The 72,089-nt window shown below is 37.0% G+C and overlaps 1 long non-coding RNA gene across 2 annotated transcripts; it reads right to left on the bottom strand.

Moving 5' to 3' along the window:
• Positions 1 to 14,409: 14,409 nt before the first annotated feature.
• LOC104005192 (uncharacterized) lies at positions 14,410 to 54,742 on the bottom strand. 2 transcript variants are annotated; one of them, XR_008546597.2, is made up of 4 exons: positions 54,326 to 54,742; positions 50,855 to 50,969; positions 25,110 to 25,300; positions 14,410 to 14,659 (listed from the first exon to the last, which is right to left on the bottom strand). It is a non-coding gene; the product is annotated as an uncharacterized LOC104005192 (long non-coding RNA). The 2 variants fall into 2 exon arrangements; XR_001716211.3 differs by lacking the exons at positions 50,855 to 50,969; positions 54,326 to 54,742 and adding exons at positions 26,566 to 26,655; positions 27,405 to 27,577 and having other exon boundaries at positions 14,411 to 14,659.
• Between the last annotated feature and the right edge of the window lie 17,347 nt (positions 54,743 to 72,089).

Here is a 72,089-nt window from a genome sequence, read left to right as displayed (position 1 = left end):
ATATATGTACTTTGAATTCAGACAGACCTGGACTTCTGCTCTAGTTCTGCCTTATACTAATAATAGCTGGATCTTGGGTACATGTGGAGGGTTGAATTATTTGCACCAATAATTTATCTATCTGTATCTATACCCTGTGCCAAGCTGCCTTTTGTCCTGGTAGAGATGAAATATATCACTGTTTTCCACTGATGTTGGACTATAGCATGTGTCTGTCATTGGCCGATAGATATTAACATTTGTGATACAAGCAGAAGTTTGACATGTGCTTAACATGGTTGAAATGGTTTGGCTTGCCTTTTCAGACTTCTGTTACCACCAAGAGAAGAATATTCCTCTCCTAGCCCACTGTCCAAAGAAAGATGCTACAGAATAGAGCTGGATTCAGTCTGCAGCTTAACCAAGCCCAGCCTAGGGCAGTTGCCTCTCAGGTAATCCCCAGCTAACTGACAAATGCATGAGAGAAAATAAATGTTTTAAGCCATTGAACTTTTGAAGTTGTTTGCTATGCAGTAGTTGTAACTGATACAGCATGTAACTCAATCATTCTTAGGCCCAGTTTCTACATCTGAGTAAAATAGTTTCCAAAATGAGAACAATAGAAATACATAATACATAGGATTACTATCATAATTATTGATGCTTTAAACACATATGTGTAAACATTGAAAACATTAGTTGCATTTCTATATACTAACAATGAATACATAGACATTAAAATTAAAAATACAATAATATTTACATCACTCAAAAAAATTTAACTGTAAATTTACCAAAAATGTAGAGGACTTGTATGCTGAAAACTACACAATGTTTATGACAGAAATCACCTAATATCTAAATAAATGGAGAGACATGGTATTCATGAATTGGAAGACCAAAAATTAATAAAGACATGCATTCTACCCAAAATGATATACAGTTTTAACATAACTCCTATCAAATTCCTTTGGATATGAACAAGATTGTTTTAAAATTTATATGGAAATATACAAAATAGAAAAGCCAACAAATGTGAAAAAGAGGAATAAAATAGGAAGACTCTGTCTACCTAATTTCAAGAGGTATAATATAGCAACAGCAGTCAAGACTGCAGGATATTTGTGCGGAGACAAACACACAGATAAATTGAACAGCACACAGGAACCAGAAATAGACCAATACAAACATGCCCAAAACAAATTTGACAAAAGTACAATTCAATTGAGGAAAGATAGATTTCAACAAATAGTGCTAGAGCAAGTGGATATCCATAGACAAAGAAGAAGAAAAAAAGAAGCTTGGTCTAAGTCTCACATTTCAAGCAAAAATTAACTGAAAATGGAGAACAGACTTATATTCAAGATGTAAAACTGTAAGCCAAATCAAAATAGGAAAAATTTTCAGAATCTAAGGCTAGAAAAAAGGCACACCAAAAGCACAATCTATATAAGTGAAACTAAATCAATTGTACTTTATCAAAATTAAAATATTTTGCTCTGTCTGTAAAAAAATAAATACACAAATCCCGTTAAGAGGATGAAAAGATAAGCTATAGAGTAGGAAAAAATATTTGTTAACCACATGTATGACAAAGGACTAGTATCTAGAATATATACACACTCTCAAAACTAAAGTTAAAAAAATTCGATAATAAAATGGGAAAAGACATAAAGAGATATTTTACTGAAAGCATACACGAATGGCAAAAATGTACATAAAAAGATATTCAACATCATTATCACTGGGAAAATGCAAGTTAAAAACCACATATATATTTGTACACACATATCAAATAGCTAATATATATATACCACTAGTATATACATTGTCACTAGTGTATATATATACACACACACACATATATATATATACACACACACCACTGGTATATATATTGCCACTAGTGTGTGTGTATATATATTTGTGTATATATAGATCATATATACGAATATATATAATATATATTTTATATATTAGTGGCAATTTCAAATGCTGGCAAGGATGCAGAGAAATTGGATCACTTACATTTTGCTGTTGGGAATATAAAATGGTACAGTCACTTTGGGAAACAGTTTGGAGGCTTCTTGAGAAAACTAAACACTACTCAGCAACTGTATTCTTGCACAGTTATCCCAGAGGAGTAAATGCTCACAGAAAAATCTGTACAAAATTATTTATAGCAGCTTTATTTATAATAGACAAAAACTGGAAATAACTCCAGATGGCCTTCAACAGGTGAACAAGGAACAAACTGTGGTACATTCACACTGCCAACTACTTCTCAGCAATAAAAAGAAAATAACTATTGATACCTGTAAGAAACTGGACGAATCTCTAGAGAATTAGGCTGAGTGAAAAAAAAGCCAATCACCAAAGGTCACATACTATGTGATTTCATTTTCTTAACATTTTTGAAATGACAAAATTATAGGAATAGAGAACAGATAAGGGATTGCCAGGGCCTGGGATTGGCAGAGAGTGAAGTGTGGGTGACTATAGAGAGCAGCATGAGAGAATTTTGTGGCAATGGCAATGTTCTGTATCTTGACTGTCTCAGGGCCAATATCCTGTTTGTTACAATGCAGTGTAATTTTCCAAGATGTTGCCTTTGGAGAAAACTTAGAAAATGTATCTATAATCACTCTGTATCATTTTATCACTGCATGTGAGGCAGCAATGATCTAAAAATGAAACATTTAATTAAATATATTTATTTTAAATGTTTAAGATAAAATGGTATCTTTTCAGGTTTTCCAAAAACCATAGTAAATGTAAGTGGTAAATATAACTATTTTTCAACTAAAATGATTTTTTTGATCTTTCAATTTTAGATGGTTTGTCCAGGTGCTGAAAAAGTCTGAATTTTTTTTTTCGTTTTTGGTGAAAGAGAGATGCCTCAGCTCATTAGGCAGCTATTAGACTAGTGGACTCACTGTGCAGACATCAATACAGGCAGTCAATTGCAAGCCCATGTCCCAAGGCTCTAAAATCAGACCAGCATTTCCTGGGCTAGTTCACTGTACACACAGTGCTTCTTTAGGCTCCCTTCCAGTCCAGAGGGTCACAGGTCTACAGCAGTTTCAGTCTTACATCAAGGATTCTAACCCACTTAGAATTTGCTGAAGAAAAAAACTCTAATTCAAGACAAATTAGTGATTTTTTTCCACCTTAGAAGTAATTGAAGTTTAAGTGTAACAACTCCTTTTGGTGAGGTATTTTAAAGGGTGAAAATCTCTGCTTAGCCTATATTAAACACTCAATAGTTACTAGTTTCCTTCCCATTAATGAATAAAATATCTTCAGAAAGTTCTCAAAAAAGAGCACATACTCGCCTGCATGTGATGATGAATTATATCTGATTTATTCCCTAAATAAACTGATAATGTTCCACTTAGAAATCTCAGATTAAGGTGAAACCAACTCTCTCATTTTGGACTCACACCTTCTCATTGCCCTCCAAAGAATCTTGAGCCAGGAATCAACATAATTGATCACATTGTTACAAATAAGTCCATAGCGTTTTTCCCCTTTCCATTTTTAAAGTAGAATTTTACTATCATTCTTCTATAGGTTATGGAGTCTAGCAGTTTTCTTTTACCATTATCAGATCTGGCTAATCTTTGACAGACTATTAAAAACCACAAATACAAATATAGACACAAGTCCATTAAGAAAAAAACAAGATATATCTGTACACACAAATGCAGGCTATTAAAAAACACAAGTACTCTAAAGCCCTAACATCAGAGGGAATAGCCCAAAACTTAGTTTCTGTTGAGCCAGTACAATGGATCAGTTTTCTCTATTTTTTCTATATGTGAGGACTTGAGCAATTAATTTTTCTTCTATGGGCCTCAGTTTCCCAAAATGTACAAATAGATGTTGGTGAATATGCCGGACATATTTCATTCATTTTACAGTTCATTTTCCCACCTGTCCCTTTTTCCAGCTACCTGTCTGTGTGGGCTCCACCTAATTTCAGGCAGGAGTGCTGGACAGTGCCTCATACCCATGCTGTGTACTTCTCACTTGTGTCATGGTGCTTCCAATAGATGCTGGTCCTGATCAGAGATTGCACATGTGCAGATGGAAAAAGCAGGCAGTTATTAACTCCTGGAAAATTTTTGACCAATGTGAAATGGAATATGATGGATAAATTCTTTCTTCTTTCTCTGCATGTGCAGACCTGAGATACAGTTTATATCATTTATTGAAAAACTCTCACAATGGATTGAGAAATCAACTGTACTTGGCAGTGTCCAGCTTGATAATGCATCTCATATTGTCTCTTCATATGTTCCTAATTCATTTTCTGTGATGGTTAACTTTGTCTGTCAACTTGACTGGATTGAGGGATCCCAGTAAAATATTATTTCTGGGTGTATGTGCCAGGGTGTTTCAGGAAGAGATTAGCAGCCGAGTCAGTAGACTGAGTAAGGATGATCCACTCTCGCCAAGATGGGCGGATATTACTGAGTCCATTGAGGGGCTGTAAAGAACAAAAAGGCAGATCAAAGGTGAATTATTTCTCTCTTCTGGAGCTGGAACATTCATCTTTTCTTGCCTTGACACTTCAGAACGTCATATTTCCAGGCCTTTGGATTCCAGGACACAGCAGCACCTCAGATTCTCAGGCCTTCAGCCCAGGACTGAGAAGAATGCCATTGACTCCCCAGTTCTCAGGCCTCTTGACTCTGACATCTACCACTAGCTTTCCTGGTTTTCCAGTTTGCAGATGTCATATGTGGACTTCTTGGGCTCCCTAATTGCAGGAGCCAGTTCCCAAAGTAAATCTCATATATCTACGTGTATATATCCTGTTGGTTTTGTTTCTCTGGAGAACCCTGAATAATACCTTTCCTTTCCTCTCACTTCCCGGGATTGTAATTCCTGAGCCCTTAGCACAGTCTCTTCCTTCTGGGGCACCCAGGCAAAAACAGTTGGTAGGAACAGCAATAAAAAAAACCTCAGGATGGGATTTTGCAGAAAGACTAGTCACCAATAGCATAGCAAAAACTCCCCATTGCTGGTGATATTATAATGACTAAAGCTTGCCCCTGAGACTAATTGCTATAAGGAACATATCAACATCTAGTATGGGGATGTGGCATATGAACTACATGACAGCAATAGGAAATTGAAGTATTGTAAAGTATATTTTTTGACTTTTGTTTTTAACTACTTCGAAAGCACCAATTTTACAAAAATAGGCTCTGAAAGTCAGCTTCCAACTAAAGGCAAACTCTGAAAGACAGAAAGCCTGTGACAGCAACTCACAAAATGCACTTGTTCTTCTTAGAATCCTCACATGCCACTCCTATTGCCTTCAGGCTGGCATTCGACATCACATCCCAGACAAGCCCAGTGGGTAAGTACAACTCTAGTTAATGAAAGAAGTGACTCACATGCTGAAGGAATTAGACTCTGCCTGTGTGCACTGCTGGTGACTGGAAGCAAATGTAAGAGTAAATCTTGTGGGTTAGAAAATAGGGCTAGACTACATGTGGGCTATAGAGTAAGTTATTTACGTGGGCCACTCACCCATGACTGGAGCTTCGATGTTCTAACAAGGGCATATTTTTTTTGGCAATAACTTCTTGAAACATGCTCTGAAGATTGCCAATAGATAAAATACTTCCTGAAATATACTAAGAAAGTAGTCAGTGAGGTCAAGAGAAGTGGGAATGTTACAATGAAATCACTATGTTAGACTTGAGAATCCACCACCTAGCTATGTTCCTTAGTAGGTCCAGTGATACTCTTATTACTAAGAAAATAGGTGATCATTGAAAAGCTTGAAAGTGTCTGTCTTTTGTAGCACAATAATGGGAGATGCTTCCTTGGTACTGTCTCCCTAGTAATAAAGGGAGTAGCAGATTCTGGAATGGTGGTGATCTGGAGGCTGTGTATAACCGTCAGAGGTAAAGTAAATGCAATTTCCATAATGGGCAGCAAAGCAGAGTAGCAAAAAGGGATATTTGATCCATAGAGGTCTGTGGCAATGAATAGCAGACCATGATAGTCCCAATAGTGAGACAAACAGGCAGTCAATCTGGGTGTTGCTAGAGTTGTGTACTAATACTAATTTTGAAAAATCAAATGCTGATAAGCAGAATTTTGAAAAATCAAATGCTGAGAACTGGAGCATTTCATCCATGTTCTAGATCTATTCAGATTCTAGATCTAAGTTTGTCAGATGCAGATTGAAACTGAAGTCAAAAGTCTTTGAGAAAGCACTTTGTAACACCACTGCAAGGAAATATGGTAAATATTCCTTCAATACTTCCCGAAAGAAATCTGAAGCCATTTGTTAAAATAATTGTGCATTGGGAAAGGAGTAATATTTAGATTTTTTGAGGCTTGATAGATGCAAGGTTTGCGCTCATACTGGTTCCAGAAAGCTGAAAATGCCATCATGCTTCACTAGGCAGAGAGAAACTTACGGAAACCAGGTGATGAATGAATTTTTGGTCTATGTACATCTCAACAGAGCCCAGGTGGTTCCCATTGCCCATATGCGTGACCAGGATAGATATACTTATCAGCTATCATAAATATTTTGCTGGTTTTTTGACCTCTGAGCTAAGACTCATGCCAGAAAATCCTAAATGGAAGCTCATGAGGCTTTCCCCAGTTAAGAGAGATAACAAAAAAATGTCATATCCTAGAAAGGACTGCAAAGGTATCACTTCCAACAAAATCATAAAGAGATTTCATCATGTCTCAAAAACAAAATCAAAACAAAAAAAAAACGAGGAAAAGATGAATTATGGCAGGAAATAAAGCCTGTTGTACTGGATACAGTAATTTCACAGAAGGAGATCAACACAGCTTCTGGCTCTTGGTTTATAGCTAGGGATCTGGCAAATATGTTCTTGATTGCATTAGTAAGGAAGGTAGGAGCCATACACCTTCACATGACAGTGATGCAGCACATGAGCGCTCATTTGCTCCAGGGCATTGTTAACAATCTTGCTTTCTGTCATTGTAGTGTCTGCAGAGAACTTGGTCATCTTGGAATTTCACAATATGCTGCTGGCCCACTAAATGATGAATCATACTATTAGGTCTCAGTGAGCAGTAAGTGGTGGTACTCTAGATGTCCCAGCAAGACACCCATGTCAGAAAAGGGATCTAAACTCTATGAAGATTCAGAAGCTTGCACTATTGTGAGTATTTTTTTAGGATAGAGCTATCAAAGGTAATCCTCTTACTTATCCTCTATAGAAGAAATGATAAATTGTTGCCCCTCACACCACCTACCGCTAAGAAAATGGCCTCTTTAGATGTTGATGGTAGCATAGACTGCTTTTGGTAATACAGCTCCGATCCATTTTGGGGTGATATGGGAGGCTTCCATATTTGAGGCACTCAGACAGTTAAAATTCTGCAGTAAATCCAGTCTGCATTACAAGTGGTTCTGCCACTCAGGACATTTCAGCTAAGCTAATATTGTTAGAGGTAGTTTCTGTCAAGCCATAGTATGAGAGTTAGAGTGAAGGCTCCTAAGCTTCTTCAGCAAGGCTATACATTCTGGGGCAGGGAACATCTCTGTGTTTGAAAACTGGTCCTGGTATGCAACTGGGTTCTCGGTTGTGGGAGGAGAGCTGATCACCTGACCTTGGAACATCCAGTGATAGTGGAAGTGGGTCTGCCCATCTTTGACTGAGTATTGTAGATTCCATTGTGTCATAGGTAAGGCAGACACAGTCATGGTCTATAAACATAGAGAAAATTTGGGAATGAGTCTATGCGGTTCCAAAACCAGCATTAAATTATACAAAAAACCAGTTCAGAAGCCGACATTGCATCATTGTCTCTCTTCAATTTATTGTTATAATTTTATTGGTTATTAACATTAACCAGATATTGGAGGAGGAAAAAGTCAGCCTAGTTCATTGATGTTGACCCAAATGGACTACTAGGAAATCTTAACCACATTCATGGAAAAGCCATAAAGGAGTGTGTTGAAGGGAGATCCTCCCAGTGGACAGAGCTGTAAAGAATCCTTTAGCCATCTTCTTTATACACAGAAAAATGTGGTGTGAATTGCATATATACATGAGCTCTTGGGAAGTAGCATAGTTTGGTGGGTTACCCAGGGACCTGGATGCAATGAGATTCAGAGAACAGAGACAAAGAAAAAGAAAAGAAGTATATGAATTGACCTATTTAGTGAACAGAAAGTATGTCTATTTTTGTATCTTAAGTTAATATCCTTTAAAAAATGTCTACTGTGGGCAGGGCGCGGTGGCTCATGCCTGTAATCCCAGCACTGTGGGAGGCCAAGGTGGGCGGATCATGAGGTCAGGAGATCAAGACCATCCTGGCTAACACAGCGAAACCCCGTCTCTACTAAAAATACAAAAAATTAGCCAGGCATGTTGGCAGGCACCTGTAGTCCCAGCTACTCAGGAGGCTGAGGCAGGAGAATGGCGTGAACCTGGGGGGTGAAGCTTGCAGTGAGCCGAGATCGTGCCACTGCACTCCAGCCTGGGCAACACAGCAAGACTCCGTCTAAAAAAAAAAAATCTACTGTGTAGGAGTCTTCTTACAATGAGATGATAAGATGATTCATTTCATGAAAGCCAGAAAGGCTTTCTTCTTGGTTATCTTAGTGGTAATGCAATAAGCCCATGAGAAGAGTGAGCGTGGTGATGTGGTTTAAGGTTGTACACATGCCCAATAATATGATCTTCCTCTCACCAAGACTAATGGAGCCACTACCATTGCTGAGTGTCCAACTTTCCAGCAGCTGAGACCAATAATAAACTTTGTAAGCATCACCATTCTTCAAGGAGACCAGCCACTAGGTAGTAAGTTCAATGTATTGGACCCCTCTAATGTAGCACCACCCAACCCCCCAGAAATATGACAGTGACTTTTCATACCAAAACTGATATCTACTATAATTATGGTGTGTTTTTTTCCATCCTATAATTGCCAGAACAGGAAAAATCTTCAGAGGACTTATAGGATTTCCTAACTTATTGACATGGTATCATATATAATATTGCCTTAGGCCAACAGAACCATTTTATAGCCACAGAGGTGTGAGGGAAGGTCTCATAGGATCCGTTGGTCTTGCTAAGTGGCTCTTACCTCATCATGCCCCCCACACATCATCATTCATAAAAGCTTCCTAATTCAAAATGTGGAATGGCATGTTAAAGGATCAGCTATGGCACTATTTCAAAGACAAAAGCCCTCAGTGTTGGGATACTGCTCAAACAATATACTAAACGTATTCCAGCATGACTGAAAAATTTTATCTTGAAAATGTTGGCAGTCCTAGTTTGAAACATTCAAGTATCACATAAAAGATTCAGAATCACTGACTCATTCAGCTTTTCATGGGTGGTTTTCTTTCCAATTACTGACTCTAATGAAAGAGTAAATTACTCTCCTAATGATAGTTGAAAATAACTGCTTAGGTTTTTATGTGGAAAAAAAGAAAGCATTTTAGTGGTCATTATTTCCTATCAATATATTTTTTTTTTGTTTTCTTCTTCTTTCACAGGACTGTCCCTCAAGGGAATTTTATTCCTTAACAAAGGTCAGGAAATAAAATAGGCCAAGTATTTAAAGAAATTTTTATTTCCATCCTGTATTAGTTTTCTATTGCTGCTGTAAAAAAATAACACAAACTTAGTGGCTTAAAACAACTGCCATCTATTATTGCCCAGTTTCTGTAGGTTAGAATTCCAGTAGGCACTGTAGTCTGTGCTTAAGTATTACAAGGCTGAAATAAAGGAATCAACAAGACTATGTTCCTTTCTGGAGGCAGAGGAGAATCCATCTCATTGTTCATTCAGGTGGTTGACAGAATTTATTTCTATGCAATTGAAGGGCCAAAGTCCATTTCTTTATTGGCTGTGAGCTGGGAGTCATTCTCAGCTTCTAGAAGCCACCTATGTTCACTGGCTTGTGGCCCCTGCATCTTAGAGCCAATAATGGTAGATGGAGTCCCTCTCACTCTTAAAATCTCTCCTACCTGTTCTTCAGCCATTGCATCTCCCTGACAGACTCATCTGCCTTCCTCTTCTATTTTTAAGGGCTCTTGTGATTACACTGTGCTCATCCAGATAATCCAGGATAATCTTTCTATCTTAAGACTCTTAATCATAATTCCTTTTACAAAGTTCCTTTTGTTATGTAATAGAACATACATGGGAGTAAAAGTAAGAGCAAAGATCAGGAGGGCTAAAGCTCTTTTGACTACATACACCCAGGTCATTCTGCCAGCCAAATTCTAGGACCTTGTTTTATTCTTAAAATAAATTTATACTCTAGAACAGGAATATGGAAGTCCTGTGAGTTTAAGAGACTCGGGTTAACCATGAAAGGAGAAATTCCCTCTCTTTGGTGCCCTGGTAATTTAATGCACGAAAGCAACGTACTATAGTAACATTACGAATCTTTCTTCTGAAAAAAAAAAGGTTATGAAACAATCAGTTTACCAGAATAATTAATTTTGAGCTGGATACACCTATTTTTCAGGATTGTGACATTAAATTTCTTAAAACAATGCCCTGGAAATCTTTGCCTATCATCGAGTATTTGAGCATTCCCTACTCACATATCCCTGCCCCATTTGAAAACAACTGGATGATGACATCTTTAGGAATCATTCTACCTTAAGTACCCCAGAATTTTTCAGTTCTGTCTCTGAATGAACGAAGTACTATTATTTTTCAAAGAAATCATTGAAACTAGAGGAGAGCTAATCTGCCAAGCCAAATATTTTGAAGTGGGTAGAGCTAAAGCTCTCATACAGGAATATTGTAGATATAAACAATAACTGGAATGGCTATCAGATAAAAATATTGTTGAATTCCATGAGTAGATGATGAAATAACCAATGGACTGAAAGTTTTAATTTCAGGAACTTGAAAGATGGTTTAAAGCTAAACCATCTTTACAGCTGAATTGGATTAATTTAATTCACTAGTGAGTTCTACATTTGATGTTTGTATTAGTCTGTTTTCACACTGCTATGAAGAACTACCCGAGACTGGGTAATTTATGAATAAAAGAGGTTTAATTGAGTCATAGTTCCATAGGCTTAATAGGAAGCATGGCTGGGAAGCCTGAGGAAACTTACAATCATGGCAGAAGGCAAAGGGAAAGCAAGGCACATTCTTCACATGGTTGCAGGAGAGTGAGGGAGCAAACAGGGAAGTGCTACACATTTTTAAACCATCAGATCTCATGAGAACTCACTGACCATCACAAGAACAGCAAGGGGGAAATCCGCTCCCATGATCCAATCACCTCCCACCAGGCCCTTCCTCCAATACATGGGGATTACAATTCAACATGAGATTGGGTGGGGACATAGAGCCAAACCTCACAATGTATTAGACATGGGCAAGAACCATTTGAGCTTTCATCATAGAGAATGTTTTTCCAGAGGATCAAGTTAACTAAAAGACTTATCTCTGGAGGCACGGCTTGGCTCTACTTTTCCTAACTTAACTACATCATCAACCACATAGAAAACTTGTAACATCAAGATGTCTGTTTATAGAGTTCTATTGCAAAATAGAGATATGACGTTAACTATTGTCTTCCCAATTCCTAGTGCTTATCATGTACTATGTATGATGACCTGTGCATTCACTATTAGAATATAGACACAGCCAGCACTGGATATTTTTCCTGGACCATAGTTGGACTTTTTTCTTCATTGCTTGGTCAATGGAGGATGCTATGGGACCAAAATTACACTGTTCAATAGGGGAGCCCCTGGCTACAGGTGCTATTGAGTACTTGAGTTATAGTTAGTCTGAACTGAGATGTGCTGCAAGTTTAAAATGCATACTGGATTTCAAAAACTTAGTTCAATTTTTTTAAAATGAAAGTATTTCATTAAAAACATTTTACATTGGTTATATGTTGGATAATAATTTCATCCATATTTGGGTAAATAAAATATATTGTTGAAATTAATTTTATCAGATTATTCACATATATTAATGTGGCTATTAGAACATTAAACATTACAAATTGGCCCACATTGTATTTTCATTTGTTGTTAGCGCTAGTACAGACCATAGTGAGACTCCAAAAGTCATTTTTTCAACCATGCTATGTATGTCCCTAGCAGTCTTGTTTTATGACAAGTGCTCAATCTTCTTAAAAGTCTTTCTCCTCCTCCTCTACTCCTCATCAAAGGCAGAGTCACACTGGTCCAGAAGGCTAGTAGTTCAAAAGAGATTGCTGGCCTCTCTTTACCTTACTATTTTCCAAAATCCATTCAGCAAATCCAAGGCTTAATTATTATTTGTATAAAGTTTTCTTAGAGAGATTAATAAAATTCAGTGATACTTGAAACCAAAATATTCTTGTGATCCAGTTGTCCTGAACAGTGTGAGGTTTTTAATCTTGATTTTTAATCATAGTATTTGCTCTTCATAAACAAGATGATACTTACTCTCATTTCTTCATTTCCCAAAGCAAGACAGGCACACGAAAAACTTATTTTATTTTATTCTGTATGAGGATGAGTTTGATGTGACTGAAAAAAGTAATCAGTACAGAACTGCCTAAACTTTTAGCCCTAGGTAGAGATAAATTCCATCTTTGATAATCATCTACAACTTCTGAATAACTGCTTCTTAGGTATGAGGTCAGCCTGGTGCCTTGGCTCTATCCATGGACAGCAGCTGGTCAGACAATTCTGTATGCAGCTTTGACTACAGTGCTACAAAGATTTCTCAAGGAGAGAAAGAAAGAATTGCAGCCCAAATCACAGCCAGGCTTGTTTCACCAGCCTTCTTGAGAACTGTCAAAATGGGTCTATAAAAGAGCAAGTGAATTGCAAAGCAATGCCAAATATGAAAGACTTGAATCCAAATCAATAGAATTTCTGCATGTAGTAAAGTACATTAAAGGACTATGATCTGTATACAGAGACAGAAATGTTAACAGGCCAAAAATTTTGGTAATTTAGGGGAAAAGGCAGAAAAATACATGGTGGAACAAGATCCCTTTAATGACATTGGAGTCTGTTGAATGGTATAACTTTGGGCTACGCACACATATCCAAGATCACACAAGGCTAGAAGTTATATCCAGGCAAGCTGAAGGACAGGGATGCCCAAAGAAGGGGAGGCAAAAAGATCAAAAGATAAGTGGACAGGTAAGTAGACAAGAAAATGCAAGTAGAGGGCAGAGCAAGAAGATGATTCAACATTCAGAGTAGAAAGTGACAGTCTGATTCAACATTCAGAGTAGAAAGTGACAATCAGCCAACCAAACACACACAAGGAAGATATGTAGGAACTGATGTTACTACTAAGGCAAGAATGTTTCATTTAACATTCCAAGAAAGTAACTAGAAGTGAAGGTGATGACAAAGCCAATTACCTAATGGATATGGGGCCCTATTGTAACATAACAATTTTAGTGACAAGGCAAATCCTCGTAGACACAGAAGTGAAGTGTGGTCAATCTGAAGAAAGGCTTGAGGAAACATGAGGCTGAAGAGGTGGGTGGGGACTGAGATGGGAAGATTCTGACAGGCAGAACTGCTCAGAGTTGGGAACACACAGTTGGCTGTCACCTGCAATGGTTTCTCAGTGCCTCACAACTTGGTAGAGGTGTTATATTTTACTGGATTATGACAACATTTGGGATCTGCTAGTAGGGTGGGGTAGGGAGTCATATCCTGAATTGCACTTTTTTCCTTTCATTCAAAATACTCTGGTGCTCATGCATTTACTGACACCATTCCTGGTGGTGGCTCAGCTCAGGAGGTGGACATTTCCAGGACTCTGTGGTCCATGGTCTTGTTCTGCTGCTTGGTGTCTGGTGATGGTCATGCAGGACATCAAGTAGCAGATGAATCAGGTATGCCCCATATACAGCCAGAATCGACAACATAATTATAGTTTACAGATTAATTATCATTCCATCATAGATCCTTAGCTTGTGCTGTACAAAAGGGAACAAAACAGTTTCCTTTTCAAAACTGGCACCTTCTTAAGGAAACAATTATATCAAAGGAAATCATAAAAACTGAGCCATCAAAATAGAGTTTTATGCTATCACCAAATGTTTCATTATATGATAAAACTGAGTGAGATTTTAATGGTCATCTCATATAATAAAGGAATGGCTCAGATGATTTTTAAAAACAGGCTAATGGTATACAATTTATTCAGTGTTTCTCAACAGTTACTGTGCATCAGGTTTACTTGGGGGTCTTCTCAAAACAGAGATTATTGAGCCCACCCTCAAAATATCTGATTCAGTGGTCCAAGGCTGTGCATTTCTAACAAGCCCACAGATGCCTGTGGTGCTGGTCTAGGGACCCTAGTTTAAGAATTACTAATCTGGTCAGTGGGCCAGTCAAGACAATGACCCTGGCTCTGTCTAAATGTCTACAGTTCTGTATTCTAACAAGACTTAAAGAGAAACAGTGCAAAAGAGAAAGAGAGAGACAGAAAACTTTTTATTTTGTCAGGCTTGAGAAACAAAGATTACTTAATTGTTCAGAAAACTTTTTGTCACCAAGGGACATTTGGGTGAGTTGGTTTGATGAGACTAAAAACTCCAAGCCGGACACAGTGGCTCATGCCTGTAATTCTAGCACTTTGGGAGGCCGAGGCCCGTGGATAGCTTGAGTCCAGGAGTTGAAGACCAGCCTGCGTGACATGGCGAAATGCTGTTTCTGCAAAAAAATACAAAAATTAGCTGGATATGGTGGTGCATGTGTCTGTAGTTTCAGCTACTTGGGAGGCTGCAGAGGCAGGATCTATTGAGCTCAGGAGATTGAGGCTGCAGTGAGCTCTGGTCGTGCCACTGCACTCCAGCCTGGGCTACAGAGCAAGGCCCTATCTCAAAACAAAAAACCAAAAAGACTCAAGACCGCCCCTTTTGGGAAGGAACACTAAGAAGAATGCCTGAATGCCTGTCGGTGTCACTCACAGTACTTGTTGTCTCTCCTCTCTGTAATGTAACACTTATCACACTCCTCTTCTGCAATTTCAGGACTGCCATTAGGATAATGTGGATTACACTTCCGCAGCCCCTATCTAGATGTTACATTCAAATGTCACTGACAGTAAATAGAATCTGCTATAAGAAATAATGGGGAATGCTGGCCAGAGTCTGTTGAAAATAGATATCTGCCTTAGCCAGACGCAAAGAAAGATAACCCTGAATGTAGATTAAGTCTGCAATACACACAAATTCTTGATTCTGTCAGGTTCATCAGAGACAGTAAACCCAGAGAGATTTGAAGCCGAATGGATTATGATCATTTACCTTGTATTGAATTCCATGGCACCTGTGAATATTTACCCTTTGCACAGTAAAACTTCAGGCATAGCAATCTGGAAACTGCTCCCCTGAATTCTGCTTAAAGCATGTAGTCAAAATTTCTGCACACCAGGTGTAGGTGGCTTTGTTATTATCATCATTGAAAATGCATGTCCTGTTTTCTTGTGGCAAGGTGACAGGTGATATACAAAACAAGATGCATCCATAATCCATGCCCTTGAGGATCTTTCATACAAAGACAAAGGCGAGCACTGATTTCCAGACAATAGCCTCATAAAGCAGCTTAAAGTAAGATTTTGTTTTCGTTTTTATTTTTTGTGGGGTTTTTTTGCACAGAATTTAAGTGAAAAATATCTGTTTCTGTGAAGCAATGGTTTGGTGGGATCAATTTCTCCAGTGGGCAGATGTGATGGTTAATATTAGGTGTCAACTTGATTGGATTGAAGGATGCATAGGTGGGTGGTAAAGTATTGTCTCTGGGTGTGTCTGTGAGGGTGTTGCCAGAGGAAATTAACATTTGAGTCAGTGGACTGGGAGAGGAAAACCCACCCTCAATATGGGTGGGCACCATTCAATCGGCTGCCAGTGCAGCTAGAACAAAGTAGGAGGAAGAAGGTGGGATAAGCTGGCTTGCTGAGTCTTCTGGCTTTTGTCTTTCTCCTGTGTTGGATGCTTCCATCTGTCCCTTCTGCCCTTGGACATCAGGTTCCATGTTCTTCAGCCTTTGGACTCTTGGACTTACACCAGTGGTTTGCCGGGGGCTCTCAGGCTTTCAGCCACAGACTAAAGTCTGCACTGTTGGTTTCCCTACTTTTGAGGGTTTTGGACTTAGACTGAGCCACTACTGGCTTCTTTCTTCCTCAGCTTGCAGACAGCCTATCATGGGAGTTTACCTTGTAATCACGTGAGCCAATTCTGCTTAATAAACTCCCTATTATATACACATGTATCCTATTAGTTCTGTCCCTCTGGAGAACCCTAACTAATATAGCAGAGTTGGTAGATATTTGTTTAGTGTCTAATCCCTGGGCACTGCCTACCCTCCCACTGGCTCTTCCAATCAGCATGTCCAAGTTTCTTGTTCTGGGCAGGAAGTGGTGAATAACGCAAGGAAATTATCAGCAATATTTTTAGTATATGCACACTTTTTTCCAGTTCTACCATTGATGATATTATTTTACATGTGATCTGATATGGTTTAGCTGTCTCCCCACCCAAATCTCATCTTGAATGATAGCTCCCATAATCCCCACATGTCATGGGAGGGAACCAGTGGGAGGTAAATGAATCATGGGGGTGGGTTTCTCCTGTTCTCATGATAATGAATAAGTCTTATGAGATCTGATGATTTTATAAAGGGCAGTTCCCCCGCACATGCACTCTAGCCTGTGTAAGACATACCTTTGCTCCCCCTTCACCTTCTGCCATGATTTTGAGTCCTCCCCAGCCATGTGGAACTGTGAGTCCATTAAACTTCTTTTTCTTTATAAATTACCCAGTCTTGGGTGTATCTTTATTAGCAGCAAGAGTCCGGACTAATACATGATCAAAAACTAATTGGGCGAGAAAATTGTTTTTGGCACCTCCTTTGATTTTACCTGAAGGAAAGCCTGACAAGAAGGGAATCAGTTACACTGGAGCTCCATGGTGTTTGAATCTGAGAAGACTGAATATCAATATCTGCTTGACTTCAAATCCAGTCCTGTTGTCTCAGTGCCCATCTAGCCACCTGCTGGCATCCTCGCCTGACACCTGCTCCAGGGGGACTACACTACCAGATAGACTCACCTCACTAAAACTGATTTAGAAGTGGATTTTAACTCATTAGGCTAGAGCCAAGATATTGAGAGGACCTGCTAAGCATCTGCCATTTAGTCACGGGCATCACTGTAAAAGGTCCACTCTCTAGTGTAGTCTAACATGAGGAATAGTTTACCCATTTGCCTTATACTATGGTTCAAAAAATTCAATGAAGTCAGCCCTATTAAGTGATTAGTTTCTCTCAATTTTCTTATAGGGTTGGACTTTGCACTAAAACTACACTTCATGTCATGACTTATGGGTGACCTTGTGACTTTCCCTTGCCAAGTGTTCTTACAGGCATAGCCCAGTGCCACCTTCATATGATTGTGACAACACTTAGAATAAGAAAGGCAATAATCTCCTCTTATTCCTACTAGGGATACAAGAGCTCTACTATAGCTTGTAACTTTCATACTTTCTAGACATCAGGAGGGATCATTCACACGACCACCACCACCACCACCGCCACTACCACCACTGCTACTACTTTTACTGCTATTTCTACTAGTTCTTCTTCCTTCTCCTCCTTTTTCTCCTTCTTCTTTCCTTAAGCTTCTGTACTTACCCTTCATTCTCATGCATATTTTCAACCTGTTGATTAGACAATCAGAATTCGTTTATGTAGGTTGGTGGTAGAGCAACCCCACATCAATATGTGAGTAGATTAAGCTGCAGAAGATAAATACTTGTGGCCCACTGTTGTCTCAGATCATGATGTTTGTTTCTCAAGTTAAGGCCTCCTTCAATTTTGGCATGCAAAATGGTGGCATCTACCCAATAATTTATGCTAACTTCCCTTTGGAAGTCATTTCTTGAGCAGAATACCTACAAAAGTTTTTCTATTACATGTAGAGTGTAAAGCTGTTTTACAATATTTCTGAATAAATTTAAAGAGAAAAAGATAAACTTTAGAACCAAATGAAATGTTTGCATCCCCAATTCCTAAGGCCACGTTTTGTAAGGCCAAAGAGGAGAAGTCCCATGGCCAGGATACGAGAAACTTGTTACTGAAAAAGTAGTAATAGGTGTCCAGACTTCATTGCTGAGTTATTTTTCCACTTTAGAGGCCAGATCAGTCAGGACTCATCTATACAAAGGCATACATTGAGCAACTTCTATTTCCAAGACAAAGGCAATCAGGATATCTTAGACAGAAGGAGGGTTCAATTGAGTCTATAATTATAATTAATTTGTAATTGTTTGTCCTCTAAGTTAGCACATATAACTGACATTAGAGATAATCAGCTAAACCTACGACAATCAAAATTTCTCAGGTCCTATTATTAAAAGTATTCAACATATTTATTAATGATGCAAGTGTTTTGCAAACCAAGGAAGGTATTTCTTACAGCAGTAGAAAATTCCGTTTGTTCTCTCACTGCCTTTTTTCTTAAAGTATTAGGGTTATTAAGTGCAACATCTGCACAGAACAGGTTGTTTGCTTTTCAAATAACTTTAGCAGAAAGAAATATTTGATGAATTAGTAATGTGTTTGACCTTGAGAAACTGATCAAAATATCTGGCTCTTTGGTCCTTTACTTTGATGCCTCAGTAACTTTTTAAAGCTGAATTTTACAAGCCCCTTAGCAAATTGGTTTTGCAATGGTGTTTTTTTCTTGTATCTGATATATTACTTGGATGCTGACAAACCTGCTGGAAAGGAAAACAAAAATGAAAGTCTAAGTAATCAGTAGCCTCTGCAATCATTATAGATGCTCGGTGGGTATTTCAGAGTCCTTTACTTGAAAACAAATTATGTAAATCCACTTATGTGTGTTGAAAATTTACAGTAACTCTAAAGAATGAGGAACCAGACACATCAGCGTAGTTGAAAGTTAACTTCTGAGACATTAAAAGATGTTCCTAGGTCTGTAACTTCTTGTTCTTTGTCCAGGAAATTTATTTTCTAGACAATTACCTCTATGGGGAACACCCAGGGCTGGAGGGAACAATTTTACAGAATCTTACTGTTATTGAGTCAGCAGTGCTAGCTATTAAATAACAGGTGGCAGGCTGTGATTTATATGCGCAAGTTGCACTGTGCAGTCGTCCTATGCAGGCCCTGGCCCTCAGGAAAGAAAGCCAAAGATGGTACATCAATTACTATAAAACTAAAGCATCTTCTTTTGTTAGTCCAAATGTGCTTACCTATTAAGCTATAAAAAATGTAATCCATGAGCCAAGACCAAAATCACCAGTGTACACTCACTCCATACATACATAACATTCTTTAGTCTTATCATCATCCTTTACATGTTCATTACACATATTTAAAAACAAAAGATAATCCATCTGCCTCTTCCTATAAGATATGCTTGGAACTAAGCAATGTAGCAGTGAGCCATAAGAAACCTGGATCAGATATTTTAATTGAATAGACAAGTCCTAAACTTATTCAAAGAACGAGTAAGATTGTCTTGGGATGGTTTTGCTTTTATTTGGTATTAGTTTTTGATTTGGTGTTGGTATTTTTTTTTCCAGGAACACTGGATATATTCTATGTTTTATGGAACTTTTTTTAGTTCACCAGTGCTTTAGGTGTTATAAACATAAGTCAAATATCATGTCTTGCTGGACCCAACTCACTAGGCACAGAGACTGACATCTATTTGTTCAGTATTTCTAAGGAATCTCAAATCTAAAACAATAGCTGTGTGGCTTCATGTTTAGAGATTGTCCTCTCAGTCTTTCAAACATTATTCGTGGAGATTTGTTTCCACTTCAAATAGCAGAGCTATTGCAATACTGAATCTGTGAGAACTTCCTTGCCTTTTGAATGCTTATTGGCTGCTTAACATTTTAAATGAGAATTGTTCATCCAAAGGAAGTTCACTTCGTTCTGAAATTCAATTCAACCTAAATTGTAGGCATCTCAATTTCCCATTCTGAAGTTCCAAGATCAAGAAAGTGTCACCTTACTCTTGATATATTTTGGGTTTTACAAAAGAGTCAGACACTCACAATTCTGGGAGAAATATATTTCTAATTTTCTTATTACAATTCTCACAGCATATAGTAAAGTTCATTAAAACATTGAAAAAAGTTACATTAGAATTCAGTTTTCTGTTTGATTCTATGAGGGATAATAAACTCAGTAACATCTAGATAGTTTCTCATTATCTCTCACCAACTTTTTATTTATTTATTTATTTATTTATTTATTTATTATTATACTTTAAGTTTTAGGGTACATGTGCACAATGTGCAGGTTAGTTACATATGTATACATGTGCCATGCTGGCGCGCTGTACCCACTAACTTGTCATCTAGCATTAGGTATATCTCCCAATGCTATCCCTCCCCTCTCCCCCCACCCCACAACAGTCCCCAGAGTGTGATGTTCCCCTTCCTGTGTCCATGTGTTCTCATTGTTCAATTCCCACCTATGAGTGAGAATATGTGGTGTTTGTTTTTTTGTTCTTGCGATAGTTTACTGAGAATGATGATGTCCAATTTCATCCATGTCCCTACAAAGGACATGAACTCATCATTTTTTATGGCTGCATAGTATTCCATGGTGTATATGTGCCACATTTTCTTAATCCAGTCTATCATTGTTGGACATTTGGGTTGGTTCCAAGTCTTTGCTATTGTGAATAGTGCTGCAATAAACATACATGTGCATGTGTCTTTATAGCAGCATGATTTATAGACCTTTGGGTATATACCCAGTAATGGGATGGCTGGGTCAAATGGTATTTCTAGTTCTAGATCCCTGAGGAATCGCCACACTGACTTCCACAAGGGTTGAACTAGTTTCCAGTCCCACTAACAGTGTAAAAGTGTTCCTATTTCTCCACATCCTCTCCAGCACCTGTTGTTTCCTGACTTTTTAATGATTGCCATTCTAACTGGTGTGAGATGGTATCTCATTGTGGTTTTGATTTGCATTTCTCTGATGGCCAGTGATGGTGAGCATTTTTTCATGTGTTTTTTGGCTCCATAAATGTCTTCTTTTGAGAAGTGTCTGTTCATGTCCCTCGCCCACTTTTTGATGGGGTTGTTTGTTTTTTTCTTGTAAATTTGTTTGAGTTCATTGTAGATTCTGGATATTAGCCCTTTGTCAGATGAGTAGGTTGTGAAAATTTTCTCCCATTTTGTAGGTTCCCTGTTCACTCTGATGGTAGTTTCTTTTGCTGTGCAGAAGCTCTTTAGTTTAATTAAATCCCATTTGTCAATTTTGGCTTTTGTTGCCATTGCTTTTGGTGTTTTAGACATGAAGTCCTTGCCCATGCCTATGTCCTGAATGGTAATGCCTAGGTTTTCTTCTAGCGTTTTTATGGCTTTAGGTCTAACGTTTAAGTCTTTAATCCATCTTGAATTGATTTTTGTGTAAGGTGTAAGGAAGGGATCCAGTTTCAGGTCTCTACATATGGCTAGCCAATTTTCATGTCTCACCATCTTGATGTCATACCCAAATCAATGTAATCTTCTCAGAAAAGTTGTGTGGCCAATAGAATGTTAAGGTAAGTTCTTATTTTTTTCTCTGAAATGCTTCTAACTTGCAGATCATACATGAAGCATAAATGATGTATATATTTGAAGCCTAACACAAATTCTGATGCTTTTAACATTAAAAGTGAGCCAAAATATTTGGTAAAACTCTTCTGTTTCTCTGAGAGTTCATATTGGGATGTTTGGGTCTTTCAAGGATGCTGTCTTGGAACTGCTCCACACACTCTGGACCTGCCTTGCTTTGATATCATTTTGGTTTCGCTCCAATTTCAAATTTCTACCCCTTCAAAAATTAGATTTTGAGTCTTCCAAATGTGAAGGCAAATTTTACAGACCACCTATAAAAATCAAGATGGAGTATTTCATGCTGCAGTATAACCCCCAAATCTTACCATGTCTAAAAACAAAATATTTACTTCTCACTCTAATTGTATATCCAATATGGGCCAATGGGCCTCTGCTCATTGTAGACCCAGGTTGACATAGGCTTCATCTTTTTTTAAATTTTTTATTATTTATTTATTTGTTTTATTTTATTATTATTATACTTTAAGTTTTAGGGTACATGTGCACAATGCTTCATCTTAACACAGACTTCTATCACCTGGGTAGGGAGAACAGAGCACTACATTGCCTCCCAGGGCCAATTAAATACTGCTTCTTGGAGGGAGATGCAGGCAATTTCTAGCACTTCTGCTCATATTTTGTTGGTCAAAGTAAGGCCACAGCTAACTTCAAAGTGGGTGGGGAGGTACAACACTGCATGAGCTCAGAAAAAGGAGAATTAGAATGTTTGTGAAGAGTGCTAATGGCTATCACCCCTTGGAATACTCCACTTCCCCAATCTGGCTCTCAGTAGAGCGATGCTTCAGAATACCCATGGTAGCACTTTCCAGGTTTCTCTTTCTGCTGAGTGCTATCCACAGAGAGGAAAATAATAACTATCACAGGTATATATTAAGACTCATTTACAAACACAGTGTGAATTTAAAGTATATTAGCTTAATCAAAGAGTAAATATTATGTTTCTATATCATGGTTTAATTTTTCATTAGTTATCATTTATAGGTCTGGGGTAAAAATAAAGCATATTTAGGCTAGTCGTGATGGCTCACACCTGTAATCCCAGCACTTTGAGAGGCCAAGGTAGGAGGATGGCTTGGGCACAGAAGTTCGAGACCAGCCTGGGAAACATAGCTAGACCCTGTATTTACAAAAATTTTAAAAATACAAAATTATCCAGTTGTGGTGGCATGAGACTGTAGTCCCAGCTACTGGAGAGGCTGAGGTGGGAGGATCACTTGATCCCAGGAGTTCAATGCTGCAGCAAGCTGTGATCACACCACTGCACTCCAGCCTGGGCAACAGGGCAAGACCCCATCTCAAAAACAAAAAGTATATTTTATAATTCTATTCAAGACATTTTGGTAAGCAGAAAAACCATATTTTCTCGTTTGCTTTACACACCTGGAGGTATCTACTCCGAACTTCTTTTGATTATTTTCTGCAATCATGTGGTTAGTAACTTCCTGATTCCTCCCACCCCCACATCTAAACTCAACTGATGCTGGTTATACTTACAATTTTTTACATTATCTACATTCCTTGCATCTCCCGAACCTAATGCCATTCTCCCTGTTACCCAAGTTGTCTCCTCTCAGCTATTTCAACATAGTGCCACTTTTTTTTCTATGCTAAATACAGCTTGTCGGAGGAAAAAAAAACTAATCATTGCAACTCCCATATGGAAACTGCAAAGATTGTTAGAAACTGCTCTCTACTGCTCCAGGCTACAAGTGCGTCACTAGGTCTTACATGTTTGCTTGACAATCTCACAGCAGGAATCGCTGTGGGGAGAGTAGGAAAGTGAAATAACAAGGAGATTGGATGTCAAACTCTTTTTTATATGAGATCTAATAAGGATATTTATTATCTAATGTAGAAGATTAAAAGTTTGACCCACACCTTTTACAGCCTTGCAATATGGCCCTCTCTTTCTATTACTGTAGCTCATCAATTTATGTTTCAGAGAGTCACTTTCTCATCATCCTAGATGGGTGTCTCAGCAGACACCTGTGGATATGGATACGACACAGCCTTTAAACTCCCTTTCTCCTTTCCTGCTAGCCCCTCATCCAGGGCATCCTGCTGACAAGAATTAACTCGCTTAAACACCTGTGACTGGGTAATTATTGAGGTGTTAATTTTACACTATTCTGCTTGATACTAAAGATGGGAATTAATTGAAGGTAGTTTTTATGTTCAGCCCTAAAAGTCTTTTGTTCCAATCCTGGGCTGTTAGGTTAGCAATGATTGCTGTGAAGCAAGGCCATAGGCAGAAATGTGGAGAAATCCAGGAAATACTGCTCCCTAACCAAGCTTTTGTAAGAAATAAGCTAATGGGGTAATGATAATACTTAGGGTGAAGAAAGCAGAGCTGGCTCTATAGTGGAGACATCATTTAGCAAGGTGATGGAGGGATCAGAGTTGACAGTTTTCTAGAGTGAATTGAACTGTTCTCCCCTCCCACACAGTGCCCCAAATGGCAAAAGGATCCGTAATAGAATACAGATCTTCACCAAGGTGAGAGAACACAAAAAGGCCATGGTTTTGGAGCCAAGGAGAAAGAGCATGTCATCATATTGGAAGAACAGGAATGTAGCAGGCTACTTTAAAAGGACCACACAAACTTGAATAAGAGTGAGTAGGGAATCACCATCATGGACTAAAGACTAGAACCGCTCTCTCCACTCAGAAATTTTTATGTGAATCAAGGGGAGTCCGAAGCACCCTTTCCCCCAGTATCACTGTGACTGAGATAGTACTTATTGCTATCTTTTGTAGGTAGAGGTCAAGCCTGATTTATCTGATTTCAAACATAAATTGGAGTGAAGTTTTTCTCATTTCAACAATATACTCTATATTCAAAGTCACTGCACACCAATCTGAACATTATACTTTCTGGCTCAGAAGTCTTCACAAGCTCAGATTATGTGCTGTATTAAATCTAAGACACAGGAGAGCACTCAGAGACCACTATAATTGGTCCCTATCTTTGCTATCAAGATGTACTTATTTATTCTTCCAAATCTTCATTTTCTGCGCTCATCTGTTCACATCATTACTTTATCCCAATGGACTATTAATTGTTCATTCCTTGAACTCTGAAATTACTTTAACCCCGTGTAACTCTAGTGTATGAACCACCTTTTTAAAATGCAGTCTGGATTATCTGTAGTTACTTCATTAGGGTCAGAGTTCTTAATGAAATTAAAAACTTTTGGGGGGCAAGATTCATGTCTTATATTTCTCATACCCTCCTAGTGTCTGGCAAGAAGCTAAGCACAATATAGATACTTCTTAATCAATTGCATTATATGTCACTGCTTCACATATTGAGTAGTGTCTGGGTCCAGTATGTCATCAGGGCCACAGCATGCTGTACAAGATAATTAACTGACATGACAAAAGTTTTCATGGTAGACAAGTACAAAAGACAATGGATTGGTAGTTTCACCTGCAGAACACACTTTAACTGATTTGGCAGATATGAGAACTATATTGACTAAACGTATCCTTACCTTAGCTCTGTGAAGTACAAGTTGGTGCTTCCTGGGTCATAAACGTTGGTATTCTTGCACTGAGAGAAGAATGGAAGCCCAACAAAAAAGCCAGTGTTCAAATTCGCTAAGAGTGAGACCAAAAGCCTGATGCCTAGAGTTTGTACTTGCCTCAGTGCTAGCAAGTACAAGTAGTCATATACTCAGGAGCACTGTAGAAAGAAAAAGACCAGAGACACTGCAATGAATTATTTGGCCACTTGTTTCATTTGGGCAAAAATAATAAGTATAGAAGTCGCCTTTATGTTGCAAATTCTAAGCCAGAGAATTATTATTGCTCACTGATCTCATTTTTATGTAGGATAATACTAAGGACATCTGCAGACTAGTAGATGAGTAGACTACTAATATCTAGCAATGCCTGCAGCTTTAATAATCACCTTTCAAGTATGCTCTGAAAAACAGAAACAGAAATCTCAGTCTTTCAAAAGACAGAAACATTTAAAGATGAAACCAAGTAATTTATCATTGTCTCGATGCTGTAATTCAATCTTTGTTGAAATGCAGAAAACAACAATTAGTATTGCTTCTGTATCTGCTTTTATTATACCCACTGTATCATAGGAACTCTGTGAAAATGACTAACTCTCACAGGTCTCTCGTTTTCTGCTAACCTTTCTTGTTATGAAAAGCATAAGACAAGAACAGTCATTGATTGGGGAATTGAAGTTCTCCCATAAAAGATGAGTATGTCGACAGAAATACCATCAGTTCCCCGGCATGCAGGTCAAATATTCCTTAATCTCACTTCTGTCAAGGGATTGTATGACCACCCTCAGACAAGGACAGCCGATATTACCTGTATTGGGAATTGGACCCGTTGAAAATGCGTGAAAAGCGGACAGAGTGAACTGAAGAACAGCAGTGCCTCCCTCAGACACACAGAATCATGCCTGGCTGTATCTTACACACCAAACGAACTGTATTTTTGATTTTACTGTCTGACATTTACCAGAGGGATAAAGATACATGAGTAATGAGGCGAAAGGGCATTACAAGCTGGGTGTGTATTTTCCCATTACTTTAAGAAATGAGCCTAGCCAAAATTGCACTCTGAATTCCAAGTTAAAAATGAATTAAATGAGTATCCTTCACATTTGTCACAGCACCCTCAACAAAAATAAAAAATTCTCAATGTATACATGTGGCTGGTCTTTTTCTATGCCATTTCCTAACTATATTACATACCTGTTTTCACAGTATCAAGCTGCACATTATTTTTGGTTGGTATGCAAACACCAACATCTGTGTCTATCTCCTCTATGATGTCATTTTCCTTAATAACACCAGCTCCTGTCATTATCAACTGCCTGGTATTTGGTAGACATGATGTTAGTGCTGTACGTGTATTCTGCCATTTAATTTTTAACAAAAACCCTATACAATTGTCACCATTCTTTATCAAGGTAAATCACACCTTTCTTCTTTTTCATCTTTCTCTTCAGAGTCTAGCGCAGTGTTCAGTCTCTTCTGCAATCTCAGTAAGTACATTGACTCATTGCATTTCCTGGCACACATGAACAAAATAAGGGGTTGAAGTATAATTAATGTGGCCATAAGTGGATAAGTAGATCAACCATCCAGTCCGCCACTTTGCTCAGAAGTGGCTCACACACTCACTCACCCACAAACACACACACACACACACACACATGCACATATTTGGAAGGCATGTTTTGGCTTTAAGCATGCAGAGTCTGATTCCTGATTACCTGATCATGTAGAATGGATTAAACTCCTTTTTTTTTCTTTTTCCTTTTTTTTTTTTTTTTTTTTTTTGCAGTTGGGCAGTCACTGTTCATGATACCCCAGAGTGTATATACTACTCAAACTGTATTACATTCTAATCCAACACCAATGAACATTACTTAGTAATAAAGAGATGTTTAATTTCTTGGCTTATAAAGTTAAAAACATTGAATCTCCTCTGGGGATTTCCTTGTCCTGAGGTGGTTGGTGTGACAATGAAAATTGCTATTTACTGTTGAAAGGCACCCCTATAATCTGGTGTGGCTCCAGGAACTTAGACTTTCTTAATGCTATTTCATATTTAGAAAACAAAACTAAAACAAAACAAAACTCTCCAGCACCCGTATAAGCTGCTCAAAACGTCATTGCTACCTGTAATTAATTACATGGAGAATCCAATTATCACAGTTAAGGAATCAGACTGGTACATGCAATTTGCACATGTTGATCACGTTGGCCATAAAAATTATAACAGGAGAAGTATACATAGTGGGTAATTATGCACACCTTGTATAAAGCTCTGGAGAGCAATTACGATATAAAAAACAATGTCGGCTGGGCTCGTGGCTCATGCCTATAATCTCAGCACTTTTGGAGGATGAGGCAGGTGGGTCACGACGTCAAGAGATTGAGACCATCCTGGCCAACATGGTGAAACCCCATCTCTACTAATAATACAAAAATTAGCTGGGTGTGGTGGTGCACACCTGTAAATCCCAGCTACTTGTGAGGCTGAGGCAGGAGAATCACTTGAACCCAGGAGGTGGAGGTTGCAGTGAGCCGAGATCATGCCACTGCACTCCAGCCTGGCACCAGGGCTAGACTCCGTCTCAAAAAAAAAAAAAAAAAGTGGAATAATAAGAATAAATGAGTTTCACTGAAGTAATAACATTTCACAAGTTGTAGTTTGAAGTTTCTTCAGCTTAAAAAAATAGAAAATTATCTTCAAATGAAAAAATTTATATAGCTCACTGAGGTAAACACACAAAAAAAACAACAATAGAGATATATTATAATTTTTCATGTACACTGTGGAGACTTGGCTTGTGTTGCATAAGAAAATATGAAGATCCTCCACATACACTGAAAAGTTCCTAGGAATAAAGGGGTGGTTCAGACCAATATGAATGTTAGAATCAGTAAAACAGAGTCAAGCAAACCCCTGTGACATTCATCGTACCAGTTACATGAGTTACTCTAAATTATGATCCTTTTTCTTATAGATGGAGGAGTGATAAATGCAGAGCTGTCTGCCAGCCTATTATACGGTCAGTAGCAGTGAAAGAATGGAGAATGACAGGAATAAATAACATAATCTGATCAGTTCGTAGCACACAAAGACTTCTGGGGCTCTGCTTTGTGTGACGATTGGTAGTCTCCTGGGAGCCACCTTAGGAAGATTGACGGTTGCCACAGATAAGTTCAATTGTGTGAAGGACAGAAAGCATCCATTTTTAGATGCTAGTTAGATGCTTGATGAAGTAAATGGACCCTATATCAGAGCTTCTTGATACAAACTAAATTACCATGCCACATGGAAAAAATAGGAGAGTTTTTTAATGAATAATAACTTCTTTTGAATCGAGTTTGTGACTATTATATTTTTTCTAAAATATCTCCAAATGTCCAGAAGTCTATAGGAAATAGATACATGATAAATGTTCTCTGCTGAATTTTTATATATACGTTTATATATACAAGATGTAATAGTAACATCTTGTCTTATGAAAAGTTCTTGGTCTAGATACAGACAATAATATGACTTTAAATTTAAAATAAGTGATAAAGATTAAGGGACACACAGAATTCCACTATCTAATTTAAGTGCCAATTGACTTGTTGTATGCTTCTATTTTTTATTTTTATTTTTTAAGCAGCTTTATCGATGTGTGATTGATATTCAGAACTTCACATATCAAACATATAAAACTAAATGTATGTATACAATTAGATTAGTTTGAGCATATGCATATACCTGTAAAATCATAATCACAGTCGAGAGTCTAGATGTATATATCACCTGTAAAAGTGTCCTTGAAGCCCTTGTCTTCCCTTTGTATCTTCCTAATTCTTCCTTTGTATGTTTCATGGTATCAAGAACTATGGAGACTTTTTGTCTCACTTGATTTTTTGTTGCTTACCTTTTTTTGTTGCTATAATACTTGAAGCTGGATAATTTATAAAAAAAATTATTTGGCTCATAATTCAGATTGCTGGAAAGTTTAAGATTGGGCAGGTGCATTTGTTGAGGTCCTCAGGCTGATTCCACTCATGGAAGATAATGGAAGAGGGGCAGGCATGTGCAGAGATTACAAGACAAGAGAGAAAGCAAGAGAGAGAAACAGATGAAGCAAACTCTTTTTAACAACCTGCTCTTGTGGAAACTAATCCATTCCCTTGAAAGAAAGAACTCACTCCTGGGAGAAAGCATTAATCTATTCATGAGGGATCCACCTACATGAATCAAATACCTCCCATTAGGTCCTGCCTCCTAACACTGACATTTTGGGGATCAAATTTCAACATGAATTTTGATGAGGGCAATCCACATCCAAACCATAGCACATTCTCTTTAAAACTGTCTTCACTCTTTTTCTCATGACAATATTTTTTCCTTAATTTTCAGCTGAGTTCAAAACCTTCCTTTTAGTCTTCTTTGTGGACTCTATACTTAGCCCTTTTCTCTCTCAGAAATGTCCATAGCCAATTTCATATACCTCTATGCATGGAGGTTTTTACCTCCACGCTTAAACTATTGGTTTTGGAATATATATCTTTAGCTGAGTCTCAACTCATGCCAGAAAAATACTTATAACTGCTTACTGGACAGTTGTTGATTTTACAGAATCAGATAAAAACCAGCAATGCTAACTGATTTTCTTTCTTCCTCACACTAGATCTCCCTCTTAATCCAAATCTTGATTTTTGGCATTATTATGTATCAAACACTATAAGCCACAGTCAATCTTTTGCCTCTCTCTCTTTCTTTCACCCATTTTAAGTTTCTGCAATCTACATTACTTTTTCCTGCACATCCTATTACTACTGCCTTTCCCTTAAGCTTTGCTGCAGTCCCCTAACCTCCCTGCCTCTGATTTTGGCTCATCACATTAATTTATTCTTCAGCATACTGTAAATCTGATCACATCACTTTCCTGCCTAAAACCTTTTAATGGCTGTCCGTCTTGCATGCAATAAAAGTTAAACTTGTTAGCATGGCTCTCTGATTCCTCCCCAACATGGCTACTCCCTTCCTTTCTCACCCCATAATATCCTCTCTCTCCAAATATCACATCCTGAATTTACCAACTATGGGCAGGCCCTTTCTCAAGTGATAAAATAATGTTTTATTCTTTTCTGCTTGGCAAACTCATCTCCATCCTTCAAGATTTTGAACAAATGTCATGTGTTCTTTGAAACTTTTTCTAATATCCCCTGTCAAACCCAGACGGTCCTTCCCTGTGCTTCCAGAGACCTCTCTGTAGATATTTATTATGGGACTTACCACTCCATACTGGGATTATTTATTTATCAGTAGGCTGTAACATAATTAAAATAGGGTCCCTTTTTTACTCAATTCTTCATCTTCTAATCTAGCATGGGTGACTACTTGTGAATTAGTGAATATATGTTCATTTTCCCCAAATTTTTGTGAATTGCTAGTATATCATTAGATAGTTAGCCAAAGGCCTGTCATATCACTTCAGATGGTTATGTTAGCAAAAACCAAATTTTTATGTATTTTATTTTAGAAATAAGAGGAAGGACACAGCACCAAATGTCATTCTTTTATTACTTCCCATTTTCTGATTGCCTTTTCCCCAGAAATATTTATCAAAAATTTCCTTTGTGTGACAGACACAGTGCTTAATGATCTATAGATCTATATGATAGGATCTATATGATAATAAGCAGGATTATTTCTGCACTGAAATGTAGTATGTGATCAATATTATTAGCATATAACAACTAAGAGCTAGAGGAATTTAGAAGAGGAGCTCAAATCCATTCAGAGGAAGTCGGGGAAGTTTTCATTGAAGTTGGCCCTTGATACCTCAATAGGTTTCCTCACTTGGAGGATGATGGAAGGGTCTGTGAGGCAAGACAATCATGTGAGAAAAAAGAGAGGAAAAAGCAGATGGATTTCACTAGGGAATCTACAATAATACGCTGAGCCAGGGTATTTTTTTGAAACCAAGTGAAACAGTGGGCCCCAAGGCATGAAAGATAAGTGGACTAAGGTTAAGAGACATTCAGTGCTGCCTGGACTTGAATTCCTAGGACTATGAAATCTTAAAAACTGGAAAATGACACCACATTTTATATTTTAGGATGATTAATATATGAGTTATTCTTATAGTGTCTTTTGGAGGAGGTTAAAATCAATTACAAACTATTACATTAGTCCCAAATTAAGGTGTTTGTTTTGATATGAAAGTAAATAAATTTAAATTTATCCAACATAGACATAGAAAATTGTTTTTTCTTGTTTGCTTTGGTTTTTGTTTCGTTTTTGAGTGAGAGTCTTACTCAGTTGCCCAGGCTGGAGTGCAGTGGCACAATCTTGGCTCACTGCAACCTATGCCTCCCAGGTTCAAGCAATTCTTCTGCCTCAGCCTCCCAAGTAGCTGGGACTACAGGTGCATGCCAACACACCCAGCTAATTTTTGTATTTTTAGTAGAGATAAGGTTTCACCATGTTGGCCAGGCTGGTCTTGAACACCTGACCTCAGATGATCCTCCCACTTAGGTCTCCCAAAGTGCTGGGATTACAGGTGTGAGCCACTGTGTCCAGCCTGAAAATTGGTTTTAAAAGTACTTATTTGCATGAGATTTAAGAAATCTAAGTAAGTAAAGTTCTATCCTTGTACCTATCATGGAATAAGAATTAAATATATGGTAGCTCTTAGAAATTTATTTAAACTACAAAGAGCAATTTCTATTGTACACCTGCTGTTCTACATTCTTCTTTATAACCAATTACTATAGTGCCGCATACTCACAATGAACAAGTCCTTATAACAGGATAGTGGCTAACATAAAATGCTCTGCAAATAAAATAAAACAGCCTTTCAACAGTACTGTTTGATTAAGCTCAACCGTTTTTCTTTTAATCAATTTCTCTAAGTGTCTCCGCTTGGATTTATATGTAATAAAACAACTTGCAGGATATTATCAATAGCTTAAAATTGTAGCATGGAATTAGGGAGCTCCACCATGTTTTAGTTCTGTGACCTTGGACAGGTCTGTTACCTCAATGTCTAATATGTGTCAGATTTTCAACCAGTTTTAGCACTATCACCCTCCTCTCTCTAAGCATTTTACTGCAGATGATATAAAAAGTTTAGCACTTGATAAGCATATATTAGTATAATGTCTAGAAAAATGTAAATTTAATTTGTAGGCCTTTTATTTGGTATAACCACTTCATTGTCTCCAATTAAAAATGACTAAAAACTCATGAATAAATTATAAAACCTCACATTTTTCCGCAAGATATTCTTAAGTTGATAGGAGGTTGGTCATATAGTCAACAAAAGCCACAGCATTTTAAAATTTCTCTTCCTGGAATCTCTTGACAGTACAAAAATTAATGTTGCATTTCTCAACAATAGGAACTTTAAAGCCCACAAAAGGAATAAAGAGCAGATACCTGTGAAGTGCTTAGAATAGTGACTGGCATGGAGAAAGCACTATAGAAGGATTTGCTATTATCATCATCATTATTAATATGGAACAATTTATATATTCCTTCATAGGCCTTAGAGAAAGTGTCTGTTATGTGCTGTTTACACATAGGTTAAAATCTTCCAGAAATAGGTTCTGGGTCAGGTGCCAGATTGTAAAAGCTACTGTTAAGAGACATGGTAAATTAGTCATATTCAAGTTAAACTAGCCTTGATATAAGCTCTGGGCTTCAAAGGGAAGGTTTTCTGTGGTATAATAAAAGTAAATGTAGGGCAACGGCTTCATTGACTTCACTGAAAAGAAGAGACAAGGGAAGCCAATGCAGAAAAAAAAATTACATTTACATTAGTAGTTATTCTCTCTGCCTCTCTTTGTCATTGATGTTTAGTTTTATTTTGTTTCTATTCAATGAAAAAAAAATCTTAAATTCCTGAATTTAGACATTTCAGAGATACTGATTGTTTTGGGCTAAATTGTGTCCCCCTAAAATTCATATGTTGAAGTCCTAACCCCCAATACCTCAGAATATGACTGTATTTGGAGACAGGGCCCTAAAAGAGGTAATTACACTTAAATGCGGTAATTAGGACCGGCCTTTTTCTAATATGGCTTGTCTTCATATAACAAGAGCAGATTAAGACACAGACACTCACAGGAAAGACCACATGAAGACACCACAAAAAGACAGTCTTTACATGCTAAGGAGGGAGGCATGAGAATAAATCAATCCTGGTGACATCCTAATCTTGGACTTCCGGCCTCCAGAACTGTAAGGAAATAAAGTTCTGTTGTTTAATCCACCTAGTCTATGGTATGTTTTTAATGGCAGCCCAAGCAGACTGATAAAGTGATCTAATAATGTTTCTAATGAAGGTATAAACTATTTATATTCAAATAAAGTCTAAGAAACAGTATTATAAAAAGTGAAATGTTTAACAGTCTTCAGAGCTATGCTGAGCTAGAGTAAAAACAATGGCCATAATGTAATAGCTTTTTGGTGCATGCTATAAAATAGGCTCAGATAAGCTTAGAGAGGTTAAGTAACTTGCCCAATGTCACAGATAGGAAGTGAGGAAACCACCCATCAAAATGAGGTGTTTTAATTATAGAATCCTTGATATTAATCATGATAGATTAAAGTATTCTAGTCAACTTTGGGTATGGAGTGAATTAGAGATTGCTGCACAGGACAAAATGAACACTTGAAAAGAATACTTTCAAGCTGTAAAAGAAAAAGTAATAAACATGTCCCCCTCCCAAGTCACAAGGATGTAGAATAATTCAGATAAGTCTATGTTAAACCTTGTGACTCAAAGATACAGTGCTGATTATATATCTTTTTATTATTTGAATTAAAGGAACATGATATCGTTTATACACACACGGAAGAAAATCAGCTGGTACTCATGAGGGACTGCATGGGCACCAAACACAGTACATAAGAGAATCAAACCATACCTTATATTGTAATGGCAGAGACAAGCAGGTGTTGCAGGTAGGGCTGTGGGAAGATTCTGATTGTGGTTGTGAAGATTCTGATTGTGACTAACCAGAGCAAGATATGAGTGGGAACCTGGACAGTCAAAAAGAGAAGCAACGAGAATGGGGTTCCACGGTTTCATAGGAATGTGTAAAATTGATCATCTATGTTTGAGAGCTTTGGAATAAGGCAGACCTGTTGCTTCTCTCTTAGATTGCGATTAAGTCTATTCTGTTCTCTGAAGGCTGGACAAGTACAGTCCTCCAAAGCCCTGAAGATACCAAAGTGAGCATTTTAAATAGCAGCATCCTAGATGTCTGAAATCGTGAGCCTTCTTACATGGCAGCCAGAGTGTGAGCCCTGATTTTTGCCAGACTTGGTTCTCTCAGTGCAGCAATATGAACTAGGGTTGAAACAGGTGAAGCTACATGGAATTACATAGTTATAATTCCACTTAGATTCAATAAGAATGATTTGGGGACACTGATCAGCCAAAAATCTGTACAAAAATGATTTAGGAAAACAGGGGATGGGGAAAAAAGGTAATGTTACCTAATTGGCATACTTCTTTCTTATGGAAATAAGTAAATTTATGTGTGTGTATAACATATATACATAATTTATTTATAACTCAAATGTGTTATGCATCTTTTAACTAAAATACTTTTTTAATGATCACACAGACAACTTTTTATTGCTCAATGAATATGTTTCTTTCTTTTTTTTTTTTTTTGAGACAGGGTCTCACTGTGTCATCCAGGCTGGAGTACAGTGCCTCAGAGCTCACTGCAGCCCAGATTCAATCAATTCTCTTATTTCAGCCTCCCCAGTAGTTGGTACTACAGGCATGCACCAACATCCCTGGCTGATTTTTATATATTTTTGTAGAGATGGGGTTCTGCCATATTTCCCGGGCTGGTCTTGAACCCCTGGGCTCAAGAGATCCTCCCGCCTCAGCCTCCCAAATTGCTTGGATTATAGGTGTTAGCCTCACATCTGACCTTTATTCAGATGTTTCTTTTTCTTGATGATTTTAACCTAATTTCTAAAAAATTGTAATCCTATTACATGTCAAAATATTGTTTTTCTTTATGAATCCTGTCTTCAATGAACAGGGAAATGTATATCTAAAAATAAGTGTGCTCCTGCCTGGCATTAAACGCTACTGAGCCCTAAAGAGAATTGCCTGTCCCTCTCCTCTTAGCTTTGAGCATCATTAATAACCTTTCAACACACCATTTCTGATTGCATACCACTTTTTACCTTCTAATCTTAAACACACAGTAAACATTCATCTTCTACAATGGCTTGGTGAAAGCAAGCATTATTATCCACAGCATTATAAATGAGCAAGTTGATCTGGAATGACTACCCAAGGGAACACACAGAGAGGGGCAGAGCACAGAACCAATCTCTATTACCAACAATTCGCCAGGGTAAGAACTACCAACCACATGTTATATTGAATCATGCTTCATTTCCATTTGTTACCGTAAAATTCAGGGAAGCACCTTCAATTCTTTTTGTAGACGCTTCCTTCTTTCCAACTCTTTTTGCCAGGCAAAGTTATAAGAACTGGGTTCATGTCACTAAAATACATATATGTAAACTGATGTGACCTATAACTACCACCTGGGCTTTGTAACCATTCATGCTCTTTTTGTTCCAGCATACCTAATTCCACATCCAATATTCTTCTGGTAATAGTTCCATCTTCTAATCAATGACCACAACAGTTTACCCAGGTATCACTGTGAACAGTGCAGGGAGTACATAAAGTTGAATTTGGGGCTGATATTCTTTTGGGCTTATAAGTTATGTAAGAAATTTTGGACTTGACCCTAAGAGCAGGAGAAAACACATTGAAGTATCCCACACAGAACATTTGCAATGTGAAATTTAACTTTCAAAAAGATCACTATCTCTATGTGGAAAGTTGGTGACATGGATGTGTAGAGATCACTATATATATATATATTTTCTTTTTTCTTTTTTTCCCCCCGAGATGGAGAGTATTGTTCTGTCACTCAGGCTGGAGTGCAGTGGTGCAATCTCGGCTCACTGCAACCACCACCTCCTGGGTTCAAGCAATTCTCTTGCCTCAGCCTCCTGAGTAGCTGGAGTTACAGGTCCACACCACTGTACCTAGCTAATTTTTGTATTTTTAGTAGAGACGGGGTTTCACTGTGTTGGCCAGGCTGGTCTTGAATTCCTGACCTCCTGATCCTCCCACCTCAGCCTCCCAAAGTGCTGCAATTACATGCGTGAGCCACCGTGCCTGGTGAGACCAGTTATATTTTAGACAACCCTTTTGATAACTTAAATATTTACTTAACATGGGTCATAAGAGAGGGTAATATAAAAGAGAACCCCAGGCTTCTGAAAAACAAAACAGAACAGCTGTGCATGCTTTGACACTATGATTAAACCAACAAACCAACTCTCCACAAACTAAGTATATGGTATGCTAACTACATAGAAAAGATATGGGCCTTTGTATGCCTCCCTCAACCAGTTCCCTTTCAATTTCTTAATTTGAGCCTTTACTCAGGAGGTTTTTATACAGTGGACAGAATATCATCTTGTCATATTTTTTTCCCCACCAAGAAATCAAAGCGCAAAGGGAAATTTGACAAATTAGAACTAATGATATACAAAGAGAGGGTAATGTTCATGTTGATGCCTCTAATACAAATGTGGGACACTAAGTTAAATGATGGCAACTTAAGGTTATTTGTGATACTACATGGACTCAGAATATATTCACTTGTGATTTTTGGTAAAAAATAAGAATGCCATAGAATTACATTTAATGTATTCTACGTACTAGCCTATAAATTCCCTCTCCTATTGTGACTTCTTAATATAGCTGTGATATTTTTAGAGACTCAGTCATGATTTTCAGCCAGAAACTGAAAAGGTTCTTCCCATGATTTTCCAAACACAAAGTAGATAAACCTTTGTAAAAAAAACTAATCCATTGGATGTATATAAAAACTATGTCATCCTAGTAAATTACGTAAGTTTAATTTAATTTTTTGCTTCTTATTCATCTTTTCAGCACCCTAGTGAACAACTCAACATTATTTTCAGCTTTGTTCAGGTTGCTGTAAAATTACCCAGTGCTTGCTATAAAATTCTACAAGGTGACATCCCCTGGAGGCCTCATATTACAGATTTAAGGAATCATGTAATTTTCCTTAATCAAAATTAGCCCTTCCCTTATTTCATTTGCTCAAAGCTTCTTTCTCTCATTTCATAATGTGTGACAATTAGAAAAGAACTAAATCTCAGGATTTGAAAAAATTGTAATGCATTTTAAAACTCTATTCTCAGTGATTCCTTTATGAGTACATCTACTGCTAGGAATTGAAACTATAAGAGAAAGAAGATAGTGAAGATATCGTGGGGAGGATAGTTTTTGCTTTAAAGTTGATAATTGGATACAGTGTGTGTGTGTGTGTGTGTGTGTTGTTTTTGCTTTGTGATTGTTATACGAATTGGCATGGTTCAGCTATTGCTATATTATTAAGAAATTAAATAAGCCACATTCTGGACAGAGAGAATAAGTGGAATGAGTGTCTCTAAAAGATCATCAATAAAGCCCTACCAATTATTCAGTAAGCAAATATAATCTTGGAACAGAAATCAACCTTATTTTTGATCAAGAAATGAAGTCTTGTACAGTACATGTGGGTTTGCATCCCAGATATTAAAAAAGAAGGAATTGCTGTGAGATGCCTGAAAAATATAACTAGCCCATTGCAGCTATCTCCCTTTCCTGAACATCCATAGAATATTAATAGGCTTGCAAACTCTAGTTATAACCCATTTGTTGTGCCTTATCAGCAAGGTTGTTATTAACTTCTTAAATTCACTTCACTTCCTTCTTAATATTTTGCAAAGCGTTTATATTTATGCCTTCCCTCTCTTCAATATGCTGAATGAACAAGTATTTTTTTCATAGTAGAGAGTATTATAAGCACAGTGGTATCCATAAGGGGCAGGTATAATGTGACAGCAGTGTTCCAACCAGGAAAGCCCTCAAGTGAAAATAAAATGTAGGCCTTCAGCTGTAAGTGCTGTGGGTGTGCATCCCCTGCTTCTGAGGATATTCTGCTCCCAAAGCAAAGATTGGAATTTCTGAGTTTGTTTTCTAAGAGTATCTTGCAGGGGCTTTTGTGTTCCACCTGGATTTGGAGGCTGTCATAAGTCTCCCTGAAGCTCTCTCCTTTGATTGGCTGAGAAGGACCCCTTGGCTGAGTTCGAGTTACCCAGTCAATTATTTTCTGGGAGTTGTGATCTAGGAACTGGGTTGAGTTTGCTTTCAATTTGCTCAATTTCAGAAAAAATACAATACTTAATGATTTCACTGTTGCCTCCTACGTTGTTCTTTTCTGAAAGAGCTGGAGACTAAGTTCTAAAACAATCAAAAAGCAGTGAATTTTTATACTTCTCCTTGGTGTAGAAAACTGTCTGTGAAGCTTTCTGTTGCATAGTTTGTTGATATTGTTTATTACGTAAAGAGTAAAGTATAATTTCTGGAACACTGGCCAGGAAGGAAAAAAGAATCATTTCAGAACCGTCAGGATCTGCTGTACTGAACTTCTCTCACTGCTCTACCTTAAACGTGCCATTATCCCTTCTCACTTCCAGGGCTTGGCAATGCTGTTTCCTCCACTCTCCGCCCGCCCTCTTTCCTAGACACCTTCTGATCATTATTAATGCTCATAAGCACTTCTTTACTGCTTTGAATACCATTTGTATTAGTTTCCTAGGGCTCTCATAACAAAGAACCACAAACCTTGTAGCATAAAGCAACAGAAACTTACCCTCTTACAGTTCTGGAGGCCAGCCAAAATCAAGGTGTCAGCAGTGCCACACTCCCTACAGAGACTCAGGAGGAAAATCTGTTCCTTACCTCTTCCATATCATTCTGCCCCTGGCCCCTCTCAAATCTCATGTCCACACATTTCAAAACCAATCATGCCTTCCCAATGGTCCCCCAAAGTCTTAACTCATTACAGTATTAATTCAAAAGTCCACAGTCCAAAGTCTCATCCAAGACAAGGCAAGTCTCTTCTGCCTATAAGCCTGTAAAATCAAAAGCAAGTTAGTTACTTCCTAGATACAAAGGGGGTACAGGCATTGGGTAAATACAGCTGGTTTAAATTGGAGAAAATGGCCAAAACAATGGGGCTACAGACTCCATGCAAGTCAGAAATCCAGTGGGACTGTCAAATCTTAAGGCTCCAAAATGATATCTCTTGACTCCAGGTCTCACGTCCAGGTCACGCTCATGCAAGATATGGGTTCCCATGGTCTTGGGCAGCTCTGCCCCTGTGGCTGTGCAGGGTACAGCCTCCCTCCTGGCTGCATTCCAGGCAGACATTGAGCGTCTGCTGCTTTTCCAGACACACAGAGCAATCTGTCAGTGGATCTACCCTCTGGGGTCTAGAGGACAGTGTCCCTCTTCTCACAACTCCACTAGGTGGTGCCCCAGTACAGACTTTGTGTGGGGGCTCCAACCCCACATTTTCCTTTCACATGGCCCTAGCAGAGGTTTTTCATGAGGGACCCACCCCTGCAGCAAACTTTGCCTGGGCATCCAGACATTTCCATACATCCTCTGAAATCTGGTTGGAGGTTCCCAAACCTCAATTCTTGACTTCTGTATACTCGCAGGCTCAACACCACATGGGAGCTGCCAAGGCTTGGGGCTTGCACCTTCTGAAGCCATGGCTCGAGCTGTACCTTGGCCAATTTTAGCCATAGCTGGAGTTGCTGGGATGCAGGGCACCGAGCCCTTAGGCTGCACACACACTGCACGGGGACCCTGGACCTGGCCCACAAAACCATTTTTTCCCTCTAGGCCTCCAGGCCTGTGATGGGAGGGGCTGCTGTGAAGACTTCTGACATGCCCTAGAGATATTTCCTCTATTGTCTTGGGGATTTACTTTTGGCTTCTCATTACTTATGCAAATTTCTACAGTCGACTTGAATTTCTCCTCAGAAAATGGAATTTTCTTTTCTATCACATTGTCAGGCTGCAAATTTTCTAAACTCTTATGCTTTCCTTCCCTAATAACTGAATGCTTCTAACAGCAAACAGGTCACATCTTGAATGTTTTGCTGCTTAGAAATTTCTTCTGTGAGATACTCTAAATCATCTCTCTCAGTTTCAAAGTTCCACAGATCTCTAAGGCAGGGGCAAAATGCCACCAGTCTCTTTGCTAAAACATAACAACAGTCATCTTTATTCCATTTCCCAAAAAGTTCCTCATTTCTGTCTGATACCACCTCACTCTGGATTTCATTGTCTGTATCATTATTAGTATTTTGGTCAAAGCCATTCAACAAGTCTCTAGGGAGCTCCAAACTTTTGCACATTTTCCTGTCTTCTTCTGAGCCCTCCAAATTCTGCCTTTACCCAGTTCCTAAGTCACTTTCACATTTTGGGGTATCTTTTCAGCAACACCCCACTCTACTGGTACCAATTTATTAGTCCACTTTCATGCTACTGATTAATACATACCCATGACTGGGTAGTATACAAAAGGAAGAGAGGTTTAATGGACTTACTGTTCCACATGGCTGGGGAGGCCTTGCAACCATGGCGGAAGGCAAGGAGGAGCAAGTCACATCTTACATGGATGATAGCAGGCAAAGAGAGAGATTGTGCAGGGAAACTCCCATTTTTAAAACCATCAGATCTCATGAAACTTATTCATTGTCATGAGAACAACATAAGAAAGACCTGCCCCCATGATTCAGTTACCTCCCACCAGGTCTCTCCCACAACACATGGGAATTCAAGATGAGATTTGGTTGAGGACACGGCTAAACCATATCAATTACTGAGTATGTAACCTCTCAATCTTATGATATATATTTGATATTCTCTTATATTCAATTTCCATTGACTGTACACTTTCAGACTAATAGATTCACTATAGCATAATCAGCTTGGTGCTTTTAAATAGAAAAGTAATTCATATTAAAAATGATAGATTTTTAAAGCCTCTAATTATTTTAGTATCATCAAGTACCTTTTTGTTAACCAGATTTTATTATTATGTATATTTAATCTATAAGATGTAAAAGAAGAGAATAGACAATATTCAATAGAACAAAATACAGATGAGTATCAGTAGTGACATCTGTTTGAAAAAAATGGACATTTAATTTAAGTCATTTAGTTCCATGATCTGGAAATAGCATCCGTATTTCCTGGACATACCAATGTAAGGTGAATGAAAGGATTAGGCAGCAGGCAGTCTTAGAACATATCCACATTCTATGCCCCACTTCTTGAAGACATACTCAAGTAATTAAAAAATCCAGGAGAATATAAACCCAATTTCCCCAATGAAAACAATAACTGTTTGAAAAGTGGGGATTGTAATAGCATGCATGTATAATATGATTTGTAACAAATAGTGGTAAGAAGTCTCATACTATAGAGAAAATGGGCATTAAGAAAAATCCAAATGGAAATACAAGAACCTGCTACTAGATAAGAGATTTACACCAACAAAGCACATTTTTCTTTAAAAATTCTCATGTATTAAGGGACATTTTCCACAATGTGACTATCCAAAACCTGCCTAGATAAAATGCATTTTTAATAGTTCTGCCTAGATGATGACACATTCACAAAGTGAAATGTTAATTATTTATCAAAGTGTTTGGTCCACTTGACACAAGCTAAGAAAATTGTAAAAAGTACTTCCAATGTTTTCAAAAATCAAATGTAAGATCCAATTTTATATATATGTTTATGGTCTCTTGGTAAGGAAAGGACCATTTGAATGACTGAAGGTTTAGAGGCTACATAATGCACTTAACTTAAACTGAAAGCTGCTATGTTCCCATCTTTAAGGCAAGACAGTTACGTGAATGTGAGCAAGTTCTTTAATACTGTCATGCCACATGATAGAATGTTAAAATTGAAAAAGGAATCTAAACTTATCTTGCCAACTACCAACTTAATGTCCAGCCATCAACAGGGATTTGAAACTCCAGTGTCTCAATGGTTAACAAGTGACAGAAACGTATAAATGTGTATAATGGCTGTATGTAACAAATGATAAGGCTATTGGCTAATTCAAGTCTATATGTTTTGCTTAATATTATTCAATATGACATTGTCATATGCATTGTTGGCCAAATCCTTGCACTGCTCTGTAACATTTTGTTTGGTGGTTGTACAGCCTCTGTGCTACATACAAAAATACAAAATACTAGGATTCTGTTTGCCATTGAATATTTTACAATTGTTTTAATGAATACGTGAAACAGAAAAAGAAAGCTATCTACCAAAGTAGCTGAAATCCTTTAATAAAACACATGTGTCAGGCTAAGCGTCGTCTTAGTGTACTTCTAGATCTACATTTCCCATTTCTAGAGCATTGCTACCACACCCCCAAATGTGGTCCCTGGACCAGGCAGCAGCATCATCACTGGGAACTTGTTAGAAATGAGAAACCTGAAAAACCTGCCACCATAGACCACCTGATTCAGAAAGTGCATTTTAACAAGATATTCAGGTAATTTTTATGAATCTTTAAAATTTGAGAAGCCTTATACTAAAAGATGTGATATAAAAATTAGATTTGACCAGGCATGGTGGCTCATGACTGTAATACCAGCATTTTGTGAGGCCCAAGTTGTGCAGATCACCTGAGGTCAGCAGTTTGAGACCAGCCTGGCCAATATGGCAAAACCCTATCTCCACTAAAAATACACAAATTAGCCGGGCGTGGTGGCAGGAGCCTGTAGTACAAGCTACTTGGGAGGCTGAGGCATGAGAATCGCTTGAACCTGGGAGGAAAAAGTTGCAGTGAGACAAGATTGTGCAACTGCTCTCCAGCCTGGGCAACAGACTGAGACTCTGCATCAAAAAGAAAAAAAAAGAAAAAAAGAAATTAGAGTTAACCTACTGAGAAATAAATTATCTTTTCATATTTGTATAAAGAATTGAGAAGAATGTATATTCTGTTGATTTGGGGTGGAGAGTTCTGTAGATGTCTATTAGCTCTGCTTGGTCGAGAGCTGAGTTCAAGTCTTGAATATCCTTGTTAATTTTCTGTCTTGTTGATCTGTCTGATATTGACAGAGGGGTGTTAAAGTTTCCCACTATTATTGTGTGGGAGTGTAAATCTCTTTGTAGGTCTCTAAGAACTTGCTTTATGTATCTGGGTGCTCCTGTATTGGGTGCATATATGTTTAGGATAGTTAGCTCTTCTTGTTGCATTGATCCCTTCGCCATTATGTAATGCCCTCTTTGTCATTTGATCTTTGGTGGTTTAAAGTCCGTTTTATCAGAGACTAGGATTGCAACCCTTGCTTTTTTTTTTTTGCTTTTCATTTGCTTGGTAAATATTCCTACATCCCTTTATTTTGAGCCTATGTGTGTCTTTGCACGTGAGATGGGTCTCCTGAATACAGCACACTGATGGGTCTTGACTGTTTATCAAATTTGCCAGTCTGTGCCTTTTAATTGGGGCATTTAGCCCGTATACATTTAGGGTTAATATTGTTATGTGTGAATTTGATCCTGTCTTTATGATGCTAGCTGGTTATTTGGCCCATTAGTTGATGCAGTTTCTTCATAGTGATGATGGCACCATATAGCACTTATTCTAAAATCAACCACATAATTGGAAGAAGAACACTCCTCAGCAAATGCAAAAGAACAGAAATCATAACAAACAGTCTCTCAGACCATAGTGCAATCAAATTAGAACTCAGGATTAAGAAACTCACTCAGAACTGCACAACTAAATGGAAACTGAAGAACCTGCTCCTGAATGACTACTGGGTAAATAACAAAATTAAGGCAGAAACAAATAAGTTCTCTGAAACCAATAAGAACAAAGACACAACATACGAGAATCTCTGGGACACAGCTAAAGAAGTATTAAGAGGGAAATTTATAGCACTAAGTGTCCACAGGAGAAAGCAGGAAAGCTCTAAAGTCGACACCCTAACATCACAATTAAAAGAACTAGAGAAGCAAGAGCAAACAAACTCAAAAGCTAGCAGAAGACAATAAATAAGTAAGATCAGCGCAGAACTGAAGGAGATAGAGACACACACACACAAAAACCCTTCAAACAATCAATGAATTCAGGAGCTGGTTTTTTGAAAAGATTAACAAAATAGACCACTAGCCAGACTAATAAAGAAGAAAAGAGACAAGAATCAAATAAACACAATGAAAAATGATAAAGGGGAGATTACCACTGATCCCACAGAAATACAAACTATCTTCAGAGAATACTATAGACACCTCTATGCAAATAAATGAGAAAATCTAGAAGAAATGGATAAATTCCTGGATACATACACCCTCCCAAGACTAAACCATGAAGAAGTCAAATCCCTGAATAGACCAATAACAAGTTCTGAAACTGAGGTCGTAATTAATTGCCTAGCAATCAAAAAAAGTCCAGGGCCAGACACAGTCACAGCTGAATTCTCCCAGAATTACAAATTGGAGCTGAAACCATTCCTTCTGAAAGTATTACCAACAATAGAAAAAGAGGGACTCCTTCCTAACTCATTTTTTGACTCCAGCATCACCCTAATACCAAAACCTGGCAGAGACACAGCAAAAAAAGGAAATTTTAGGCCAATATCCCTGATGAACATCAGTGTAAAAATCCTCAATAAAATACTGGCAAACCAAATCCAGCAGCACAATAAAAAGCTTATCCACCATGATCAAGTCGGTTTTATCCCTGGGATGCAAGGCTGGTTCAACATGGGCAAATCAATAAATATAATCCATCACATAAACAGAAACAATGACAAAAACCACATGATTATCTCAATAGATGCAGAAAAGACCTTTGATAAAATTCAACACCCCTTCATGCTAAAAACACTCAATAAACTAGGTATTGCTGGAATGTATCTCAAAATAACAAGAGCCATTTATGACAAACCCACAGCCAATATCATATTGAATGGGAAAAAGCTGGAAGTATTCCCTTTGAAAACTGGCACAAAACAAGGATGTCCTCTCTAACCACTCCTATTCAACATATTATTGGAAGTTCTGGGCAGGGCATTCAGGCAAGAGAAAGAAATAAAGCATATTCAAATCGGATGAGAGACAGTCAAATTATCTCTGTTTGCAGATGACATGATCCTATGTCTAGAAAACCCCATCATCTCAGCCCCAAAACTCCTTAAGCTGATAAGCAACTTCAACAAAGTCTTAGGATACAAAATCTATGTGCAAAAATCACAAACATTCCTATACACCAATAATAGACAAACAGAAAACCAAATCATGAGTGGAATCCCATTCACAATTGCTACAAAAAGAATAAAATACCTAGGAATACAACTTACAAGGGAGGTGAAGGACCTCTTCAAGGGGAATACAAACCCCTGATTGAGGAAATAAGATAGGATACAAACAAATGGAAAAACATTCCATTCTCATAGATGGGAAGAATCAATATCATGAAAATGGATATAATGCCCAAAGTAATTTATAGATTCAGTGCTATTTCCATCAAGCTACCATTGACTTTCTTTACATAATTAGAAAAAAACTACTTTAAACTTCATATGGAACCAAAAAAGAGCCCATATAGCCAAGACAATCCTAAGCAAAAATAACAAAGCTGGAGGCATGACACTACCTGACTTCAAACTATACTACAATGCTACAGTAACCAAAACAGCATGGTACTGGTACCAAAACAGATATATAGACCATTGGAACAGAACAGAGGCCTCAGAAATAATCACACACATCTACAACCATCTGATCTTTGACAAACCTGACAAAAACAAGCAATGGGGAAAGGATTCCCTATTTAGTAAACGGTGTCGGGAAAACTGGCTAGCCATATGCAGAAAACTGAAACTGGACCCCTTCCTTACACCTTATAAAAAATTAGCTCAAGATGGATTAAAGATTTAAACATAAGCCCTAAAATCATAGAAACCCTAGAAGAAAACCTAGGCAATACCATTCAGGACATAGGCATGGGCAAAGACTTAATGACTAAAACACCAAAAGCAGTGGTAACGAAAACCAAAATTGACAAATGGGATCTAATTAAACTAAAGAGCTTTTGCACAGCAAAATAAACTATCATCAGAGTGAACAGGCAACCTACAGAATGGGAGAAAATGCTTGAAATCTATCCATCTGACAAAGGGCTATTGTCCAGAATCTACAAAGAACTTAAACAAATTTACAAGAACAAAACAAACAACCCTATCAAAAAGTGGGCAAAGGATATGAACAGACACTTTTCAAAAGAAGACATTTATACAACCATCAAACATATGAAAAAAAAGCTCATGATCACTGATCATTAAAGAAGTGCAATCAAAACCACAATGAGATAGCATCTCATGCCAGTTAGAATGATGATCATTAAAAAGTCAGGAAACAACAGTTGCTGGAGGGGATGTGGATAAATAGGAATGCTTTTACACTGTTGGTGGGAGTGTAAATTAGTTCAACCATTTTGGAAGACAGTGTGGTGATTCTCAAGGATCTAGAACTAGAAATACCATTTGATCCAGTAATCGCATTACTGGGTATATACCCAAAGGATTATAAATCATTCTACTGTAAAGACACATGCACACGTATGTTTATTGCAGCACTATTCACAATAGCAAGGACTTGGAACCAACCCAAATGTGCATCATTGTTAGACTGGATAAAGAAAATGTGGCACATATACACCATGGAATACTATGCAGCCATAAAAAAGAATGAGTTCATGTCCTTTTCAGGGACATGGATGAAGCTGGAAACCATCATTCTCAGCAAACTAACACAGGATCAGAAAACCAAACACTGCATGTTCTCACTCATAAGTTGGAGTTGAACAATGAGAACATATGGGCACAGGGAGGGGAACATCACACACAGGGGCCTGTCAGGGGGTGGGGGGCAAGGGGAGGGATAGCATTTGGAGAAAAACCTAATATAGATGGTGGGTTGATGGGTGCAGCAAACCACCCTGGCACATGTATACCTATGTAACAAACCTGCATGTACTGCACATGTATCCCAGAACTTGAAGTATATATAAAAGAAGAAGAACTGAGAAATGAGACATTGTAGAACTTATGGAATCTTCGTTGCTTCAAAGTTTCAGAATTGTTTCTTTAGCTTTCTCGTGTGGATTAAGCACACTCTTTCCAAAAGTAAAAGGAATAGACTGCATGACCTCTTAGTTGTGGTCCAGCCCTGCATTCTTAGGATCACCTGTGTTAGCTTGAAACTCCGTGTTGTTTTAAATAGCTGTATTCACATAATGGATTTCAATTTCTTCCTTTCCTTGAGGGGGTGGGAAAAGGTTGTAAGTTCAGCTTCCATTTACACAAAACAATTTAAGCTGAACACTCCACAAGACTATTGGCTTTAAGAAAAAGTATTTCCCAAGCATTGTAGATAAAAATAAATATTCTTGGTAAATATGAGTTCAGACCACGGATGAAATAAATGCTTTTTATTCATTAGTCAGTTTATAAGCCTTAAATGGAACTCTTAGCATACTTTCTCAGTTCTGATTCTTTTAGGATAAATTTGTGCATATAATTTGTAAATCCTCTGCAGAAAAATATTTTCAGGTACTTCTGAAACACATTCTTTTAGTATTAAACACAAGAAAATCTTGAATATTTCCTTTAAAAGGTGAGTATGCTGTCTTATTTTAAACATTCACTGGAGAAGTACTCAATTCTAGGTAAATAATCACCTCATCAATCAAGTGTTACTATTTAGGATTAAATTTGCAAATGTACCATTTTGTGTCATTAAACATGTTTAGCATGCTGTTTTCCTCTATAAGCCCCCATTTCCCAGCATAGTGCTTAAGGTTACATGCATAAGAAATGTTTCAAAGTGAATAAAGATGGCCCAAACTCACCTCTTTACTCTTGCATCGAAATACTTCTTCTTATTGGTGTGTTATGTATACTGTATTAGAAAATGAACCTCAACCTTCTTGTCATACTGAGAGGAGACTATCTAATAAAAAGTAAATTCATTCAAGACGATCAATCCATATTCATGTAATTATAACTTTTAGAAAATCCTCTAAGTAGGCTGGGCGTGGTGGCTCATGCCTGTAATCCCAGCACTATGGGAGGCTGAGACGGGCGGATCACTTGAGATCAGGAGTTTGAGACCAGCCTAGCCAACACTGTGAAACCCCAAGCCAGGCGTGGTGGCAGACAACTGTAATTCCAGCCAGGCTGAGCCACAGAATTGCTTGCACCCAGGGGCAGAGGTTGCAGTGAGCTGAGATTGCACCACTGCACTCCAGCCTGGGCGACAGAGCAAGACTCTGTCTCAATAAACAAAAACAAACACAAAAAAAAAAGAAAAGAAAATCCTCTAAGTAGCCAAACATGACTGTTGCATATGGATGCTACCTCATCAGGAATTTTCTAGGAGCCAGCTGGAAAGCTGACATTTTGACCTTGCAGGCACGGTAAATCTCTTCTCTGTTATCATCTACTTGTACCAGCAGGCAGAATACTTCTTATTACTCTCCCATTTTCTCTACTTGAAACTTTTTTTTTTGAGACAGAGTCTCACTCTCTTGCCCAGACTGGAGAACAGTGGCCTGATCTCAGCTCACCACAACATCCGCCTCCCAGGCTCAAGGGATTCTCCCACCTCAGCCTCCAGAGTAGCTGGGATTACAGGTAATGCCACTACTACCTGGCTAATTTTTGTATTTTTAGTAGAGACAGGGTTTCACCATGTTGGCCAGGCTGGTCTCGAGCTCCTGACCTCAAATGATCCACCCACCTTGGCCTCCCAAAGTGCTGGGATTACAGGCATGAGCCACCTCACCCGGCCTACTTGAAACTTTCTTAACCCACAGTTTATTGGGCATTGAGGAAGAGCTATGAAAAAAGGTATTACTTTTGTGGTTGATAATAAAATTGCAGGTCAATGTTATCTTTTATGGAAAGATTGCTGTGGCTCAGCAAATTAATTTTGAAAATGGACCTTAACTTTTATCATTAAGAAAACTATTTTTGTTAAGAAAACGAAAGGTAATTTGATACTGTGACTCTCTCAAAGAATGCAAGTATTTATTCATCCTAATTCAAATATGAAGACAAGATAAAGTCATGTAAACATGAGGTGGTGAGGAAATACAACCCTGTGGGTGTGTGCATGCACACACACACACATACCCACACACACATACACACACACTCAATATTGAGAATTATGAAAATCCCAGCCACCTACTTCACTTTCTCTGTTTCTGTCTCTCAGATGATTCAGTAAAGTGAGGAAGAGAAAGTGGATTTGCACCATAGATTATAATCCACATGGTGCATATTGTGGAGTTATCTTTAGTAATAATTCAGTTACATTTGTGTTACGCACTCACTGTTTGTTGGCATGCACATACAGAGCTATCCAGTAAACACTTCGACTAGTATTGCCAATTAATATAGTGGTGTTATGGGCTGAATTTTGTCCCACCAAAAAAGATACTTTGAAGTTTTAACTCCTAGTACCACTGAATGTGATCTTATTTAAAGATAGTCTTTACATAAGTAATTCAATAAAAATGAGCTCATTAGGATTGGGCCAAATCCAATATAGCTGATACCTTAAAAAGGATAAAATTTGGACTAAAGATAGACATGCACGGAGGCAAGAAAATGTGAAGACACACAGAGAGGACATCATATGAAGGAGAAGGCAGATTGGAATGACACATCTACAAAGAAAGGAGCACCAAAGATTGCCACCAAACCACCAGAAGCTAGAAGAGAGGCACATGCCAGATCATCTCTCAAAGCTGTCAGAAGGAACCAGCCCTGCTGACACCTTCATTTCAAATTTATAATCTCCAGAAGTTGGAGACAATAAATTTCTGCCATTGAAGCCATTCAGTTTGTGATGCTTTGTTATGGTATCTCTGGGAAACACAGATGGGTTGTGATGTGTAGGATTATTTTACAGCATTAAACTAGATCTTTGGCAGACAGGAAGTTATTGAAATACAGACTTGCAAATGAATAAATGGTACCTTTTGAGAAACCAAAAATATATACAAAACTTTTAAAAACTGGCTAGTTGTCAATCTAAATTTGACTCAGATTTCCTAAAGAACTCCATAAAATCTCCTGAGATTGCATAAAAATGAACACTCAACTCTAGTTAGACCTATTAAAATGTATCAGGACCTTTTTTGACGTTGCATGGTGTTGACAATATTAAAGATTCAATATGTTCAACAGACCTAAACCAAGGCAGAGAGGTTTCTGCAAGTCTTTTCTCTTTGTTGCATTAAAAAATAATCCATGGTCGGGCACAGTGGCTCACACCTGTAATCCCAGAACTTTGGGATGCCAAGGCGGGCGGATAACAAGGTAAGGAGATCGAGACCATCCTGGCCAACATGGTAAAACCCTGTCACTACTAAAAATACAAAAAAATTAGCTGGGTGTGGTGGCACATGCCTATAATCCCAGCTACTCGAGAGGCTGAGGATGGAGAATGGCTTGAACCCGGGAGGCGGAGATTGCAATGAGCTGAAATTGCACCACTGCACTCCAGCCTGGCTACAGAGAGAGACTCTATCTCAAAAAACTAAAACAAAAACAAAAACCATGAAAAGTATGCTTTTTAGACACACTGCTTCAATATTATATTTACTAGGCTCTTGCTATGGATGAGATACAATGCTAATGACTATTTCATAACTAGTAGGCTAGATTATACTTCAGTAAGAAACAGCCCCCAAAGCTAAATAGCATATCATACCAGGAGGTTGATTTCTTCTCCAGCAGCATATCTATCATAGGTCAAGTAGAAGCTCTGCACCAGGCTTCTTCACTTCTGGTGGAAGGGCCACAAAGAAGCTACCATTTACATTTATCTTGAGAGAAAAAAAAATGGGTGTTCTGTGAAGTCTTTGCAGACAAATATTCTGATTTGAAATTGATGCAAGTCACTTCTGTTCATAAGCAATTGACCAGAACTAATCATTTGCCCCCATCCAAACATGAGGTGGCAAGGCAATGCAATCGTACCCTCCGCCCAGAAAGCAGATACTGTAAATATTTGGTAAAGAGCACTAATAGCTGTCAAAATGATTTCACTTGCATGCATTTGGAGTTACAGAATTGTGACTCTAAGCCAAGATTATATAGTTGGAAAGTGGTGCTTCTGAGATTTGGACCCTGATCTGCTTAGCTCAAGAGTTTCTAATATCAATACTATAATATTTCTATTTTTTTTTCACATCTGAGCTTTTCTATGAAAATTGAAGTTACAGTAGAAATGGAAAGATAATGAATAAAAGATAAACAGTGGAAAATGAAATGAGTAAACGTGAAAAAAATGAAATTCTACATTTCATCTATTAGTAATTTACCCTCTTCTTTGAGATTTTATTTGGTTTAATTTTCAAGATGTAAATTTTTAAATACATTTGATATTTTATATGGATAATGCATTTCATTTTTTTATTTGTACTCAGAAAAATGCTTTTTCCCCTAAAATCACATCCTGTGCCCCACAGTATTCTATGATGATATTGCTTATTTCTATGAAACAAATGACTCCCTGCAGTATTTCAGATGAGATCGTATCAGCTTTCATAAGCTGAGACAAGTAGGGGTTGTGCACAAATGAGATCTCTGAGGAAAATCTACATACTGTAAGAAAATACTTTCAGGGACTCAATAAATAACATTTGGAGGTGATTAAATTACAACAAAAAGAATTCTTCACTCTTAGCAAGCTGTTAAAATTCAACATCACAGTACTTATTTTAGATGAAATTAAACCAAAACTCTGGATTGTAACAATCTTTGTGTTCATTTTCATTTGTATAAGTTATAAAATCTCCAGGAACTAGCTAGATTTAAAAATTACAACAGAACACTAATATTTTGGTTTGCACTAATTTACTTACAACATGATAGGGGCTATTTATCCCCTCAATATTTTCTTATATTTGTATTACTAATAAAGTATTTCTGTTTCTCTCTCTCAATATAAAAGTGAGTTAAAATGAGACTATATACAGCTACCTAATCCATACTGTGAATTGCTCATACTATTAAACTATACAAATGCATCAATTAATAAAATGTTATGTGAGGACAGTTTTTAAGTCATGCCTTAGAAAGGCATTTAGATTTATTAGAATTGCCTGAATATGGGAATAGGAAAATGTAGCTCATGATATTTCTGCTTAATATGAGAAAGATCTTTATAAAATTATAATTGTCCAACAATGTAAAAGGCTTCAGTAGATAGTACTGAGCTCTAAAATCTTAGAAAGGCTTAAAGCAAAGATTTAAACATTTCCATAGAATTATTGGAGAAGGAATCATGATAGGAAACTGACCAAAGACAGATAAGTTCTGTTTCCATTCTAAGATTCTATGATTCTGCTAATCATACAATGCAAATACTCGGCAAACACCATTCAGCACTTAGCCCTTCTCATGTCTGGGCAGCCTGGCCAACCCAGAAAAAAACTTAATCAATTTCAGTAAATTCTATGAGCAAAAGATGTAGACATGGTCACCTCAAGATGTAATGTCAGTTTACCTTAGCTCTAACAAATGGAAAAACAATGACGTTGGAAGCAGGGTTTTGAACACTCTGAATCCCCACAGTAGAAGACAAAAAAAAAAAAAAATGACCAAATTAAAGTGTGCAGGGTTTGAGAAAGAGGAGGTCACATTAAATGAGAAAAAGACAGAAGGTAGAGAAAAAAACAGATTATTGAAGTTGGGAAAAAGGACATCCTACTGTCAGGTTGTACCCTGTTATCAGGCAAGTGCTTTGTGAAGAATAATGAATAAAAGATTAAAAATCCCTTTTCAAAGATCGAGCTCCTACCAGCTCCCTAGGGAGGGGAGAAAGGGACTTAGCTGTTATGATGGTAACTTTGAACATCTCAGGCACTTAGCTAGCCCCCTCCTGGGCCTAAAAGACCAAATCAAGTGCATTAAATACTTAAGTTTTAAAAGCTCTCTAAGTTTTATCCTCTGAATGTGTGGATTTTAATGGTAGCTTGACAAAGTTTAATGAACAGTTCTGGGAGGATACTCAGATATACAAAGTACATAAATGTATTTTTATTATTCACAATTTAAAGTACTAAAGTACCTCTCAAATACTGTGCCATTTTAAAAACAGCTTGTTTAGAAAAAAAATGTTATGTTATTGTAAGTCAAGAAGACGAAGATTCATGAGGGCTATAAACCCCATAAAAACAAATCTGCAAAGGCCCAAAGAAAACCCCAACATATCATTAATACATTACATAGTGCCTTTCAATTCAAATATAATGACCTCAGCACAAAGGACAAAATATATATAAGAAGAGATCGATTTATACATCATTTGAATCAAGCCACTTCTATTTGACAAATTTATCAGTGCAAGCAACAGTGTACCAGGTTAACAGAGGAAGTAGAAGACAACTTACCTCATAAATATACCAGACCCTATATAGGTAAATTGATCGATTTAATTTAAAATTGATAAAAGTGCCTCTGGAAATCATCTCTCTCTCTCTCTCTCTCTCTCTCTCTCTCTCCCCTCTCTCCTCTCCCCCCTCCTCTCTCTCTCTCCTCTCCTCTCTCTCTCTGTCCCCTCCTCTCTCTCTCTCACCTCCTCTCTCTCCCCCCTTCCCTCTCTCTCTCTCACCTCCTCTCTCTCTCCCCCCTTCCCTCTCTCTCTCTCCTCCCTCCTCTGTCTCTCCTCTTTCTCTCCTCTCTCTCTCCCCCCTTCTCTCTGCTATCTTTCTCCTCTTCTCTCTCCCCCTCTCTCCTCTCTCTCCTCTCTCTCTTCTCTCCTCTCTCCCCCCACTCCTCTCTCTCTCCTCTCCCTTCTCTCCTCTCTTTCTTCTCTCTCTCTCTCCCCACTCTCCTCTCTCTCTCTCTCTCTCTCCCACTCTATCTCTCTCTCCTGCCACCCCCAAAATGACTGGGCTTTGATAACAATATGCTGGAGGAAATGTGGAATTGGGTGTACTCTGATTTAAAGGAACATTTTTTCACAGATACTGGAAATTTGAGTATTGTTATGCATTTCCCTCAATGGTATGCCAGGACTTCGGGGGGCTAAGAGCTACAGCAAAAGACTATCTTTCTCTCTCTCAATATACAAGTGAGTTAAAATGAGACTATATACAGATACCTATATACAGATACAAAGCCTCCATATTTTAGTCAGCATAATCCTGAAACCTCCATCACCCCTGATATGTACCAGGCACATCTGCTTCTAGGTTGTCCATTGTCAAACTTCCTGCTGGAGACAATCTATCAATCAGTACAGCACAGCACTTGACCTAAGTGAGAAATCAAGCCAAACAAGTCATCACCAAGAAGCTGGCTCCAAATGTACAGCTTATTATTTATAACACTATCTAATAGGTTAAGCAAAACCATAATTGAGTTATTTTCAGTTTGTGTCTCTACAGATCGTTGTAAATATGCTTCCCATTACAACTATTCCTTAATCTTTTATTCATTATTCCCCATAAATTTGTGAACATTCGACCTCCATTAAAATAGCATTTAGAACAACAGAAAGGTGATTGAAATGGTCATTGTTGGATTTCTTTTATGCAACAGTGAGAGATGCCTTCTTTCTTTTGTGTCATCATCGTGAGCTCACACACATAAGAACTAGGTAGGATCTGGGTGATTTAAAAGACTCTTGCTATCCAATTGGAACATATTCGGACAAGGCATTTATTGATTCTTCTTTTTCTAAGTCAGTAGGGTGGCTAAAGCAAGTATCATGTGAGTTTAAATATGGTGACTACATCATAAAGAAATGTATATTTTCATTTGTTGCTTCTAAGAAGAGACAGTGAATAAAAACAATTCATCCACAGTAATTTATCTGGCAGGCATTTAACAATTGTTTACTTCAGAATTTCTATACCCTAGTTCAGTGAAGCTTGAAATCACAGTATTATTTCTCATTTGGCTCATATGTTATCTGTATGCTTGAATGTACTGATAAATGGATTTGAATGTGAACTATCAGTACTAAGTAGAAAGTTTTTTTCTTTTGCATGATTAGAGCATCTTTCATGTAAATATTCTGGGTTGTGCTAGAAAATTTTATAGAGCATGTTAGATTATTGTGTTATGCTTCTTTCTTCAGGGTTTCTGAGAAGAGGGCCCTACACTAACAGTCAAGATAACACACAGAAAAAATGTGTTTTTGTTTATGTTATGTTAGTTAATAAAATATTATATATTTTCAACAATTTTGAAGTATTTCTCTGAAGGCCGACCTCATTTCAAAGAGGTCACATTGTGTCTAAACTTCAACTTCAAATTATCAGCATGGGCTCACTTGCTCCTGCCTGCTCATTGACAACACCACCAGTCATGTAGTTACTCAAAAACTGCAGCAGCTCAAAGGTAGAAGATTCTGATGTGCGTGATTACCCCACCTTCCTTCTCCTGAGATAGGTATCATGTTATTGAGTACAAACCTATGAAACAGACTCAAAGACAAAGCAGCAAATCAGGTAAATTAGAAGAGCAGAATAGGAATAACAGTAAAATACTGAGTGTTTGAAATACTTACAAAATTGCATAGCTAGAAGGCATCTTGAATGTGATTTAGTTTAATTATCTAATTCTGTAAATAAGAAATGTAGGTCTCATATATTGAGTAAGTCAATGAAATACAAAAATAAGCTTTAGTTGGACCGGGCGCCGTGGCTCACACCTGTAATCCCAGCACTTTGGGAGGCCGAGGTGGACAGATCACGAGGTCAGGAGTTCAAAACCAGCCTGACCAACATGGTGAAACCCCATCTCTACTAAAAATACAAAAATTAGCCAGGCTTGGTGGTGTGTTCCTGTAATCCCAGCTACTCAGGAGGGTGAGGCAAGAGAATTGCTTGAACTCAGGAAACAGAGGCTGCAGTGAGCCAAGATCGGCCACTGCATTCCAGCCTGGGTGACAGAGGGAGACTCCGTCTCAAAAATAAAATAAAATAAAATGAAATAAAATAAAATAAAAAGTTTTAATTGAACAATATAAGTTGTTAAAAAAATGACAGCACCATACAACTGCCCTCAGAGAGGAGTAGCCAGGAGTTTCATACAAATTGTCCAAAGATATGTAGCAAATTAGGGCTTAATATAGTATGAGATTCATTCAGAAAGGATCAGTGTGGCACCTGATGGCTGATATATGGCAACAAAAGCACAAAACTTTTGAAGACAAGTAGCTGTGGTTCCTAATGACCCAGTGGCAATTACCCAAGCCAGTGGATAAAAATATGGGAAGCCTGGATAATTTTTCTAGAAAAACAGGTGATATGTTAGAACTCTTACAAACTAGGCTACATTTTAGGGAAGATCTTCTGTTTTAAGACAAATTTAGAATGCTGAGTGGTTTTAAGTTGGTAGGCCAGCAATACCAGCACAGAGAAAGCTGCACGAGAATAGACATTGAAATTTTCAGGAATTATTTCAGTCTTACTGATCAATTCTATTTTAATGTGGTTGTAACTTGCCTGCTCTGCATTTGTGCTTTTGTTTTTGTGCCCCATGTACTTTCATTTAAATTCCAACACTTTAAAAATCAGGAAAATTCACATTAAAACCTAGATATTTCTCTTTTCTTCTTTTTTTTTTTTTTTTGGTAGAGTCTCACTCTGTCATCACTCAGACTGGAGTACACCAGAGCAATATCAGCTTACTGTAACTTCCACTTCCCAGGTTCAAGCGATTCTCCTGCCTCATCCTCCCAATTAGCTGCGATTACAGGTGCCTGCCACCACGGCCGGCTAATTTTTGTATTTTTAGTAGAGACAGGGTTTCACCATGTTGGTCAGGCTGGTATCAAACTCCTGACCTCAAGTGATCCGCCCACCTTGGCCTCCCAAAGTGCTGGGATTACAGGTGTGAGCCACCATGACTGGTTGATATTTAGCTTTTCTTTACTCCCTATTTTTTTCATCTTAAAACCAAGGATCAGATATAACTTAATCATCTCACTTGAGCTATTGATTTTGTTGTATCTAGCACGTTTATTACATATACCTGTAGGCTTTTGAGGCTCTGTATCTCAATTTATACTACATAGGGATAATCAGTAACATCATAATATATATTTTAATTATCATTTCATTGCATTCATGTTTTGAAAGATCATTGTTTCTACAGACGTATATTATTAACTGTTTAGGTCATTTCTAGAATAGCAGCTATGATATATTGCAAAAAAACGTTCAAATTACCCTCCCTGTATCCAAGCCTTTTATACTGTAACACAGTAGTACTATTTGTCTGTGACTCTAGTCTCAGCCATATAACTTGCTCTGGCAAATCATACTTGCCACAAATGTAAGGATACTTGCCACATGCTGAGGTAGGAAAAAGCACTTGGACATTTATGTTTTGCCATTCTTGAATCTCTGCCAATGCTAGACATGCTCAGAGTGGTCTGCTGGAGCAAAAAACATGTGAATTACAGCTGAGTTGTACTAGTTGTTCCAACTGGGGACCTCCGCGTTTAGCCAACAGCCAAATGAAGAGTGTGCATGTGTGTAAATCCAGCTCACTTCAGAGCAGTAGAATTGCCCAGCTGAGCCCAACTAAAATAGTTAACCTATGAGTTTGTGAGCTAAATAAAAGTTTATTGTTTTATTCCACTGAATTCGATGTGATTTGTTGAGCAGCTCTATTGGAGCAATGAATTACCATTATAGAAAGAAATTTTTACTTGGAAGTGAAATGCTGTTGTAACAAAACCTAGAACCCTTTGGACTTGCTTTGAGATTAGACAGCATTGGACAAAGAAACTGTTAAGGGAAGTAAGAAACATGGCAAGAAAGCTATTATTGCAAGGATAGAATAAATGGCAACTTATATTTTGTAGTGGCAAAAATTTTGGTAAAATTGTTACCTGTGGTACCTTGAAAGAAAAAACATCTCCTTTAAGAAATTTTAGACCTGGGAGAAGATATTTTCTGTTAAAATTTTGATAGCATTTTACTAAGTTGTTTTCTTTTTCTATGAATAAATATATACTACAAGGAAACAAAACAGAAAGAAAGAAGGAAAGAAAGAAAGAAAAAGAAAGAAAGAAAGAAAGAAAAGAAAGAAAGGGAGAGAGAAAGGAAGGAAGGAAGGAAGGAAGGAAGGGAAAGAAAGAAAGAGATGGCCATATGGTTTTTGTTTTTGGTTTTGTTTATGTGATGAATCACATTTATTGTTTTACATTTGTTGAACCAACCTTGCATCCCAGAAATGAAACCTACTTGGTCATGGTTGATTAGGTTTTGATGTGCTGCTGGATTTGGTTTGCCAGTAGATTGTTGAGGGGTTTTTGTTTGCTTGTTTGTTTGTTTGTTGTGTTTTTGTTTGTTTGTTTGTTTTGGTGTCTTTGTTCAGGAAGGGATATTGACCTGAAGTTTTCATTCTTTGTTGTGCCTCTGCCAGGTTTTGGTAACAGATGATGCTGGCCTTATATAATGAGATAGGCAAGAATCCCTCCTCTTCAATTTTTTTTTGAATAGTTTCAAAATTGAGCTAGAATCATACCAGCTCTTGTTTATACTTCGAGTAGAGTTTGGCTGTGAATCCATCAGGTGCTGGGCTTTTTCTAGTTGGTAGGCTTTTTATTATTGATTCAGATCAGGAGCTTGTTATTGGTCTGTTCAGGGATTCAATTTCTTCTTGGCTCAATCTTGGGAGGTTATATGTTTCCAGGAATTTATCCATTTCTTCTATTTTTTTTTTATTTTGTGTGATCAAAGGTATTCATAGTACTCTCTGAGGGTTTCTTGTATTTCTGTGAGGTTGGTAGTAATGTCTCCTTTGTCATTTGTGATTCTGTTTATTTGGATCCTCTTTCTTTTTTCTTTGTTAATCTAGCTAATGGTATATCTTATTTTTTTCAAAATATCAAATCTTGGATTTGTTAATATTTTGTACATTTTTTCCATTTTTTTCAATTGTCCTCTGATTTTGGTTATTTCTTTTTTCCTGCTAACTTTGGGGTTAGTTTGCTCTGTTTTATTGGTTGCTGTATATGTGATGTTAGGCTGTTAATTTGGGATATTTCTATCTTTTTGATATGGACATTTACTGCTATCAACATTCCTCAGTACTGCTTTAGCTATGTCCTAGATATTCTGGTATGTTGTATCTTTGTTCTCATTAGTTTCAAAGAACTTCTTGATTTCTGCCTTGATTTATTTATTTGCCCAAACCTCATTCAGGAGCAGGTTGTTTTTCCATGTAATTGTATGGTCTTGAGCAATCTTCTTAGTATATAGCTCTATTTGATTGTGCTGTGTTTTGAGAGTGTGGTTGGTATGACTTCTGGTCTTTTGAATTTGCTGAGTATTATTTTATGTCTCATTCTGTGGTCAGTTTCAAGGTGGAGAGTTCTATAGATGTTTATTATGTCCATTTGGTCAACTATTGAGTTCAGATCCTGAATATATTTGTTAATTTTTTTACTCCATGATCTGTCTAATAATTCCATTTGGGTGTTGAAGACTCTTGATATTATTGTGTGGTTATCTAAGTCTCTTCATAGATCCCTAAGAAATTGCATTATGAATCTGGGTGTTCCTGTGTTGGGTGCATACACATTTAAAATGGTTAGATCTTGTTGAATTGACCTCTTTACCATTATGTAGTGCTCTTGTTTCTCTTTTTTAATCTTTGTTGGCTTAAAGCCTATTTTGTCTTAAATTAGAATAGCAACGCATGCCTTTTTTCTGTTTTCTGTTTGCTTGGTTTTTCTTTATTACTTTACTTTGAGCCTATGGGTGTCACTACATATGAGCTCAGTCTCTTGAAGACTGTAAGGCTTAGGTCTTGCTTCTTTATCCAACTTGTTACTCTATGTCTTTTATTTGGGGCATTTAGTCTGCTTACATCCAAAATTAGTAATAATAAGTATGGATTTAATTCTGCCATCATGTTATTATCTGGTTATGATGAAACCTTGTTTGTTTCATTGTTTTATAGTGTCACTGGTCTATGTATTTAAGTGCATTTTTTTTAGTGGCTGGTAATGTCTTTCTTTTCCATAGTTAGTACTCCCTTCAAGAACTCTTGTAAGACTGGTCTGTTGGTAATTAATTTCCTTAGCATTTGCTTGTCTGAAAAAGATCTTATTTCTTCTTTGCTTATGAAGCTTAGTTTGGCTGGATATGAAATTCTTGATTGGAAATGAATAACAGCAATGATACGAGGAAGGAGAGAAAGAAATTAGCAATATTCTGTTATTATAAGTTACTTGAACTAGCTGTGAGGAGGTTTAGCATTATTTTAAAGTTAACTTGAATTAGTTGTAAATGTATACTACTTACTCTGAGAAAACCATAAAAATAAAAAATTTAAAAAGTAGTATAACTAATATGCTAAGATAGAAGAAACAATGACATAATATAAAATGCTCAATTAATATCACAAATCAGAAAAAGTGTGGAAGACAGAAACAGGAATAAAGATCAAAAACAACAAATAGAAAACAGTAGCAAATATAGTAATATTAATTCAACTATATCAATAATCACCTTAAATATCAATGCTCTAAATATACCAATTAAAAGACAGAGATCATCAGAGTGGATTAAAAAATATGATTGAACTACAGTTGACCTTTGAACAACACGGGTTTGAACTGCACAGGTCTACTTACATGTGAATTTTCTTCTGCCTCTGCTGCCCCTGCAACAGAAAGACCAACTTATCCTCTTGCTTTTCCTTCTAAGCCTACTCAACATGAAAACAATGTGGATACAAATTGTTATGATTATCGATTATCCATTTCAATGTAATGAATAGTAATATGCTTTCCCTTCTTTACAATTGTCTTCATAATATTTCCTTTTCCATAGCTTACTGTATTGTAAATATATAATATATACCACATATAGCGTAGAAAATATGTGTTGATTGACTGCCAGTCAATAGTATCCTGTAAGTACTTAAGTTTTGGGAGAACCAAAGTTATGCATGGATTTTCAACTGTGCATGGTCTCAGTGACCCTAACCTCATGTTATTCAAAGGTCAACTGTGTTTTTCTTCAACAAGAAAAAAACACCTTAAATATAAAGACACTTGTAAATTAGAAGTAAAGGGGTGTAGAAAGATATAACATGCTAACATTAAGCAAAAAAAGTTGAAATGATTTTATTAATTTCAGACATAGAAGACTTTAGAGAAAGAAAATTTTTCAGGGATAAAGAGAGGTATTACATAAAAACAAAAGGGACAATATCACAAGAAGACATAACAATCTTTAATGTATAGCACTTAACAGCAAAGCATGAAAGTACCTGGGGTAAAAATTGATAGAATTGCAAGGAGAAACGAGTAAATTTACTATTATGGTTTGAGCTGTAACAACACCGTATCAGAAATGGTTAGATCCAGCACACAGCAAATCAGTAAGAACACAGCTGAGTTCAACACCATCAGTCAATGATACATAATTGATATTTACTGACTACTTCAGTCCACAGCAGAACACGAGCTCATAATGAATATTCACCAAGATAGACCACATTCTGAGCTATACAACACACCTTACTCAGAAAAAATATAAATCATACAGTGTATATTCTCAGATCACAATAAAATTAAACTAGAAATCAGTAACAGAAAGATAATTGAATAAACTCAAAATACTTGGATATTAAAGAACACACTTTGAAGTAACACATGGATCAATGAAGAACTTTCCAGAGAAATTAAAAAATATTTTGAACCACATGAAAATGGAGCTATAATCTTTCAAAATTTGTAGGGGGCAGTGAAAGCAAATATTAGAGAAAAAAATTATAGCATTGAATGCAAATATTCATTTATCTCATACATAAGCATATACATACACACACACACACATACACTATATATATAGTCAAGCACGTTATCATTATTTTAAATACATGTTAACCTGTTAGATCAATTAAAACTAAAAAAAAATTTTTATTTTACCTTCACTTATTCATTTTTCTGATGCTCTTCCTTTTTTAAGGTGTATCTTCATGCAGATCCAAGTTTCTGACCTGTATCATTTTCATTCTCATTAAAGAACTTATTTTAATATTTCCTGCAAGGCCTCTAGAAGTGGTCGATTTTAATGAAGAATTTAACTCCCTCTGTTGTTTTTCTTAGTATTCCAGCTAGCTTCTTGGTCTTATTTTTCTTATTATCAGAAAATTGTTGTGCCTATTTGGCTGGATGGACTAATTGGCATACATACTAAAAGTTTTCAAACTCATACGTAGAGTCTCCAGATGGGTGAATTACACTGTTTTTGTGTGTCCTTTGATTTCATTCATAAATCTACTCAAAATCTACTCAATTCAAAGTCTCAAGTATTTGCTACATGCCAATAATTTTGACAAATGAAGAAAATAACATGATTTAATAGTCAATATCTTATAGTTCAAAGTTCTTCTGATGATTTTCTTCAAAACAAGTGACCTAAAAAACATTATCATCAATGTTTACATTTCACATTCTTTCAAAACTTATTTTGCTCCCTATAGTAATAGCCTGTGACAGAAAGAATTGATAGAATTAACAACATTTTCCAAATACTCAACTCTCATTTTCAAGATATACTTTGTTTATCATTATGCAAAATATCTCAAATCCACTTCTTCACTTTTCAATAAAACTTTTACTACTATGACTACCAGGGATAAAAATATTATCAAAACTTCTTATAGATGGGATTCAGTGCTCTGTTTTCCCGTTACTTATCATGTCTTAGGAATATCATGTGCCCACAAATACTTAATATACACATCAAAAGGCTATCATTTATATTTAGGCTTTTGCCAGCAGCAATAATTAATATAGACTCTCTAGATTGTCCCCAAACTGTCTTTAAGAGGGTTTCTTCTTAAAAGTCAGATGCTAATTTGGCTTCCAGCAGTCATCTCTTTTATTTGCATAAATTCTGTAAAATACTCAGATTTCTGTCTTTCTCAGTTCCTTTCAAATATGAATAATGTGTGCCCATATGTGCACTAAAAAGTATATTAAATACATATACACTGAATACATATATTGGGTAATTTCAATATACAGTTAAATATTCTGATTTCTGACAATTAATGACCTGGCAAAGTGTTTTTGAAGCAATCCACAAGAGTAGTAATTCTTCACACATTTCCATTTAGAAGGATGTAATATAAAAACACATTTGAAAACCATCCTATTGTCAAGACAGTGATTATTTTGTAATTATTAATACTTATATGACCTACAGCATTGAAAGTTTTCTATAATGCTAAAGGAGCGATGTATTTTGTTTTAAATGTATTTGATTTCCTTCAAGGAAATAAAAACCACTCATATCTACCCAACAAAAGAAGATACTTTGTTTCTGATAAACTTCAGGAGCCCTGGAGGACAAGTTTGTGTGCTGAATTTTGAAAACGAGGAATGACTATGAAGAATATCTCTAGAGATATCGAGATAAATAAAGATGAACCATGGAGAATTATCCAGCTCCCAAGAGTAATATCATATTCCTAAGTATTCATATGTCTAGAGGTGAGGACTCGGTAGTCTCATTATCCTTAAAAAACAGAGAACAAGGAGTATAAAGCAAACTGTACAAGCTCCCTAAAAAATCTTTTCATAGAGATAATATATTTTTATTGTTGTTGTTTTTTTTATCATTTTAGCCTGAAGCCTTCTAAAAACATGGCCTGGGAAGGAAATACACTTTCCTGATCTCGCCAAGTTAGATTGGTATCAGCAGAAAATAGAGAATCCCAAGAGGAAGTATTTTCTCTCTTGTGCTTTGGAGAGAGACATGCGTGGATTCCTACATGGATATAGATGCAATGGATTTATAGATTAAGGAGAAGAAAAAACAGCTTTCCCAGGAAAATCAGTTTGCAAAATTTTCCAAATTGCTTGCCCTTACAAAAATGATCATAGATCTTATCTGATTGTGATTAATCTGGATTTTTATTTATTTGGTAGCTTCAGGATCTGTGCATGATCAACAGAAAATATTTAGGAGAGGGGCAAAAATAATTTTCATACTTTTTCAATACAAGAAATGTATCTCATTTCTTTTTCAATTTACTTAAAAATATTAATTAGACACTCTCTTGGAGCCAGATACAATATTAGGGTCCAGAGATACAGTGGTATAACAAACTAGACAAGTTTTTGCTCTCATGAATGTTAATTTCTATGCTTATTGTAATAAAAATATTTTCAGCTAGGAATAGATACTATGAAGAATACTAAATAGGATTATATGACAAAAAGGGTCTTCACGGTTGGGGAAGGTGGCTGTATATTTAGGATGGTTAGAGAAGGATGTTTCAAGACAGTACACACAAGAGTACCCTAGGCAGCAAGATGGGCAATGCAATGGCCTAAGGTGAAAAGATGCTCTAAATGTTCAAAGAACTGAAGGAAGCCAAGTGAGGCTGAGGCATGGTCAGTAAGTGGGAGAGTGTCAACAGCCAAAGTCAAAGAGGCAGACAGAGGCCAGATTACATAAGACTTTAAAGTTCATAGGATGGGGCCAGAGTTGTATTATATATGCAATGTATCGTGAGTCGTAGAATGAGTGCAGGCACCTGGTAGGCAGCTAAACAATTTTTAATATTAAAATAATATTGTGAATCTGCTTCCATTTGCACTTGCATTCTTAAGCCTAATTATTTTTTCATTAAAGTAGGTCCTTATGCCTAAGATCTCCTATTTTTTAAAATAGTATACTAACATTCAATCAAACTACCTCTATGATTGAGACAACTTAATTAACCAAAAGGTATAAACATCTTTATCTTTAAGTAAAGATTATTTGTCATTAAAGAAGAGAAAAATTCATGAATTTTTTCATCCATCTTACTTGCCATGCATTTCTGCTGCAATTTAGTCATTAATCATTGCCTATATACTGCTGATAAAAAGACCATATCCAAACATATATATAATGTCCGCTGGTGTATGCATTAATTGTGAAACATGAACTTTGTAACATTTTTTTTTATTTTCCCAGAGGGTAGCTTTTTGTCCTTTTGCCTTTCTTATAGTCTAGACACTCTATACCTATGCCTGGACTTTTTTAAAGGCTGTGTCATCTTTCTAAACAGAGCACCTGTAAGGAAATAAAAAGATAGTCTTAACATAATGTTCTTTTATATCAATATTTGTAGACGTCTTTCTCCTCCCTTTCAGCCTTTCATGTTTGAGGCTTTATTTTTTACTAACTTAATAAACATTCATCTAGCTCTTTTTATGTGTCAGCTATTTTTCCATATAGTTTTACAAATATGGATTCATTAAATAAAACATGGCAATAATATTGAAGTGAAACTCAATAGCAAACTCATGACTACCTGAGTATGGTTTTCATCAAATCATTCTAGGTGTTCTTATTCATTGCAACATAGCTGTCATCATTAGCTTCCTTGGAGAAATTTTATTTTTGAAAACAAGTGTAGCTTGTTAACAAGATTGAAAATTTTGTATCATATAATAATGGCTTAATGTTTATTTGTTTGAGAGGTACAAATTTACTAAAGAAACATTAGTTGAAGGAATAATTGATTATAGAGGAAATAATGATGCTTTTTTTTTCTTTGACTGTATCTCACTGTTAAAATGAGATACAGTCTGTTGCCCAGACTGGAGCCCAGTGGCGTGATCTTGGCGCTCACTGCAAGCTCTGCTTCCCAGGTTCACGCCATTCTCCTGCCTCAGCCTCCCGAGTAGCTGGGACTACAGGCACCCACCACCACGCCTGGCTAATTTTTTGTATTTTTAGTAGAGACGGGGTTTCACCGTGTTAGCCAGGATGGTCTCGATCTTCCGACCTCGTGATCCGCCTGCCTCGGCCTCCCAAAGTGCTGGGATTCCAGGCATGAGCCACCATGCCCAGTCAATAATGGTGCTTAAAAAAAAAAAAGTTCTTAAATTTGAGATGACAGCAGGACATTCAAGTAAACATGAGGTCCTGTCCCTTAATGAGCAATAAAAATCACCAAGATCTCAAACAACATCATCATCAGAATATATTACTATTGTTAACTTTTTGGGTCAGCCAACCTTCGGACACGAAAATGCTAAGAATGGATTGACTGACAGATCAGCACATGGCTACAAGTGCCAACACAGTGGTTAATGTCAATAGAAGGACAGAAAAATTTCAAGCAAAAAATTATTTCTCCTTAATGAAGGTTAAAATGTCAACATATTAAACTCAGGGTTTCTGCTTTGACTGTATCTGTCAAGATAATTAATGCATATGCATATTTCACAGTGTTGCTGAAGTTGCATTTTACATGAGCAAAACTCAGGAAATATATTTTTATATACAGTCAGGAAAGAATCTTTGACTGAAAGCAAATAGTTAGAATAATAGAAGGCTAACTAGGACACAAATTTTTAGTTTGCTAATTATTGAATGATGAGCTGTTGTTTGCCATGTTTTTACTTCATCAGATAGAGCTTTGTCTCACTGTAGGCATTCTTACTAATATTTTTCCCTTTCTTTAGGATATTTCAGGGCTCCATGAAAATGGCCTTAAAGCCGTGTCATTCATGGTATAATATCAAAGAATGAGACCTGTCATAATTTAATTGAACATACGAGTGATAACTGGACCTATAACCACTCTAAGTTATACCTGCTGTCTGCATCCTATCAGTATTATATAAAAGGAGTTATAATACATTATTGAATTTTTAGCTCACATATGCTAGAGATGCTGCTAGGAAATCCTCTTCCAACAGAATTGCTAGAAGCCATGAACAAGCACGTTTGAGACACATGCACATGTTGCGGAATGAGCAAGAAGCTATCTAAAACAATGAGACATAACTTCAGATAAAGATAACCCAAGAGACTGAGAAGATTGAAGCAGATGAAATGAGTGACTTTTACCTTTGACTTTTCTCTTACTTGTGCTATTGTTTTTTAATACATAGTTTTTATACCTTCAGGCCTTAAATGCCTCAAGGTGCTTCTGAATCTATTTATTAGCTTCTCCCCGACTCCTGCCTGCCATTTCTGTTTGAAATCAAGTGAACCTTATTGAGATTCATGTTCCCGTGTTGCATTATTATCCATGGATAATAAGTTTAGAGTGAGTATAGGTGTGTAGGGAAGGAAGAAGAGAGAAATATGGAATGTGAGATTCAACTAAATAAATGTGAAAATTATTTTAAAATTAAGATTGGTATCCCTTTCAAAGAGACAATTCTAATTCCAAATAGTTATCACTTATTGTGTCACATTGCAAAATGTCCTACCTATGTATTACATAATGTAAAGTCGAAACTAAGCCAATTATCTGCTTTGGCAGAGTTTTACTATTGGTGCTGGACCGTCCATATTGTCTTAGTTCATCCAGGCTGCTATATAACAAAAAAAACATAAACTGGGTGTCCAAAAATATCAGAAATGTATTTTTCACAACTCTGGAGGCCTGGCAGTCCAATATCTAGTCACTGGTAGATTCGGTGTCTGTGAGGGCCTCATTTCAGGCTGATATACGGTGACTTCTTGTTCTGTCCTCAAATGATGGAAGTTGGCTATTTTACATGGGCACTAATCTCATTCCTGAGGGCTCCACCTCTTGCCCTAATCACCACATCAAATCTCCATTTGCTAATACCATAATCTTGGGGGGCTGGACTTCAGCATATGAATTTAAGAGAACATAAATATTCAGGTTATAGCCATAGAGAACACATGAAAATACTGTAAAGCTGAGTCAGACACCTTTAACATATCACCCACCACCAGATCATTAAAGAGAAGGCTAAGGATTCACAAGACAGATAGTAAGAATTTCTCTGGAGACAAGTCAATGAGTATTGGGCAACTCATCTATTTCAGATCAAATTTGGGGAGGACGACTACATCAGTAGTTCTGGGGTTCAGACAATGCAGAAGCTAGTGCTTGACTCTGACCTGGCAAGCTTTAGTGGCAAACGTTTGGATAGAATTGCCTGATATGGCAAAGCAAGGAGTGAAGAACACAATTCACTTCTACTCACGGCACAAATATCTCAATTTCTGGTAGGCAGTGAGAACCTCTCAAAAAGCCAAACTTAAAACATCTGGCAACAATCCTGGCTACAGGTTTTCCTCCCCAGGGCTGGATGACCACAACAGAAAGAGCCTGTACAGGATGTCCCACAAGCAGCTGGAGCTAAGGCAAAGGTAGTTAGTAGCCAATTGAGAGGCGGATCAACCACAGAACACAGTAAAGTCGAAAGCCCTCCAGGAGGACAGTAGGTGGTGGTCCCTGATGACCCCCCAAAACACCCCAAGAGATAAGAAAGAGTATTTTGGCATCTGACACACCAAAAAAACATTTTAGCACATGACACATCAGTCAAGTAAGAAATTGATATTTCTTTACTTTTACTTTTATACTGGTTGAGTTGGAGACAATAGGTAAGTAGAGGAGAGGGAACAGAAGAGGCCAATGAATAGTAAAGAATCTGACCATGCTGCCGTTCTCCACTTTAGGTTTCTTAGCCCAAGTTAAGCCTAAAATGACCTGACTTTAAATTGAATATGAAAACAATGTTTTAATTTATATCAGACTTTTCTGACTCATACCTCATGATGAGACTGTTATTGAATAAAAGTGAGTAAGAAGATATTCTGGTTCTGCCAGGTTCAAGAAAGAGAAACTCAAAAGAGACTGTTTGAAAACTAATGATGTGAGAAAAGTAAAGCTATTCCAGAAGTTCACCTTATAAAGTTCGGGTGGGTCTAAGACAATATTACAGAATTCTCAGGACCTGTTTTCTAATACAGATGTTCAGGAAGATGGCCTTCTAGAAAATATAAATATTGACTCATCCAGGGCTCCATGAAACATCTATGTGTACATTTTTAAGGTTTTGCTATAATAAATGTCAGATGGACGTTTTGTCCTTTTATCTCTGTCCATAAACTATGCTTATCTTCTGCTGTGTATTTCTCATTTAGCCTTTGATTATTGCTGTCCTTCACTAGAATCTTTCAATCATCTAGACTGAATGAAGATCAAACTATCTTATGATTTCTTATCTCCTAAAATGTTTATTTTAGAAATAGAAGATTGACATTGGCAAAGAGGACAACTGATTGCAAACTTCGCACTCACCTCTGATGGCTTTCAAAGGTGGCTATTTTTAGTTACCTCATAACCAAGGGGACTGTCCTCTCACTTATGCCCTGCATCCTGGCACCATTCCTAAGGAAAACATGTTGATGAAGGAGGATCTGTCATTCCTCTTTGATGAGCAGGCACTGCAATAGAATGGGGTGTGAAGTTGAGAAAACAATTGGCTCAAATAAAGTTGACTCTAATATCTTGATGCAAAGGGGAAAAGCAGACATAGTTTTTCTTCGCAGGGCTTTGTTTCTCCATCATCTGTGAGTAGAGAAATGAGTGACGCATCAGACAGCCTCTTCAAACTCCCCTGTCTCATCATTCCATAGGTTTATCCATTTGAACAGCAGACTAGCAGATACCGAGGTTCACCGTTTTTATCTCTCAGACTCCACATTCGTTTTCAAAATTTCCTTTCAGAATTTGGTTAGCCAGGATTGAACAGGATCACACCGGTCAGATTAAACCCATTTACATTCATTTTTATTCATTGTCATTACTAATGTTTATTACTATTTACATGCAAAATCTGAAACCTTAAGGCTTCTGAAAAAAAGCCATTAAAGAAAAAAAAACTGTGTTGAATAATGCATTTTTTCTTCTTCAGAGGATATTTGATTTGCAGATATGCAACCTTTTTAAAAATAAAATAAATGAGGTTATCCAGTCTCATATATGAAGTTCTTTGTTTCTAATTTTTAATGTAGGGCTATTTATCTCTCAGGATATCAACATTTACACTCTGTCTCATAAAACTTGGTGTTTGAAGAATGCTTGAACTTTCAATAAAAAATTATAGTAGTAAGCATCCTTTTCAATTACAATTCTCTGGAATACCTTTTTCTTTACTTCCAAATTTAAATTTCAAATCCTGCATAAGTATAATGATTAGAAAACAAACTTGCTATATTTTGATTTGCTTTCAAATTAATAGAATCAGAATAGAACATATTGTTGATTTTAAGACAATTGCAAGTCACATTTTGAAAATGCTTACTGCACTATAAATCATGTGACTTCATTTCCCAGGATGATAAATGGTCTTTGGCCAACTTGTCACATTTATTTATATATGTTTCATGCTTCCCTCCTTTGATGTTTTATGTCGCTGAAGGTAAATTGAGTTTGTGCCTGAAAATGCACATGTAAGTAACTTTACCCTTTTCACCAGATTGACTGGCCCATTTAGTTGATACAAACATGCATGCAAACACAATAAATAAAAACAATAGCAAAAATAATGAAAAGGCAATTACCTGGTACTTAGAGAAAATATTAAGCATTTGAAACCTTCATCAAAGTTTTTGTTTTTTATCATTTTTGTTAGACAAAATGTCAATTGAAATTAATGCTAATATCTAGTCAAAATTTAGCAGTAATTATCTATCTCAATTTTACCTCAATTAAACCAGCAATCTCAAATAGAAATTTCTATAGAAGTCTAGTGGTGACATGTAATAGGCTATTATGAGAATTAAACTAAATATATGGAATGAAGAAAGAAGACAGTTCTAGTGTCCTGTGAAAATGGAAGCCAGACGGCCTGGCCATCATACTGAAATCATGCACCTGATGGTAGAACAAAATTAAGTTGAATTTATTCTCTTAAGAACGTCACTTCCAGATAAAAGATTAAGAAAAATAAGTGTTTTAAGTACCAAAAGTCACAAATATTTTTAACTTTTAAATGTTAATAACACTTTTTTTGCCAGACGCAAGACTTGAGGATTGCTATTTACAAAAGGTTTCCATTGCGATCAATATTTTACATTTGTTTATTGGCAGAAAGGTAACCGAGAAGTGGATAGTTTTTGATGCTGCTTTTGTAGTTGTTGTTATTACTGCTGCTGCTGCTGTTGTTTTGTTGACCCCTGAATCAAGAGTGTATGAAGACAGCACTCAGGAAGAGTGGACAATACTCGTTTGGAGAATTTGACATATACTATGGTTCCCATATTATTTAGATAGTAATGATGGTTTCTTGAAAAGCCATCCCAACATTCTGAGGCATTGGACATCCACAAATCCCATCCTACTCCACTCTGTGTATCAAATTAACAGAAAAATTTGAAGTTTTAAGTCATAGTAGCTAATTAGCAAATTCTATTCTGTATTGCAGTTGTTCTCAGCCTGTTCTTCTCCTTTCTGTACTATATACGAGGCACCCTCCACTGTACCAATGAAAGAAGACCTAATTTAAAGTCTGTAGTCTCTTGTTAATCAAGGAAAAACTATTGAATGCCCTATACATTTCCAAGATTGTGCCAATGTAGCAGGTAATATGCCAGGAATGGAATAAGTCTATACATTTATTTTTCTGACTTATGCTTCCATTTTGGTCTGATAAAATAAGTACTTATTGGAAATAACTTAGGAGGCCTTTTAAGGAATTAGATAATCACTTCTGTGATTTCCTGGACACAACATTAATTAGCTAATTATTAATATATTAAATCAGCACTTTTTTATACTGTTAGATTCTTATTTCATACATGTTTACTACAAAAATGTATACAGAAAGTAAAATATAACCATGAAAAGTGATCAAATGTGCAGCTGGAGCTCTGACCAATCTTCAGGTTGTGTGCAAAATAAATTAGCATTTGTTGAAGCCATGAATCTTGAGGTGAGGTATTTAAAAATTTGGAGCACCAACTTTCTTGTAGGATAATTATTTCTCAGTATATTTGCAAGTTAAAAAGGAATAACTGGTAAAACATTAAAAATAAATATGGGAAATATAATCCTTGGCCACAAATTTCTCTTTATCTGATCTTTCTTCAGACATTATCATGATAATTTTTTCAATTTCCCTTTCATTATTTGTTTTATTTTAAAGTTATTAATATTCTATTATACTATAACAGTAT

This window comes from Pan troglodytes, chromosome 13 (assembly GCF_028858775.2).
Source record: "Pan troglodytes isolate AG18354 chromosome 13, NHGRI_mPanTro3-v2.0_pri, whole genome shotgun sequence".
In the NCBI taxonomy this organism is placed as follows: domain Eukaryota; kingdom Metazoa; phylum Chordata; class Mammalia; order Primates; family Hominidae; genus Pan; species Pan troglodytes.
Note: the sequence above shows the minus strand (reverse complement) of the source record. Positions and strands in the feature narration are given on the sequence as shown.